The 72,089-nt window shown below is 39.5% G+C and overlaps 2 protein-coding genes, 1 long non-coding RNA gene and 1 other non-coding gene across 6 annotated transcripts in view; 1 reads left to right on the forward strand and 3 right to left on the reverse strand.

The window, feature by feature from the left end:
- Positions 1 to 12,464: 12,464 nt before the first annotated feature.
- On the reverse strand, positions 12,465 to 28,925 carry MYNN (myoneurin). Of its 3 annotated transcripts, none has more exons than XM_041731722.1 (8): positions 27,843 to 28,924; positions 26,656 to 26,953; positions 21,709 to 22,502; positions 20,813 to 20,972; positions 18,274 to 18,452; positions 17,305 to 17,388; positions 16,230 to 16,316; positions 12,465 to 14,549 (listed from the first exon to the last, which is right to left on the reverse strand). In XM_041731722.1, the coding sequence occupies exons 1-8, from the start codon at positions 27,850 to 27,852 to the stop codon at positions 14,287 to 14,289; spliced, it is 1,875 nt and encodes a 624-aa protein (XP_041587656.1). In that variant the 5' UTR covers positions 27,853 to 28,924; the 3' UTR covers positions 12,465 to 14,286. The 3 variants fall into 3 exon arrangements, with proteins under 3 accessions (XP_041587656.1, XP_041587658.1, XP_041587657.1); XM_041731724.1 differs by lacking the exon at positions 27,843 to 28,924 and adding an exon at positions 26,505 to 26,566 and having other exon boundaries at positions 26,656 to 26,794; XM_041731723.1 differs by lacking the exon at positions 17,305 to 17,388 and having other exon boundaries at positions 27,843 to 28,925.
- A 1,377-nt stretch (positions 28,926 to 30,302) lies between these two features.
- On the reverse strand, positions 30,303 to 30,375 carry TRNAV-AAC. The gene has a single exon. It is a non-coding gene; the product is annotated as a tRNA-Val (tRNA).
- Positions 30,376 to 32,173: 1,798 nt separating this feature from the next.
- On the forward strand, positions 32,174 to 34,147 carry ACTRT3 (actin related protein T3). Its single transcript, XM_041731544.1, has 2 exons — positions 32,174 to 32,373; positions 33,229 to 34,147. Exons 1-2 carry the CDS (start codon positions 32,174 to 32,176, stop codon positions 34,145 to 34,147), a joined length of 1,119 nt encoding a protein of 372 aa, XP_041587478.1.
- A 36,008-nt stretch (positions 34,148 to 70,155) lies between these two features.
- LOC121477373 overlaps positions 70,156 to 72,089 on the reverse strand; it is a 7,701-nt gene continuing 5,767 nt past the window's right edge. The window contains exons 3-5 of the long non-coding RNA XR_005984224.1: positions 71,108 to 71,208; positions 70,804 to 70,931; positions 70,156 to 70,218 (exon numbers count right to left, since the gene is read on the reverse strand). This is a non-coding gene — a long non-coding RNA (uncharacterized LOC121477373). The remainder of the gene's footprint in view (positions 70,219 to 70,803; positions 70,932 to 71,107; positions 71,209 to 72,089) is intronic.

Below are 72,089 nucleotides of genomic sequence, written 5' to 3' on the forward strand. Positions count from 1 at the left end.
GAAAAAGAGCTAAATGAAAGATAAGCAATATGCCCAAAAGAGTTTAAGGTCATGGTCAGAAAGACAGTCACCAGACTTGAGAGAAGAATGAATGAACTCAGAACTTCAACAAAAGAGATATAAAATAAAAACTAGTCAGAGCTGAGGAACAGAATAACTAAAATTAAAAATATGCTAGAGGAAATCAGTGGATTAGAGGATACAGAAAAACATGCCAGTGATATGGAAGACAGGGTAATGGAAAACATCCAAGCTGAACAGCAAAAATTAAAATTTAGGTTAAGGGGACCTCTGTGACATATCAAGTGTGTGAACATTTGCATTATATAGGGATCCCAGGAGACGAAAGAAGGGGGACAAAAAACTTACTTGAAGAAATAACAGCTGAAAACTTCCTTAACCTGAGGAATGAAATGGACCTTTAGATACAAGAAATAAGGAGAGCCTTAAGATGAACCCAAGGAGGTGCACACCAAGACACATAATTAAAATGGCAAAAATTAGAGAATCCCAAAGGCAAGAGAAAAGCAAACAGTTACATACATGGGAAACTCCCTAAGGCTATGCACTCATTTTCAGCAGGAACTCCATTGGCTAGCAGGGAATGGCATAATCAAAGTGCTGAAAGAAAAAACAAACAAACCTTGCAACCAAGAATACTCTATTCAGCAAGATTATCACTCAGAGTTGAAGGAGAGAGAGTGTCCCAGACAAAGGAGTTCATCACCACTAAACTAGCTTTACAAGGCAGTTCTTCTACTTCCTTTAGATGTAAGGTTAGATTGTTTAAAATGCCCTTGTCTCTTGAGGTAGGCCTGTATCACTATACATTTCCCCCTTAGAAATGCTTCTGCAGGATGCCTCAGTGGTTAAGCATCTGCCTTTGGCTCCGGTTGTGATCCCCAGGTCTGAGGATTGAGTCTGGCATCAGGCTCCCCACAGGAAGCCTGCCTCTCTCTCTGTGTCTCTCATGAATAAATAAATAAAATCTTAAATATTTTTTAAAGGAAATTCTTTAAGTGGAAAGAAAAGGCCACAATAGAAGAAAGTTATGAGAGGAGAAAATTTCCCAGTAAAAGCAAACACATAATTAAGGTAGATCTAAAACTCATAAGCCTAGTAAGGAGGTTAAAATAAAAGCAGTAGGATCAATTATATCTGTAAAAATTAGTCAAGGGATATACCAAAAAGAGGTAAAATATGGTATCATATACATAAAACAGGAAGAAGGGAATGAAAATTTAGTGCTTCTAGAAAACTAAAAAGACTATGATCTCAATATAAACTGATATACACATAGCGTGTTCCACATGAACCCCATGGTAACCACAAACCAAAAACCTGTAATAGATACAGAAAAAGAGAAAGGAACCAATCACAAGGGAAGAGAGAACTACAAAAAATAACCAGAAAGCAACAAAATGGTATGAAGTACACAACTATCAATAATTACTTTAAATGAACTAAATGCGGGGATCCCTGGGTGGCGCAGCGGTTTTGCGCCTGCCTTTGGCCCAGGGCGCGATCCTGGAGATCCGGGATCGAATCCCACGTCAGGCTCCCGGTGCATGGAGCCTGCTTCTCCCTCTGCCTGTGTCTCTGCCTCTCTCTCTCACTGTGTTCCTATCATAAATAAATAAAAATTAAAAAAAAAAAAATGAACTAAATGCTCCAAGGAAAAGATATAAGGTGACGGAATGGATAAAAAAAATAAGACCCATCTATATGCTTGCCTACAATAGACTCACTTCAGACCTAAAGATGCATACAGACTGAAAGTAAAGGGATGGAAAAAGATCTTCCATGCAAACAGAGGCAGAAGGAATGTTGGGGCTACTAATACTCATACCCCCATACTCATATCAGGTAAAACAGACTTTAAAACAAGACTGTAAAAAGAAAAAGGTCATTAAATAATGATAAAAGAATCAATTCACTAACAGGATATAAGTATCTGTGCATCCAACTTAGGAGTGCCATCTAAATATACAAAGCAAATATTAACAGACCTAAAGGGAGAAATTGACAATAACACAGTAATAGTAGAGGGATTTAACACCTGCTTAAATCAATGGATAAATGGCCAAGACAGAAAATCAATAAGGAAACAGTGGTTTTGAATGACACATTAGGCCAGATGGACTTAAAAGATATACACAGAATTTTCCACCCTAAAACAGCAGAATATCTATTCAAGTGTTCATGGAACATTCTCCAGGACAGATCACATGGTAGGCCATAAAACAAGTCTATGAAGACTGAAATCCTATCAAGCATCTTTTCCCACCATAACAGTATGAAACTAGACAGAAATCAATTACAAGAAAACTGGAAGAAACACAAAATACCTTAAAGCTAAACAGTATGTTACTAAGCAACCAATGATCAACAAACAAGAAATCAAAACTACTTGGAGACAAATAAAAATGGAAACACTACAGTTCAAAATCTTTAGGACACAGCAAAAGCATTTTTAGGATGTTATTTATTTATTCATGAGAGACACAGAGACAGGCAGAGACACACAGGTAGAGGGAGAAGCAGGCTCCCTGCAAGGAGTGTGATGTGGGACTCGATACCAGGACCCCAGGATCACGTCCTGAGCCAAAGGCAGACGCTCAACCACTAAGCCGCCCATGCATCCTGCAAAAGCATTTCTAAGAGGGAAATGTATAGTGATATAGGCCTACCTCAAGAAACATTTTAAACAATCTAGCCTTACATCTAAAGGAACTAGAAACCGAAGTACCAACAAAGCCGACAGTCAGTGGAAGAAAGGATATAGTAAAGATTAGAGTGGAAATAAATGAAATAGAGACTAAAAAACAACAGAGAAGATCAATGAGACAAAGAGTTGGTTCTTTGAAAAGATAAACAAAATTGATAAAACTTTAGCCAGACTAATAAAAAAACCCTCAAAATCAGAAATGAAAAATAAGTTAAAACTGACACCATAAAAATACAAAAAAAAAAAAAAAGCAATGACTACAAAAAACTATATGCCAAGAAAGTGGACAACCTAGAAGAAGCAGACTTTCTAAAAACATGCAATCTTCCAACTGAATCAAGAAGAAATAGAAAATCTAAACAGGCCAATTATTAGTAACAAAATCGGACCAGTGATTTAAAAAACTCCCAACAAAAATCCAGGATCAGATGACTTCACAGGGGAATTCTACCAAATATTTAAAGAAATGTTTATACCTATCCTCAGGCTATCCCAAAAAATAGAAGAGGGAGAAGTTCTCCAAAATTCATTCTATGAGGTCAGCATTATCCTGACACCAACACCAAAGAGACTACCAAAAAAAAAAAAAAAGTAAACTATAAGCCATTAATTCCTGATGAACATAAATGCAAAGATCCTCGATAAAATATTTTAGTGAACAGAATTAAAAAAAATACATTACAAGATCATTCACTATGATCAAGTCATATTTATTCCAGGGATGTAATGTTTCAATACCTGCAAATCAACTGACATGATATACATTAACAATATGAAGGATAAAAGTCATTTGATCATCTCAGTAGATGCAGGAAAAAGGATGAAAACTGAACATCCATTGATGATAAAAACTCAAAGTGGGCACAGAAGGAACATCCCTCAACAGAATAAAAGACATAAATGACAAACCCAAAGCTAACATCATAATGGTAAAAAGCTGAAAGTTTTCCCCTATGATCAGAAACGAGTATATCCACTTTCACCACTTAGACTCAATATGTACTAGAAGTCCTAGCCATAGCATTCAGACAAAAATAAAAGGCATCTGAATTGGTAAGGAAGAAGTAAAACTGTCAATTTGCAGACGATACTAATTATAGAAAACACTAAAGACTCCACCAAAAAATTATTAGAATAAATGAATTCAGTTAAGTTGCAGGATACACAATATATAGATATCTATTGCATTCCTGTACACTAATAACAAACAGCAGAAAATTAAGAAAACAGTCCTATAAACAACTGTTATCAAAAAGAATTAAAATACTGGGGTGCCTGTCTGGCTCAGTCAGAAGAGTGTGTGACTCTTGTGAGTTTGAGTCCCACTTTGGGTGTAGAGCTTTCTTAAAAAAAATTAAGGTTAAAAAAAAAAAAAAGACATTGATGAAAGAAATTGAGGACAACACAAACAATGGAAAGATTCACAGAAGACTTAATATTGTTAAAACGTCCATACTACCCAAAGCAATCTACAGAATTAATGCAATCCTTATCAAAATACTAATGGTATTTTTCACGTAACTAGAAAAGAAAAATCCTAAAATTTGAATGGAACCACTTAAGACCCTGAATAACTGAAGCAATCTTGACATATCACAATCTGAGATTTCAAACTATGCAACAAAGCTGTAGTAATTAAAACATATGGTACTGGCACAAAAACCAACACCTAGATGAATGGAATAGAACTGAGAGTTGAGGAAAAAACCCCATGTTGATATCGTTAATTAACCTATGACAAAGGAGGCAAGAATACACAATGGAAAAAAGACAGTCTCTTCAATAAATGGTCTTGGGAAAACAGGACCACTTTCTTAAGCGATACACAAAAGTAAACTCAAAATGGGTTAAAGACCTAAATGTAAAAGACCTGAAACCACAAAACTCTTAAAAGAAAAACAGGCTGTGCTGTAATCTCTTGGCCATCAGTCTTGGCAGTATTTTTCTGGAAATGTCTCCTCAGGCAAGAGGAAAAAAAGCAAAAATAAACAACTGGGACTATATCCAATTAAAAAGCTTTTGCACAGTGAGGAAAAGAGTCAAAACAAATAAGCAACCTATTGAATGGGAGAAGATATTTGCAACTGACATTTACAAAAAGAAGTTAATATCCAAAATATATATAAAGAACTCCTACAACTAGAAACCAAAAACCCCAAACAATCTAACCTGAATGGACATTTTTCCAAGGACATACAGATGGCCACAGACACATGAAAAGATGCTCAGCATCGCTAATCATCAAGGAAATGCAAATCAAAACCACAATTATATCACTTCACACCTGTCAGAATGGCTAGTATCAAAATTACTGGAGCTAAGTGTTAGGAGAAAACTATTGGTGTGGAGAAAAAGGAACCCTTATGGGCTGCTGATGAGAATGTAAATTGGTACCACCACTATGGAAGACCGTATGGAAATTCCTCCAAAAAAATAAAAATATAACTACCATATGATCTAGCAATTCCATTTGTATGCATTTACCCAAAGAAAACAAAACCATTATTTTGAAAAGATATGCATCCCTACGTTTATAGCAGCTTTATTTATAACACCCAGGATACAGAAGCAACCTAAGTGTCCATCAATAGATGAATGGAGAAAGATGTGGTAGAGATACACAATGGACTATTAATCATAAAAAAGAAAGAAATCTTGCCATTGGCAACATTGATGGACCTAAAGGTTATGGTATGTGAGATAAGTTGATGGAGAAAGACAACATATGCTTTCACTTATATGTGGAATCAGAAACAAATGAACAAAGAAAAACAGACAACAAACTACTGGTTGACAGAGGGGAGGGATATGAAAAGACAGACAAATCAGATGAAAGAGATTAAGAGGTACAAATTTCCAATCTTATTAAAGTAAGTTATAATGAAAAAGTACAGCATAGAGAACATATGTAATAATCTTGTAATAACACTGTACAGTGACAGATGGTATCTACACTTATCACAGTGAGCATTTCGTAATGTATGTAGATCATTGCCAGATCTCTATGTTGTACCCCTGAAACTAACATTTCAACTATACATCAATTAAAAAAATAAAAGAAAAAAGGGCTGGGGCGGGGGGAGAAAAGAGACTAAAATTTTAACAATGGAGGAAAAAAAACTACAAGGAATTAAACTAACTTGTTTTTCAAAAGAAAATATCATTAGGGATGCCTGGGTAGCTCAGCAGTTGAACATCTGCCTTTGGCTCAGGATGTGATCCTGGCGTCTGGGATTGAGTCCCACTTCCTTCGGGGAGCCTGCTTCTCCCTCTACTTGCGTCTCTGCTTCTCCCTTCTCCCTCTCTCTCTCATGAATAAATAAATAAAAATCTTAAAAAAAAAAAAAAAAAGAAAAAATATCATTAAATAGTAGAATAGCATAAAAAGAAAAAGCCATTATAGGTATCCTAACTGAAAGTTGTCATGAAATGGTAAAAAGGGTTCAGGTGGCAGACCGCCAAGGAATTTCACGGGATTTAGAAGTTGAAAAAATATTTTATATATCTCATTTAGGTAATTATAGTTGTCAATACAATTTCACAAATACAGGTAAATAAACACATATATTACACGTAAATGTATGCTTTCCAAGTCAGTGATGCCAGTGAACTTTTTAAGATTGTTCTCTTTTAGAAGATGCCAGTAAGATTTTAATGATTTGATGGCAAATAATTACTGTAGTCTATGGCCAATCTTGTTTTCAAATTAAGATTCCTATGAGGATGCAACCGATACTATGATGCTTTGATTATAGACTTATATTCACAAATTTATTCACACACACCAAGAAAAGGCTGCTTCATCTGAAGGATTTACTTGTCAAGCAAAGTGTGAAAAAAGACATGTGGACAGTTTAAAAGGTTAATTTAAGTTGAGGTTTTGCAGTCTACAAGAAAATACCATTTATCTCTAAATGTCATAGGGAGGAGGTGGATTAAGGTGGGGGTCAACTTTACTGTTGTCTAAGTACTGGCCTTCACTTAAAGTATTGCAAATTCCCTCAATCATAGCTGTATTTTTTAAATATTAGTATATCAAATAAAGCTCACATCTGCCCAGTCCTTTGGTAGATAAATAATTAAGATCAATATCTCCTACTCATTATTATTTAATGATTCTTGAAGTTTTACCGGTCTTTCCTTATATTTGGCACCTAACATCACGTTCCTGACTTCCTGGGAGGAATGGGAGGGTGGTCACAGAGGGTGGTGGTGGTTATGTATGGGGAAGAACATCTAAAAACTGTATGAGGCACTATTTTCACTTAATGTTACAGAGTTATTGAACCAGAAAAAGACCTAAATGCCTTACCAAATCCATTCTCATGTTTTCAGAGATGAATGGGAATCATCCAGGATGGTTGCTATCAGGTTGAGTCTGTGCTGAAAAACAAAATCTTAAAACATCTGGAATTGATTGAAAAATACATACTCAACAGTTCATGTTAATTAACAATGGGTGAAATAGAATTCAAGTTGTTATTTTTATCGAGGTAAATTCTGTTTATATGCTATATCAAAGGAACTACCACGATCTGGTAATGGAATTTTAGAAATACTATGACCTTCCATTGATGTGAAAAGCACTTAAAGATCTGCCAATGTTTACAATGGAACCAACAAAACTATACTGTATAGATTACAGAATTATACAAATGACATTATATATCCTGACAAACTGATTTATTTTACTAGTTAGTGATTTTACTTACTAGGTTTTGTCAGACATTACTTGACAATGTTCTGCATGTTCAAATCTTATTTTCATTTTAAGATCTCTGCTCTGCAGATATAAAGACTGGCTGTTTTTTACAGAGTTCTTTTACATTACATGCTGAATAATCTAGAACTAAATATTCTATCTAAAATGGCTGTTTATCTCAGGAAAATCAAATGTCTATTGTTAAGAATGCAAAAAGAAATGGATAAAATTCTTTTAATCAAATTTGAAAATCTGCAGAATTCAATGGATGCAATAAAACCAAGCCATAGGAAAAAAAATAGGAACAATTTAAACAACTATTATTACATTTGTAAAACATTAAGCTGGGTGAGGAAATGTTGCTCCTAGCAATTAGAGATCCAATAAATTCAGATTCAAGTAACAATATGACAAATCTCTTATACTTGAGTATCTGTCCAGAGTTAAGGATAGTTTGTTAAACTACAGATGCTAATCAGCATTTCTAAAGTGTGCACCATCAAAACCACTGAGGCAAATGTTAAAATTACAGATTCTTAGAGTCAGACCTACTGAATCAAAACTTCCGAGGATAGTCTGGGGAATCTGCATTTTTACAATCCAGGTCTTTAATCTCAAAGTTAAGAACCAATGCTCTGGTTTTCTCATTCTTCAAGTTAGTTTTTTGAGTATATACTTTTTAAAATGGAAGTATAGCAATCATACAGAAAGTACATTTTTTTTTAAGTAGGCTCCATGCCCAGCATGGAACCCAATGTGGGGTTGAACTCACAACCCTGAGGATCAGGGCCTGAGCTGCGATCAAGAGTTGAATGCTTAAACAACTGAGCCACCTCAAAAAAAAAAAAAAAACTTAAGTGAACAAGTCAATGAATTATCATGCAGTTAACCCATCCATGTTAGCCACGACCTAGATATAGATAGTAAATTCCACACGCTTCTGAGAAGCTCCCTCAACCTTCTTCCAACAGGCAACCACTTCTTCTAACACCATATAGTTTTGCCTGTTTTTGAATTTTATATAAACTGAATCTTGTAGAATTTACTGTGTCTGACTCCTTTTGTACAATAGTTCATCTTTTATTGCTTTGAGATGTCTGTAATATGTTGGGTAGTAGGGGAGTTTACAGGATTCTAGAAAGAGGTGGCCTCTCCTCAGGCTGGGTAGGAAACAGTCACATGAAAGTAAACCTTGGTAATGAGATTTGCCTGTCCAGCGTAATCTCTGCTCTTGTGTTGTATGGAGGGCACCTACAAGTTTCTTTATTCTCCCAAGGGGAGACTCAGAAACTCAGAAGGTAGCTGACTGGGAAGTCGATGAATGGGAAGCAAAAAGGCTTACTTTGAGTCTGCTGGCTGGGGGAGGTGGGCAGCCACAGGTTAAACTGCACCCTGATCAGAACTGCAGAAATGTCAGAGGTCTCCACATTTGTTAGAACCAAGGTGAGGCCAATTTAGTCAAGAACTACTGGGCTCTGACCAAGCTAGGACAAACCTGATGACATATTTTACAAGCTGTTGCCTACTACATCAGAGGCCAGTAGGATACCCAGAGAAGTGGAAGAACTGAAGACACAGTTTTCCCTGATTATGTTATTTAAACCCCCTCCGTACATCTGGATGCCAGATTAAAGAGAAGACAAAGGAGAGAAACAAGAGAATTTTCAAAAGTTTAAGCATTACCTTACAATGCCATAAATTGTATTTCCTTTTCAACTGGCTGAGACTAAAAGTTACTATTTTCCTGACTTCCCATGGGGTGGGAGCTCAAGTGGAAGGAAATGCAAGTTCTGTCAGAAAACTCCCACTTCTTTGCACATCTGAACTGTAAAGAGTAGATCTGTAACCATATAGTTTCCTTCCATCCTCCTCTTGTCATGCTTTAAGATCAGGCTCAAATGCAGCCTCTGATTATGGTATTGCAAATCATAGTATGCTCATCATTTTACAATGTTTCAGATTTGAAAGTAAGGAATAAAGTGCTTTATTTTATATACCGACAAAAAATGATTCTGCTCCACACTGCTTGTCAACTAAATAGTAATCAATGTCTTAACTACTACTCAAACCATATCCAGCTAGCTTCTATCTCCACTATTACTCCAATTGCCTTCTCAAAGGATCATCATACTTCAATTACCCAACCAAAAGTTTTCTTTGATTTGTACCCTATTTCTCTGTACCATATGACCAGTACAAAACCACTTCCATCTTCATAAAATTTGCACTACCCTGGTGTTCTTCCTGTTATCATTTTGTACCTTTTATTTATTTTTTTAAGGTAGGACCCATGCCCAGCATGATGCCAAAGCGGGACTTGAACTCACAATCCTGAAATCAAGGCCTGAACTGAGATCAAGAGTCAGATGCTTAACTGACTGAGCCACCCAGCCACTCCTATCTTTTTGCTCATTCTTTAAATGTATTTCCCCAAAGATTTTCTTTTGCTCAGTACCATCTCCCAGGCCCACCTTAATCATTTCTATGCCAGTAATCATTAGCTTACAAGATCTGAGCTCTAGCTTTAACCTCTCCTAGATTTTGGGCTCTATTTCCAAGTACTACTAGACATTTTCACATGGCTATTGTACCACCAATCAAATTCAGTGCATCTAAAATAAAGTCTTTTCTTCCATAAACCTCTTCTTCATCTTCCCTATCACACTTAATGGCATCACCATCATCTCAGTCATTAAGGATCAAAACTCAGATGTCTTATTAAAGTCAGAGCTAACTGCAAGGAAAAGAAACGCATTCAAGCCTAAGAAAAGGGGGATTTACTGTAAGGATACCACAGGAAAAAAAAAATCACTGGCACCCAGGACAATGATATGAAGCATAGTGCTGTGCCACCTCAAGAATGGGGACTCCAAGGCCACACCTCTCTCTCACAGAGAATCAGTAGCTTGGTTCTGTGACCTTACTTCATTCCCTTGCTTCATTCTGTAGATCAGCTTTCTCTACTTATTCATAATTTCTTTTAGACTTTGCTTGATTCACTCACTCTGGGCCAGTTCTAAACGATCTTTTCACTTATACATATTCCAAAACCTAAGTCTCTGAATTTCAGAGCTCAAATTCTTGAGAATCTAACCAGTTTGGTCAGGCCTAAGAATTCTTTTTCCCTAGTAAGATGTTCAGTTAAGCTGCAGATCTAAGTATGGAATCATGTGTTATAAATGTAGGCTCTCTGATCCTCTAATCTCCACCCTTCAGCAGTCAGTTGTGCTTGGGTATGAGAGACCACGGGTTACCAACCTGGTTATCCAATCCTACTCCTTTAGCACAGGTTAAGGATTGAGGACTATTTCATGTAAGATGTGTCAGGCATAGTGCTGGACATGTCTTTGACTCCTACCTCCTCCCTGTTTCATACTTTCTTCATTCAGCCTTCATTCATACTAGCTTTGTGCACATTCCTTCCCATCATCCATCTCCTGTTTGTCTATCCAGGGAACAACGGGCCCTGTTTCTGTCCATTCAGCTCTTGTTGACTGCTCCGTATTTCCTTCCTTGCCTTCCCCTGAAACACTTGACATTCTGTCTTGTTTTACTGTCATTATGTTCAGGCTTGTCTTTCCTATTTGACTTAAGGGTGGTGTTTACCTTATCTCTGCAGGTTTATGTATCTTGATTTCAATAATTTTCCAGCATTTGAAATACTGGCTAAACATTTTAATGCAAATACCTGTTCACATCCATGATGTTTACTTTGAAACTAAATACCCTATTTCTGGATGGTTATTAAGTCTACCTGATAATTACCTAATTCCTTAAGCAAATACACCAAATCTCTCTTGAATAAATGGTGGCAGGGGTTGCAGAGAACAAGAGAGTAACCATACCACTGTTTCAAGAAATTAATGCTCCATTAACTAAAACTCCATACTGTTCATAAATAATGAGTAAAAATATAGAATTTACAGAGATTGCATTAAAATACAATTTCTTTTTACTTGGTGCTATTTCTAGGGAAATTCTAAAGACTTAAAATCTGAGTATCAGATGGAAAGTTATGAAAAAAATGAAGGGCTTCATTTTTAAATGCTTTCCCAAAAAACAAGAAACATTTAAGATAGTTCTCAATGTCTGGTTATATTAAAATCACCTGTGGAGCTTTTCCAGCATATATGTCCCAGAGACTGGACGATTCAGTAGGCCTAAGGTGGGGTGGGGTTTGGATAGTGTTATTTTTTTAAATGTTTCTGATATCCATCAAATGTTACAACTATTGTCCTAGGATATTTTAAAAAACAAGAACATGTAGATTGTCGTTATACATGTACATTTCAACTACTCTCATTTATAGAATTTCTGCAGAATTGAAATATACAAAAGTGATAAACTGCTTTTGCAAGAGAACTGATTGAACGTTTTCTTTAAAAAATTTTTTCTAAAATATGTCTATCAAAATCATCCTATGAAATTAAACATAAAACAAATACCATTTAAAAACAGCAAAAAATCATTTATATATAATCTATGGTTTCTTTTTAAAAACTCTAAAATCTAACAATACAGTAGAAATAATCTAATACATACAAAATTATTTTAGAAAATAATTTCTCAGTAAGATCTTCAACATCCTAAACAGACTTTCAAAAATTTAGTCATATTTAAGAATAGACTTTTCCGAAAACTGCATTTAACAAATATATTTTAAAAAAGACTTAATTAAAATGATAAATATGAGTGTTAGGATGATACCAGATACAACTAAAATATATGCGTATTATGATAAGGAATAGTATAGAATTTTGAGAAGAATGACAAGTTTGCAACCTCAGCCTTCAAGATTTCTTACATGTCACTCTGGAAGAGCATCAAGCCATGTCAATTTAAAATAAAATTATTTTGGCTGTCAAGAACAGATACTGTAATGAAGAAAAAGCACAGTAAATCAACCTTAGCCATTCCAATCCAATAATATTAAAAATAATAAATTTGAAGGCTAATCTATGCAAAATGCTAATTACCATCATATTAGTTGCAATTTGGTAACTACTGCTCTCATAAAATTTTGACACCACTGTAGCAGTTTTTGAAGTTTTATTCAATAGATGCTTGGATTAATGAAAATATAAATTAAATATAACCTCTTCATTTCAGCAGACTTCTTAAAGAGGCTGAGTTTTTTAATTTTCCTTAATTTCTTCACATCCCAATAAACTCCTATTGAATTTAAGCCAGAAGAGATTAGTTGAACATTTTAGGACTTTGTAAATTGTATTTAAACCAGTGTAGTAATACACACGCATAATTAGATTTCTTAAATAAATACGAAGCTTGATGTCTATTATACAAAGGCAATAGAGTTCAAAGTCTATTCAGTTAAGTCAGTCCCACTGGTGGCAAATGCTATGGTGAAAATGCTGAGTGTGCTGGGAAATGGTGACAATCTCTACAAGAATTCAGGAGTTTTACTACGTCCTCTCCTAGCTGGTTCCTCTGACTAGGACGCCAGAGAAAATACAATTAAAGAAATCAATACCCAAAAAACCCACTTTAAGTTTATTATAAGTGTAGTTTAAAGCCAGAAAACATATAAGCCACAGCTAACGCATAGCAGAAATATGAAATAATGTCACCATGGTGTTTATCAGCAGTATAGGAATTGACTCTGTGGAACTGAGAATTTAATGCTGAAAGATTAGGCAGTAAAAAAAATCAATTATGTGGCAAAAGTGGGATGGGGAAGACTGGTAGTAAATATTCAAATGATACTCAATTTTTCTACATTCAGCAGGAAGGAAGCAGACTACTGTGAAACTATGACAATAACCAAATGTGGTTTAATTTTTAAAATTTTAAAACTCAAAACCTATAGAAAACTTAAATATAAAATATTTAATAAACTGGCTTTCTGATACCTCAAATGTTCATTTCCAACTGAAGCTAATTTCTTAACTCTTTACATAATTATAATGTGTCAATTCAGAGGCCAAATGATTTAGAGTATGCATTAAGTTTATATTTAAAAAATTTTTTTAGAACTTAGTATTTTAAAAAGAGTGTAACAGGTATAAGAGAGGCTTATCAAAAATTTTCAAAACTCTGTATATTTTCCTCATCTCCAGTAATCTAGAAACCTATTAAAACATAACTTGAATCAAATTTTGAAATTGTCTTTTAACAAGTTAAAAACATCGATGATCTATTTAAAACTCATATTGAAAATATAGTCTCAGATAACTCAAAAGTACGGACTCTTGCTATTCTCCAGAATACTGAATTCTAAATGAACAAAAATGTATAATATACAGTTTTCTAGCTTTTAAGAAAAACACTTTTTTCAGTAGAAAAGTTACCTCCAATGGAATATATTAAATAGCACAATTCTTATCAGTACCGAAATTCTCTTAAGAAGAAATATGAAAATTTACATTTCCCTCATAGTTTATGTATTGGCCTAAGGGGCTCAGTAACAGCAACACTCTTGGCTGATACTATCATCGATTTTGCTTAAATTTTGAGGGGGACAAAACTAAAAAATCCCACAGGTCAAAACCGACTCATATAAACGGAAAGATTCCACTTCAATAAATGAAAGGCAATTCAAAATGCAAAATAAAAATGAATTAAGGCAGCTCTAAAAGAAAATAAACCTTACTCATCCAAAATAGTGCTACTACAGTATAATTCACTTCTTAACACGTTATGTTTATAATCTAGATATAAAAGCCAAAAATCAAAACAAGCATTGCAGTTACGATGCAGCATTAGGTGTTTACTTCAGTGAATGAAAAATAATGTTCACAACTCAAATGAATGGTAATTTAATATAATATATGCACCTTACCAGAGAGTTTATGTTTACTACCAGAGATGTCTTAGCAATTCCATATTCCTCATAAAGTCAGTATAATTGCTGTAAAAAAATCAACTGTGGTTCTGAATACCCATTCACAGTTGACCTCAACAACGTATCTGATGTAGGAGACTGATTATCTGTGACAGGCAGAAGGATGTGGTGGTCCTCAGTTCCAAGTGGAAGAGATAGTGGTAAAGTCATATCAGAAGGTTTCACATCCAATGTTTCTGATAAAGGACTTTTTTGTATGGAATCTTGTTCACTCAAGGGATGATCCTCTATACCAGAATCTAGAATTTTATCTGCACCTGAAATAGAAAGGGAAAGTATGCTATCTTTGAAAACAAAACAAAAACCCTTAGATAGACTAAATCTGCTCACTATTCCCAAAACTTGCATTCCATGCTCCACACCTTTTACTCGTGCTGTTTCTCTTGTGCTGATTTACCTGCATTACCTATTCAAATTCAATACAGACCTCAAGCCTAGGTTCAAGCACCAACTTGAACTGAAAATGGACTTAATTGTTCTAGAGTAACATTTCTATTTTATTGTTCACTTGTCAATTTTTCATTATCATCTTGTGACATCTCTCTTATTGCTACTGAACATTCTACTTCAGATGCCCTGAATTCTCAACCAGACTATAAATTCCTTAAGGGTAAATGTCAAGTTATGCTTCTCTAATTCCTTCAAAGTACTTAATAATAGTGCTGCACACACAATAAATTTGTTCACTGATGTATTAAGTAATTCATGCTATTCTCTGAGTTCAAGTTCAGGGGCATGGCACTTTTGTATCTTTTCAGAAGTGAGAATTCTGCTCTATGTAAGGGAGTGATCATCACACTGACTATGATACACTTGTGCCTTCAAAGTTCCCATGAGCTTTACCATGCTCCTGTCACTCCAAGGTATTTACATGATTTCAATCTCCTTGTCTTTATTAGACAAAACTGCATTTTTACTTCTATAAAATTATAATTCTCTCTGTTCTTGCCAAACCACTCTTCAGTTCAACTAGCCAAGAATATAACCTGCACTTCTTGTCCCAATGACTCTCTTTACAATGTTCTCTTTGCCTGGGACAAACCTTCCTTTTCCTATCTAAATCCTTTGAACTCTTTCCTTCCAGTTCCCTAAAATTAAGCCTTTCCAATATTCACCTCAGAAGGATTTAATCTCTTCCTTCAGACTTTTGTATCTCCATTATACCTTACATTTTTCTTATAATCACAGTTATTTAGATTTCTGGTCTCCCACACCAGATTGTACACTCTTTGAGGACTAAGACTGTGCCTTGTTCAACTTTATCTTGCAGTTATGTGTATTTTGGAGGTAGAGGCATTTAACGTTTGCTGAACTAATACCGCAGTTTTCAGATGTTACTGACTTAATCCTTATGATGTTTCAGTTTACTATTAGACTTGTTAACATCTCTATACTCTGAAGAAGCATAGTGTTTTGTTTCTAATTGAGACACAGTACAACTTTTTCAAGGATTCATTTTAAGCAACAGATTTAAAATTTTGTAGTCTGGCTTTCCATTTTTATGTACCAATCTGGGACTACTCATTACCCTATTTCCTCTTCAATGTTTCTGGATTAGGGTTCATAATGCCTTCTTCTTCACAAAACTATAATAATTTAAAAAAAAAGAAAGAAAGAAAACCAAAACTATAGTAATTCCTAGGTAACTCAGACTCTAATATGAAGAATAATGATACGTATTTTTTAATATTGTTTCATTCTTGAACTTCATAAATCAGCTTTTTAAAAGAGGAAATATTTCAAGTACTGTTTATTAGAAGGTCAATATGGAAAGATATTCTTAGTGACTTATTTACAAGTTATAAAGCTTCCTAATAAATATATATTTAGCTTCCAAAAACATACATCTAATTTCAACTGTTATACTGTGCATCTCAACATTTTAGGAATAGCACCAATAGGAGAGCACCAAATTTTTATAAAACACAAACATTTACCAGAATGGACTTTTGTTTTGTGCTTCTTTAAATTTTTAATATCTGTGTAAGAATTTCCACACAATTCGCAGATAAATGGCCTTTCTCCTGAAAAGCAAGTTAAAAAGTTTAAACTGAATATTTTAGAAGCTGCTAAGACAAAAATATCAATGTCTATGAACACAATGCAGACATTTACTATACTGTTTAAATTTAGTTTCAAAGGACCTTTTTAATCACTTGGTTATAATATAGTGAAATGAAACTATTCACATTAGGCACTTCTTTATACAAAGCATCTCCATTTCTGGGAAAATTGAGCATTTTCATTAACAGAAATTTAACTTACTCTTTTATTTCTATTAGATATTTAGTAAGTGTCAGTTATATGCCAGACCCTAAGAGGAACAAGGTAAGGGGGAAAAAAAATGTGTAATTACAGTTTCTGCTTTCTGGCAGCTTACAAATTAGAAAAATAGGGACAATAAAATGCTACAAAATTATAATTCCTTTGAAATAAGAGCTGTTCAATGCTTTATAAACTAAGGAGCATGAGAACATAGACTATTAAATATCTAGCAGGTGCTCATACTATTCTAAATAGGAATTATAAGGAATAATTTTAAAAATGAAAATAGTACATTTTCAAAATGGCATTTTCCTTCGTTTTAATTTATTTGTTCCATATTTTTTTCATACTACACAATACTATTACAAAAAACATGGCAATACTAATATTCTGGAAATATGCTTACTGAACTGAACATTACTTGAGAATAATCTGATATTATCTTGGTATTATCTATATTATCTATTCCTTTTCATTTCTTGATACTCTTGTGTAACTGAATCCAAACCATTTAAAAACTATTATTATCTATTAGAAAATCTATACAATTCTAGACCAAATTGAATTAATACTACTCCAAGTAACTAAAAAACCAAAGCAAATAAAAACTTGATATTTATACATTAAAATATTGCGACAGGTAGAGTAAGACTAGATACCACATAGTCCATAATGGTTTAAAGTCAAGGCTTACATAAAAAGAAATTAGAGAGAACAAAAAATAATACGTTCTCCCTAAACACAGACCTGTATGGGATCGAAAGTGTTTGTTGAGCTCTCCTGAGGAAATAAAACTTTTCCCACAAATACCACATATGTATGGTTTTTCACCTAGATGGAAAATAAAAGATAGCGAAGTGGTGTACTATACCAATATAATATTTATCAATTACAATAATCTAAAGTAACCTGTTCTAAAATTTATTTAAATTAAAACCTCTTTCAATATTGTATTTTAGAGGTATCTTCAGTGTGATCTTAGATGAATATTAATTATTTTACACTGTTCATGTAACCTGATCCCTTTCATAGAATAAAACTTTATTTCTGCAAATATCCTCCAGTAGACTAGAGTTGGGCAAGAAGTTCAATTTTTATATGATTACAAACAAGATTAAAAATTCATCAATCCATTACTTTAATTCTTCCTATCTTAACCATATTATTAAGAGAAATAATATTATTTTGGAAAGACCTATTTTAAAAAGTACCCTATCAAACTGAAAGTCTTTGAGTATAATTTGCTTCAAAACTGATACTCTGCATTCGAAGTATCCGTTAAATTTACCAATCTTAGAATGTCTGCGCAGGACAAGTCCTAAGAAGTCATAAAAATCAATGTTCCACCTAAACCGCACCCCCCCACCCCCTGTGATTTCACTCTTGTTTTATTCAAGAGAAGTGAAACAAGAGGCTAAGGATTTTTTCTAAGGTCATAAAATATGTCTCACGTTTATATATTGTCAAAATTATCTGATTCTACTATACATAGAAGATAGATGATAAAAAATTCTACCCACTATTATTATCTAGAAAATGTCTGCTTTTAAACCTAATATTTATGTGAAAACCACAAACAAAAAGCTTCAACAAGCACAAACACAACAGATATACAACACAAAGTCTGTAATCTATTTTCTTGAAGGGTTCAATTTCCCTTTTTCTTTCTTTTATTTACAACTTTCCTTATTTTAAACATCTCTGTCAAAATCTTACCTGTATGTTTTCGAGAATGAGTGATAAGAGAACTAGAGACAGCAAAAGCCTTCCCACAAGTATCACACACATAAGGCTTTTCTCCAGTATGCCTACGAACATGATAGGTCAATGTGCTGGCTTGAGCAAATCTCTGTCCACACCTATCACAGACATATGGCTTCTCTCCACTATGCTTCCTATTCATAAATAAATATAAAGTACATGCTGGTAAGTAGAACAATTTGGGTCCAACCTATATAATAAGCATTTTTCATACAATTTTCACACAGTATTTTACTTCATCTTAACAGTCCAAAAACGTGTATTTAAAATCAACAGTTTCAATGTATACTATCAAAAATAAATGTTTTGGTTATTATCTGTTCGAAGATCAGTTAAAAACATTTTACCATCATCTTTATATGGTTGTCAAGTGTGCCCCTAATACCACAGGCAATTATTTTCACTTGTCCATTCACTCACTCTTCAAAACTCTTTCCTTAAACCTCCAGCACTTCCTCACCCATCCTCATCCTTAGTGGATGGCCTTGCTTCCTGTTTTACTGAGAAAAATTTAAGCAATCAGAAGAAAATTTCCACCATCCAAACTCTCTGCCTATGGCCATCTGCATCTATGTATTTGCTGTCCTTCTGGTTAACTCTAACATGAGGGTGACAGTTCATCTAAATCCAACTACTACCATTTGCATAATTAAGATACTATCCCCCTTGCTTAATGATATCGTTCCTGTAATTTCCTCCACCATTTAGTTTTCCCATCTCATTGTACTGCAGCATACAAATATATTAATGTCTTCAATCTTTAAAAAAAAAGACCCTAGACCTCTTGCTCCTCCGTTTCTCTGCTCCCCTTTATCAAAAATTTGAATCTCCAACTGTTCTACCTTCATTTCTTCTTTACCAATCTCTTCTCCACTAGCTTCTGCTAACATTGCTTGTCAAGAGCACTGCTGACCTCTCACTCTACTAAATCCAATAGTTAATTCTCAATCGTCACCTCCCTATCATCAGAATTTGACATAATTGATTGCTCCTTTCTGGAATAATTTCCTTCTCTTGGATTCCAGGGCAGTCTAGGTTTTCCTCCGATACTGGTTGCTCCTTCCTAGTCACCTCTGAGTGCCTCATGATTCAGTCCTTTGATCTCTTTTCTATCCACATTCATTCTCTGGGTGACCTCATTCAGTGTTATAGCCTTAAATACTATCTATATGCTGAAGACTCCCACATTTCTATCTTCAGCTCAAACCAGTCCCCTGAACTATAGACTTACTAACCAATGTACAACTCCATTCAGATGTCTAAGAGTCACCAAGTTTACTATGTTCAGATGTCTACTCTGAATGCCTGTACTCTCTCTTCAACTGCTCTACCCACAAATCTCCATTTCAGTTAATAGTAATTTCATCTTCTCAGGTGCAGGCTGTAAGCCTCAGAATCATCTTTGATCCCACTCTTCTTTGCTTCTTTCATACCCTACATCCAATCTGCCGCAAATTTTGTTGTTCTACCTTTAAAAATATGTCCAGAACCTGACAACTTCTTATCTGTACCACTGTTACCACTTTGGCCTAAATCATTACCACTCTCACTTGAGTTTTACCTATAGCTTCCTAACTGGTAGCTTTGCTTCATGTCACCACCTCTGATAACTCGATTGCTAATTTGAATGTTAGATAATGTTTCTACATCTACACCTCTTTCCGTATAGCTGGACATCTGGCTCTGTGGGGTGGCTTTTAGGCCACAGTACTGCATTAGGTTCTCTATATGCATATTTAATGAGAAGCATTCCTATGTAAAAATGTGTGTGTATGGTTGTATGCATACATTCCTATTGTGAACCTGTACATGGCAAAGAAGTAGTTTGGAAACTTGTAAAGCACAACCATTAAAGAAAATAGTGTTCAGTTATTAAACTTGATGTAGCTTAAATATTGTGTTTAGTTTATAAGAGGTTCTTTCTATTTTCTATGGCAAAGACTTTGACACTTGAAATATAGAAGCAATACTTGATTTATTTTTGTAAGTATTTAGGATATTATTTTATTTTTTTTGAAGTCTATTTATTTCTGTTTTTAGTATAGGATATTATTTTTAACAAATGATTGTCTAATAACAATATATTAGTTGTGAAAGGTTTTAAATAAATTTTCTGATTTCTGTGTCTGGAAAAAAAAAAAAAAAACTTACAATCTTACACTTTTTCCTCTAATACAGCAGCCAGAGTCATCCCCTTAAAATGCAAGCAAGATCACATCACCTACTTCCCAATTGCGAGAGTAAAAGCTTTAGGCCTATAAAACCTTATACCATCTATAAGTCTTATCGCCATTCTGATCTCATTTCTCTCCCTTATAATCCCTCTCTAGTCACCATGGCTTCCTTCTGGTTCCTCGACCATTCTAAGAAAATATAATGATGGAGCCACAATTAGAACTCTACTATCCTGAGTGCTAATAAAGTAGTCTCTATTCAAAAGACTGTGGTGGACAACAGACTCAAAGATCAAACAACTTATTTTTTTGTTTTTTACCTTGCATGAATCTTGAGATTGCTAGAAGTTGCAAATTGTAAATTGCATACATCACATTTATAGGGTTTTTCCTCACCATGATGCATACGACTATGGAAGACCAGCTGGCATTTCTGAGCAAATCCTTTATCACACAATTCACATTTGTATGGCTTCTCACCTAAAAGAACAAGCAAATACAATTTATATTTAAAAGGAGATCTTGTTTTAGTTGCTTGAACCACATAAGCTTTCAAAAGTTTATCAACAGTACTATTCTCAGTATTCAAAAATGTTAACTGCTAGAAATAAAGAGGCAAATAGGATTTTCTCCAGATTGTCTACTGAAAACAATGGTAGAATTAAATCAGAGTTTCTCAACTCATAATAGTGAAAGGTGATCAATGAGAGAAATACATACTGCATCTTATAAAGTAAAATCTAAGTGTACCAACAAAGGTAAACGTAGAGGCTGAGGAATGAAAGTATGTGTAATTCTAAAGAAACACATTCAGAAGTTGACAAATTCTGGGCAGCAGGAGGTGAGATGTGTTGACAAAGTCTGAGAGTTGTCCTGAGTTGTAACTACTTTTTTTCAGTTCTCTTAATCTTTGTCTCTGTTAAATACTTAGCAAGCTAGAATCAAGTTTATGTTTAACTATGAGGGGAAAATGGTAGAAAGACCTCATACATTAGGACCCCAGGATTATCAGCAGCAATAAAACAAATAGCCATTAAATACTTGGTCACAATTACAAAGAAATTTTCAATACTCTAACATGCTAAATACTTTGTGAATGCAAGTATATACCAAATGTTGGTCACAAAGTCAACACTGCATATTAATTTATTCTGTACAAAAATATTGTTTCAGCCACAGCATAAAAACAACTGTATCTCCCACAAACCAGTCTTACCTGTATGAGTTCTTACATGCGTTTTCAGCTGGTTACACTGGGTAAATGCCTTTCCACACAAGTGGCAGACATAAGGTTTAACTCCTTTATGTATTCTCATGTGCCTTCTCAAACTGCTGGCTTCCGAAAACACTTTCCCACATGTGTTACACATTGGCTTGGCCTTGGAATACCTCTGATCCAGCTCCTCCCCAGAGCTCTCCAGCTCATAAGAATTCTTGACACTGGCTATGTTGGACATAGAGTGTTCTTTCAGAGCACAGTTTGGCTGTGATTTTCCACGTTTCCGTTTCACTGTAACAGTTTGCACAATATCTTGTGCTGGAAAAGTGTTTTCCACAACTGATGTCAACTCGAGTTCTGAATTATCATTTCTTTGTGCAACTTGTTCTATTACAGGTGTGGATAATTTATTTGCATCTAAATATAACTCAACAGATGCATTCTCTAAAATGTCACTGGGATATTGCACTGTTTTATTCTGTCCTGTTTTTTGGGAGCTGAAGGCCTTCTTCTTCTTTTTATTTTGAGAGGACTTCTTTGCTAAAGTCCCTTGTTTAGGATTTGCCTGAACTAAATCTGTAGACACTTCTGATTTTTCCCGACTGTTATAATCCCGTAGAGTAAGGAGACAAGTCTGTTGATTCAATTCAATGTTTCCAGTAATACTAGATATCTCTGTAGAAGAGGGATTAGCAATAAAAGCAAAATCTTCCATCTTTATTTTACACTTAGTGACCACCTCTTCCACTTTGAGATAGTCAGCGGCCTGATGAATTTCTTTAACATTCCAACTGTAAGGAAACAAGGCTAAATGACAATATTCTGAGCAAAGAAAAACTTTGTGAAACAGAGCTGTACATATATTTCAATGTCTTTTCAAAACCTAATGAAGCAGAATGATGAAAAACACATAACTAAAAGAACAGATTTACAAAAATGCATTTACTCATTCAGAAGTACTCATTCAGAATATGTGTAGGCAAAAATCTCCGTTTTGCAGAACTTGAAAAGAATAGTTACATACTACATATGTACTACTACGGGAAAATAAAATGTTAAAATTACTGCATGTCTTAAAAAACACTTGAAACACAAAAGTAGCTGTTGGCAACTTGCTGACTTCTCTCATTCATCCTGAGACCTATTCAGATAGCAAGCACCTTTTCTGGACTGGCAACAGCAAGTTGCTCTGCTCCCCTGTGAGGGAGTTTAACTGTGCTTCTCAAACTTTCCCACACACGTGAGTCACTCAGATGTCTTGTTAAATGTAGATTCAGATCCTGTGGTGGGACCAAAGTGTCGGCATTTCTAACACACTTGCTGGTGATGCCGATGCTGCTGCTTTGTTGTTTATACTTGGAAAGAACAAGGATTTATAATACACTAATCTCTAAAAACTGTCCAATGTGTGTGTGAGAGAGATACTCAACCCTCAGTAGTTGGAGAGTCTGTCATTATTAGAATTACACAGAAAGACTTCAGTTCACACTGTTCAATGTTCCAGTCAAAATTTACTGGTCATCTACTGTGCGTGGTACACTAAGAGGGATATTAAGAAATATCAAATAGTCCCTGCCCCCCAGAAGTTTACAATGTAGTGAAAAATTGATTACTCTAGCACTGGCTCTGGCATTACTAGGTGAATTAATCAGGGTAAGTCAGAACCTCTGGGCACTTTGATTTTTCTTAGCTATAAAATCTGAGAGTTGAGTTGGTATTAATACAAAAATAGGACCCTTTTAGTTATCTGAGGACGGATATACATGCACACAAACATACCCTTCAAGTAACCTTCCTACTTGCCATTTCCCCCAAATAATAATAAACTCTTCAGGAAGAAACTTTTCTTTTTACCCTCTTCATTATATATATGAGCCAGAAAATGGTTTTAATCATGGCTGATAATATGTAGTGCTATTAATACATCTTTTTTTATTAAAAAAAAAAGTAAAATTTGAAATGAAATAAAAAATTAACTAGTGTCATGAACCACTCAGGTCTTTGAATGTATACTCTAGCATCTATAGATCTCTATCCATTTTCTCATCATCTAATGAAAGCTTCTTTACTTCAAGTGCCACCTGTATGTTTCCTCTTTTTTAATTTAACATCACACTGGCTTTTTAAAAACTGCCTTTCTTTCTATACACAATCATTTCTCAGCTCATTATAGATTAAATAGGTTTGTAGGCCAGTTTGAAAACCTAATCACAAGTATACAAATATAGGGAATATTTTATTCTCTGGGAAAATATACCTGAAGTTCCCAAACATATTATAAAAAAACTTTTGGAATATTATCTATTTGCAAATGGAGTCTTTCCTCTAGATGAAAAAACATTAAAGATTTTCTTATGTCCTCCAGCTATAATTTTGGAATATATAATGAATGACCTTTGAAACTAATTCTCTATTTGCAAAGATTTAGCACAAATGTTACAAATATAAACACAATCTTGTTCATCTCTTATACAAAATATTTTTTTTGCGATGTATACAGTAGCATCATCACTTCCCAAAAATGTTATTATTCCTTAGGCATTTTAATTTTGTTACATAGTCTATTCTTAAATTACAATAAATGAGAGATACCACTAGAATGAAGCCAAACTGATCACTTATTATACTTAGGCCTCAAATTATAATTACACTTAGTGCTCCATAAAATGAAGCATCAAACACATAACAAAGTCTGGTAGCCTTTAAGAACAATAGAAACTAGCACTGAGTAGCACATTAAGTATTCAGTACTGATACAGTATTTTGTACAAATTATTCATCTATTTCATAGACAGCCTATAACCACAGTTACAGTTAAAAGCACCAATCAGTATTTGTTTACATCGACAAACAATCTGATGTTTACAAGCACGAAGTTACAGGGCTTGCAAACTTATTTCATCTTTGAACAGTCCCTGAAAGTCATTTCATTACATATTGCTAGGTATATGGCTAAATACTTTACATGAATAGTTCATTTAATCCTCTGGACATGTCTATGCAATCTATAGTAATCCCAATTTATATACAAAGGAAGGCTCAGAGGTCCAAAAAAAGTAACTTGTACAAGATCACTATGTGTTAGAACTAACATGTGACCAAGGAAATCTGGCTTGTGAGTCCACTTAATTCTCTATTATTTTGTTTTTTTCACCAAGCTTAATCACTAAGTTGTACAAACTTTCTACTCTTGTTTTTGTTTTTTTCTAAAACTTCCTACTTTTGATGTAAGCCTTCTCAGATTTGTGACTGGGCTCAAACCACTAGCTCCCAGTAAAGATATGCACCAAAAAAGATTGAGCAAAAATCTGGCTCTTTCACATTGGTTCTTTGCATGAAGGTTCAAAGTAAGCTGCTCTTCAGTGTGTTCAGATCAATTCAAAATTGTTCTGGAAAAGCTGATAGAGAAAGGGAAACCACTAAATTGAAGACCAACCAAAATTTATTAGTTTTACGGTTTTTTTATATTATATATTCTAAATATTTAGATAAGAGGCACCTGTGGAGTCAACTGTTCAGTAAATTTAAATAATTTGTCATGTAGGTTAACCTAGGACACTTGTTTGTTCCTTTAATCAACTCATGCAGAACTGACTCAAAGATTTCATTACACCAAAATTTAAAACTAATTCCAAACAGAGTGTATGTTTCCTTTTCAAAAGGATTAAGGAGCATCCTGTTTCTGGCTTTTTAAAGTACAGTTCCACAATAAGCTGCCGTGTAAAACGGAGAGGGATTCTGCTTAACGTCTGTGTGTGTGTACAGAGATTATCTGGAAAAGGATGAAAGCATATTTATCAAAATGTTAACCGTGATTATCGGAGGGTGGCAGAATTTCAGAGGTTTGTTTCCTTTTGGTTTTTCTACTAAGTTTTCTCCAAAATTTGTGGAGTGAGAGGAGAGTAGAAAAGAGAAAATAGAGGAAACTAATATTCATAGGGAAGAGGGCCTTCAAAGAAATCCTGCATCTTCACAGCAGCACCATGATAGTTGTCACCATCTCGTATTTACAGATGGGGAAACTGAGGCCCTCAGGGGTTGCATCTTGCTCAGAAACACAGCGACTGACAGGCTACATCTAACCCCAACACTCGTCATCTTTTTCCATCAGAATATGATCCAGTCATGTTCACATTCCCATAAGAGGTAGATGAGAGCCAGGGATATTATCCCCTCTTCTCCCCTCCACAACGCCTAAATGCACTAACTAGGATCAGACTCATGATCTAGCTCGTCCCGGACGGGGGACACACAGCGCCTGCAGTATCAGATTCCTGTTAGTGACAGTGGCAGCAGTAGACATTTTAGAGACCGCATTTTAGCTCCTTGGATCTGAGTTAAGCATCAGTGCTGGCAGCTCTACAGAGATTACAGGAGTCACTGCCCTTTACACTGCAAGGAAATTATTTTTCTGAATAAAGATCAGCAAGCGGTCCTGCACGTTGCTATATAAGGTCAGACATGAGAGTTCTATTAAACGAACACAGAGGACAACCCTTCTTTCTTCACCTGTGCTTTTTGTGTTTAAGAAATGTCCATCCCAAATCAGTAACACTTTTTTTTTTAAGATCTTATTTGAGAGAGAGAGAGAGAGAGAGAGTGCACAAGCGAGAGCATGTGAGAGAGCGCGAGCATGAGCAGGGGGAGGAGAAAAGGGAGAGGGAGAGGGAAAAGCAGACTCCCGGAGGAGCAGGGAGGCTGATGCAGGGCTCCATCCCAGGACCCTACAATCCCCACCTGAGCCAAAGGCAGCCTCTTAACCCACTGAGCCACCCAGGCGCCCCAATACTGACTTCTTTATGAGAAACAACAACAGCATGCGCACATCCGTGGATGAAGACTCCGAGGGAAGGGACTGAATGGGGAAAAATACAGATACAGTTAAGTTCCACAGACTGCTGACTAGCTTTTTTTTGTAAGTGAAAATAAAAATGTGTACTTTACCTGTCGAGATTTAAAGTTCCTGTGTATATAAACTCCAACAGTTTCTGAAATCCATCAGCCTTCACCTGACTCTGATCAAGGAAGACATTGTTCTCAGAAGTGCTTCTGTAGATCGCACCGAAATACTCACTAAACGAGGCCAGCACATTCCTGTGGGCTTTAAACTGGAATTCCCCAATCACTACGGTGCAGTCGCAAAGAAAACCCGCTTCCCGTTGTTTGTTCAGTCTCTCTAAAAGGTGCTCACAGTGATGCGAATACTGCATTTTGATACCAGAATGGAATTTTACCCCTTGTTCTAAAAGGCAAAAAAGAATGAGGGAGGTCAGTAACCCTAAGTTTTCATCAAACGTCTCACCCAAGCAACGGGTAAGGGGACAGGGCCGTGGGACAGAATACGGACAAAAATACAGCCAGTCCTCGTTTATCAAAGACAACAGTTTAGGAAGAATGCCGGAGGCTAAGCTCCTGTTTATCTGTTACATCTCGGCCAACGAACACAGCGCTTCGGGCACATCGATAAATGGCGATGAACGAAAAAACTGCACCAGCTGCGGGGGGGGGGGGGGGGGGAAGAACCGCAAAATTGCACGCTTTTGCAGCAGATGAACCTTCAGACTTTCAAGCTGAGGGCGCATGCGCGAGCTGGCAAAAAAAAAAAAAAAAAAACCCCGAACTAAGAAATGACTCCTTTGAACAGATGGTGGGGAAAAAAACAAAACAAAACACGGCATGAATTCTTTAAAATTGCTCTCAAGTCACCGCAACCTGTTAGTCTCCGCGGGGCACACAGCTGCTCCAGAAGGCGAGGCGGGGGCCCGGGGGGCGGAGACGCGCAGAGCCCGGAGTTGTCAGGGCTCCGTCCGCCGCCCCGAGGAGGCCGCGCCCTCCCGCTCCCGCTTCTCCACCCGGGGCCGCACCGGGCAGGGACAACCGGAGCCGGGCTCTCCCGCCTTGGGCCGCACTGCCCCTCGCCCAGCTGCCGCCACCTCCAGCTCCCACGGCAGAGGCTGCGGCCAAGGCCGGCGCCGGGCTGCCTCGCCCAAGCTTCCCGCGGCAGTACCTCCGCCCCGCCCTGAATTCGAACCCCAAGAAATCTGCCCCCACAAAGACCCAGCGTCTGGAGAGAGCGGGACTGGCAAGCTGGGGGACCGGAGCGGGGGTGTGTGTGTGAAAAAAGAACTCACCTAGAGCCATCCAAAGGGGGACAGTTTCTTCACGCTCTCTCCGCCATCTTGGAAGGACGTCACCGCGCCCCGCCCCGCCTCTTCCTTCTTCCTTCTAACGGCGACCTCATATCCGGCCCGGGCGTCCCGTGGAAACGCCGGAGGCTCTGGGACGTCGGAGGGCCGAGTCCGGCGAGCACAGACCAGAGTGGCCCACAGAGGTTCCACTTCCCAGCATACCGGGGTCTCCCCCACCCCCCACACCGGCGAAACCGCGAACGCCACGGATAGGGGGACTTAGGGGCGCGTTCACAGCGCCCCGCTGGTCTTCCTCATGCAGATCGCGGCGGGCCGACAGCATCTCGCCGGCTGCCCGCTCGCAGTCTGGGCAGAGGTCGGGCAGCGCCGCGCCGGGGGCCTGTTTCCAGGAGCCAGGTTGCGCACTGCATGCTGGGGCTTGTAGTTTTTCCCGTCATCCTCCCCTTCACTCCGGCCCCCGCGGGTGCAAACAGCTGCTTTGTGCACCGAGGCTCCCGGCCGGCGGAGGTTTCTCGAGCTGGGAGGATCACCCCTTGTCAGCTTACGTACCCGAAAGGCTCTAGGGACCCCCCTGGGTGTTGTTTGCCTCGGCCGACTGTAGCTGAGTTTCCGGGATATCCTCACCTGGCGTTACAAGATGCAGCAAAGCGGAGCAAACCTGTAGGGAGCACTGGGCACGCGCATCATCGCAGGAAGGTGGGCTCTACACCGGAAAAGGTTTTGCGTCTGGACCCGAAACATCTTAATACGGTGATTTACATCGAATCCAGATTTTGTACAGCGGAGGGAAAGGATGCCAGTGACTCTGCGTGACCTACAAAAAAGGCGCAGAAACAGTCGGATACATCCTATTAAGGTGTTAGGGTGAGCTTCTCCCTGGTCCTGGAGGACACCCTAAATCTCAAAAAACAAACAAACAAACAAAAAAAACACGACTTCATTTTGTGTGTGTGTGTTAAAAGTTGTGTCAGGACCGTCGGATGTTTACTCATGACTTTATTCGAAAGGGCAGTCCCCGCTGGAATTTACTTCCTTGTTTCTTCTGAGATTTTTTTCCCCCCAGCTCCATTCTGTTGGCTCTTGGCCTTCTCTCTGGTCCTTGGGAATCATATTTATGAATAAAGCCACGACCGTTATGTTTATAAGGAAATAAAGGTTGAGGCTGGTTCTAGATTGCATCCTTCCGATTCCACTTTTATATTTTGTCAGAACCCCCTTTTCGGCAGTTTATTCAGAAATGAGTCCCTACTAGGTGCTAAGCACGACACTGTGTGTAAAATAAGGGTGAAACATGGTTTTTCTGGCGTTTAGGGGAATTTGAAATCTTTTTTTTTTTTCCTCCTTTAATTTCACCACCATTTATTTCTCTTGCCCAACCCTCAGTGTGCCAAAGATGCTAAGGGGATAAAAACATAGGCTTAACTAAGATACCTATTTAAAAAAAAAAAAAAAAAGTGGGTTCCTGCAGTATTGAGACGGTTAAGTAAAAGTGAGTGGCCAACATTTTTAAATTTAGGAATTTATTGTTTAATCCACAAGCTTTATATAGCTTTAGTTTAAAAAAAAAAAAACAGTGAAAACAAGACACTATTTCAAAGTCTGGGCCGTAAAAAAACAAACAATAACAACAACAAAAAATCTGGGCCCTTCCAGCCTTCCAAATACGAGAGCTCTGAAAGTTGTATGTACCAATTGGAAGAACAAGACAAAATTATGAATGGAGCCATGACATTTCATAAAACAAACTTTAATATAACTGAAGGATCCTTCCTGGGACGAGTTAATTGCCTTTACAAAAAAAGAAAAAAACAAAAAACAAACAAACAAAAAAACAGTTGTCTTTACAAAAAAAAAAAAAAAAGACCAGAATAGAATGAATTCCAGTGTTCCCAATCAACTTGTTACACATCAGTATAAACCCACAGTGTCCTGGCAAACAACCTATGCTTTCATTTTCCATCTCGTCCTAGGGCTGGAATCCTGATTCATTTCAGCAGAGACTCCACAGGCAACAGAAAAGTTGGTGGCATTAAAATATTCGTTTATACTTGAATGGGTGCTAAGACGGGAATTTGCAATCTGAAGGAGAAAACTAAGGGACCACTAAATCACCTGTAACAACACCAAGAGTGCTGGGGAGGCAACTAGGGCTAACGTTTTTACAGCATGTTTGAGCTCATCTTCTAGGCTGGAAGTCACCTTCTTTTTCAGGAGGAGGTCGCCAGTTGAATTTTTACCTTTGAAGCATTTCCACGTGGAAAGCTGTCCCTACAGACATTCGCTCAGTAACATGACCAAGGTGAAAGTTCAAGTTCCCACTGCCCCGCAAGTTGCTGTATTTAGATCATTTTAAAAACTAGAATCGTTAGTGGAAATGTCACGGCCCTGCGTGAAAGAATTTGAGTTTTGAAGGAGGAAGAAACAGAAACACAAAAACGTGTCTGTTTCCGCCCGGTTTCGAACCGGGGACCTTTCGCGTGTTAGGCGAACGTGATAACCACTACACTACGGAAACCTCGCTGGTTCCTGGGGCTCGGAAAAGCCTCCATATGGACGCAGGAGCGTGAGGTTCCTGGGCAGTTAAAGCAACATTAGGGTAGTTTTTAACCGAAAAACAAAACAAACAAGAAAGGGAAAATGACCTGACTTCTAACTGTGGAGCGCTGAAACTATTTGAAAGTTGGAATTTGCGTGCATTCTCCCCCCGCCCCCAAAGACTCCTAGGAGCCGCTGTAGAAACCAGGCATTGGCTCCCTGCACTTCCTTGGGGTACACCCTCTTGTGCAGGAAACAGATGCTTTACTTAGTGTCCTTTCCCGGAGACGCCCTGCTGAGCAGCTGGGGCACGTGCGGGGCATCGTTGGCACCCCCTCCCGCAGCGGCCTGCTGCACCAGCTGCCTCCGCCGTTCCTTAGTCAAGTGATCCTTTGAGCCTCTGTAAATAACTTGAATTTCCTCCCCTGCTTCCAGAGATCAACCAACCAGAGGTTTGAACCTACCTACTTGTTTTAAAATCCTCTACACAGTGTGTGGAATTAAAGGGGTAAAAAATAAAAATAAATCAGACACCACGGTGCACGTTTTGGCACCCCATGTACTTAAATTATTCTAAACCTGAACTTCGTATGACCTAGGAGATATTACTTTTCTTGCAAAGAAGCAGACACATCCTTATGCCTAAAAATCAAGTGTTCTTTTTCAGGAAATGAGAAGGACCTTTCCCTATCACACCAGGAGATAACCTGGTGAGATTGTTAAAAAAAAAAAAAAAATCAATCAATTGATCAGCCAATCCGACAAAGCAAGAGTCTACCATTTTGGTTTTGAGTGCATTTTGCATGGAAACCGCAGGGAAGGAACACAACAAAGTGTTAGTCCAGTTTACAGAAAGGATAATAAAGGTATATAAAACGCACTTTTTTTTTTTTTCCAAGATTTTATTTAAATTCAAGTTAGTTCACATACAGTGTCATGTTAGTTTCAGGGGTAGAATTTAGTGATTCATCAGTTGCATGTAACACCCAGGCAACTCATTACATCAAGTGGTCTCCTTAAAGTCCATCACCCAGTTGCCTCACCCCCACCCCCACCCCCACCCTCCTCCCCTCCAGCGACCTTCAGGTTGTTTCCTATGATTTAAGATTTCTCCAGGTTTCCCTCTCTCTGTCTCTATCTTATTTTTCCTTACCTTCCCCTAGTGGGTCTATGTGTAAAACCCACTTTAAATCCTAGCCTTCAAAAAAAAAACAAAAAACCAAAAACAAAAAATAAATAAATCCTAGCCTTCTTTCCTTGTCCTTTTAGGAGGTTGAAGAGGATTTCGGAAGCATGCAGCAAGCTGCTGCTACAGCTTTCCTCCTTCAAATCTGCCCAGCTTTTCCTAGCTTCAAGGGCACACTCCAGAGCCTCTGGGCAGGCCCCTGGACAGGTACCTATTAGCCAGGATGCAAAGGATTTGGAAAAGAAAACTGCTTGGCACGCCCCATCGAGGCATGAGGCAAAGCTCCTTGTAAAGGGTTAGATGTGTGTCTTCAGAGAAGAAAGTTGGGTTTCCCTGATCCTGGTATCCCCGGATTCCAGGGGGTGGCACGTGGCCCAGCCCTCGTGGGAGGCGATCAGGCGGGCAACGCTCGGGAGAACCAGCGGGCCGCACCTGCACCTGCCGGGCGGGCCTCGCGGGGTCAGGCCTGGGCCTCTGTGACGCGGCGTTCTAGGCCCCGCGGCCCGTTGACGCGGCGTTCTAGGCCCCGCGGCCTGCTCACTCTCCGGGGCAGGCGCAGCCAGGGCGGCCGTCGGGAGGCGGCGGCGGCGGCATGAGCCACTACCAGCTCCCGGTGGTGATCGACAACGGCTCTGGCGTGATCAAGGCCGGCCTGGCGGGGTCGCGGGAGCCCCAGTTCGTCTACCCCAACATTATCGGCCGACCCAAAGGCCAGGGCGGCGGGGCCAAGGGCGCGGTGGAGGTGTGTGTGGGTGACCAGGCGCAGGAAAGGAGAAACGCGCTGTCCATTAGGTATGGCCTTCTCCCAGCAGGCAGGACCCCCGGGGTGTGGGGGGGGGGGCCCAGGTGAAGGCGCCCAAGGGTGCGAGCCTAAGGCAGTGGGGGGACAGGAAAGCCTCAGCTGGCTGGTGCAGCCCATAAGTCTCCAAGGGTGCTAAACACCTAAAGGGTGAGCACTACTTGCTCTCTGCACCTAGAGAGATGTCCTCAAATGTATAAAGTTACCGTTCATAAGATACAAGTCGGTTAAGAATGTCAGTAATTCATAGTACTCTCTCATGTAGGTTATTTTCTCCAATTGATAGTAAAGCTGTACTATTATGTAAAGATCTCCCAATTTTTTTTAAAGATTTTATTTATTTATTCATGAGAAACATACACACACACACACAGAGAGAGAGAGGCAGAGACAGGCAGAGGGAGAAGCGGGCTCCATGCAGGGAGCCTGATGTGAGACTCAACTCCCGGGACTCCAGGATCACACTCTAGGCCAAAGGTAGCGCTAAACCACTGAGCCACCCAGGAATCCCCCATTTTTTTTTTTTTAATTTAAAGGATTGTCTTTTAAAGGAAGGACAAATGGAAAGCAACAAAAATTGCAGAGGAGAGTAGCTATGTTAACATTTGCTGGCAGTTACCTTTTCTGATCAGTGGTCACTACCCATAAAGGTCACTACCATAAAATGGTCACTACCCATTTATTACCATATTGGTAATAAATATGGGGATTAACCCAAGCTTGAAGGGGATAGATGCCGGAGAAATTGAAAGCTACCATTGTAAAATAAATAAATAAATAAATAAATTAATTAATTAATAAAATAATAAAATAAAAAGCTGCCATTTATCTTATTGCTTTTCCTACAGCTACCCAGTGGAGCGCGGTCTGATTACTTCCTGGGGGGACATGGAGATCATGTGGAAACATATCTATGATCATAACCTGAAGCTAAAGGCCTGCGATGGCCCGGTCTTGATTACTGAGCCAGCACTGAACCCATTGGCGAAACGGCAACAGATCACTGAAGTGTTTTTCGAGCATCTACAGGTTCCTGCCTTCTATATGTCCATCCAGGGGGTGCTGGCTCTCTTTGCCACTGGCTTCACAACTGGCTATGTGCTGAATTCAGGTGCTGGGGTTACCCAGGGTGTACCCATCTTCGAGGGGTACTGTCTGCCTCATGGTGTCCAGCAGCTAAATCTGGCAGGCCTTGACCTCACCAACTACCTCATGATGCTGTTGAAGGACCATGGCATCATGCTGCTTAGTGCTGCAGACAGAAAGATTGTTGCAGATATTAAGGAAACCTCTTGTTATGTGGTAATGAACTATGAAGAGGAAATGGCCAAGAATCCTGAATCTGTAGAGAAAGTTTACCAGCTACCTGATGGGAAGATGATCAAGCTCCATAACCAGCTCTTTCATTGTCCAGAGGCCCTCTTCTCTCCACATCTTCTGAACCTTGAGACTCCTGGCATCGATAAGTTGTGTTTCAGCAGCATAATGAAATGCGATACAGATCTGAGGAATTCGTTTTTCTCCAATATTATCCTTGCTGGGGGATCAACCTCTTTCCCTGGTTTAGACAAGCGGCTAGTTAAAGATATAGCAAATATGGTGCCTGCCAATACGCCCGTGCAGGTTACAGCTCCCCCAGAAAGGAAACTATCAGTGTGGATGGGAGGCTCGATTCTTGCATCCCTGTCTGCCTTCCAGGACATGTGGATCACTGAGGCAGAATTTAAAGAAGTTGGACCTAACATAGTACACCAAAGATGCTTCTGAATATAGATAAAATGGTTAGAAAAAAGTGTTTTGAGTATTTGTGACAGAAAGCTGGATATTATATATGTATCTGGGAGAACAAAGTATTTCAGTTACTGGAATGTCCACGTCACTTTCATTTCTATGATGGGGGGAAATAATGCTGAAGCAAATAACATGTATATTGAGTAGAGCCTAATTAAATGCTAGAAGAAACATTATTCTTGACCTTGGTGATTTTATAATTCCCTTGTTAGAAGAGCAATTTGTAGTACAACATGTGTCCCAAATGAGTGGTATAGATTTAAGTCTGTTGAGTTTTACGAAAAGAAGGTTGCTGTGAGAAAAGATTGCATAGCAAATGTATGCCATCATGGATGGGGTGGCATTAGGATAGGTGTGTGGTAGAGGAGGAGGAAGAGGGCAGATATCCAGAAAAGCATAATGGAGATGAGCAAGGGCCTAGGGATGAGAGTGAACAAAGCATATTCAAGGCACGCTTAATACACTGGTTTTATTGAAATGAGGATCTCAGAGGGAGCAGACCAAGAGCAACGATGAGGAAGGCGAATGAAGGCCAGGGACTGGACTGGAAGGCTTTGTGTTAAATGTCCTGTGGGCAAGGGGGAACAATTAAAGAACGAAACACAGAAGACACAGGAAATTAACTTAAGATGAATGTGATCACAGTTTGGACTGTGAATTGGACTGGGGAGGCCTTGGAGATTTGAGGATCAGTTAACAAGTTATTAGTTTAGATATAAAGTAGTCAAATCTTATACCCAAAATGGTAAGCGATAGGAATTAAAAGAGGAAATTACAAAAAATGGACAAATCTTGATGTCTAAGTAGATATGAAAGGGGGAAGAAGTGTGTAAAATGACCTGGGTTCCTAATGATGATGGTGGTATTAACACAACTCAAAGTATTTCATATCTGCTCTATGCAAAGCACTGTGGGATAATGTTCCTAAAGATACTTTCAAAATACAAGAAAATAACAGTTATTTTTTCGTTACAGAATTGGATAATTTATAGGTCCGGCTCAGATGCTACTTCCGCCACCCAGCCAAAATTCATTCTGTCCTCTAGTACAGTGCATTACTGGTACTTCTATTGACCACTTGATTTATCCAGCCTTATCTTTTGATGTGCTTGTCTTTCTCCCGCACTACATACGTTCTAAGAAATAGGGATTGTGGGATTTCCCTTTACATCTCAATCCCTGTCCCTGATGCTCTCTCTGGCGCACTCCCAGTAGGTATGTAGATATGGAGAACTGACCAGAAGCACATTCCGGGCAGAGGGAACATTAGATAATACGCTCCATGGTGTAAAAATCATGGGTACATTGTACAAGCAGCAGTAAGTAGACTGGAGTCAAGCATTTGTGAAGAGCTGCATTTCATTCCTCGGTACTACTCTCCCACTTTAGTAATTATAAGCAAAACTAGATGGATGGGGTGTAGAAAATGATTATCTGAGGGTAGTGTGAGCAATTGGTGCTGTGCTCACTACATCCGCAAGCATCATAGAGATCATGAACTCACTCTTCATTTCAGAATTATTTTCTAAAAGAAAACAGGACTACTTAGACGTGTATCTAGTTTAAACTTCAACCATCCCAAAGAGCTGGGCAAGTCAAGTATTATTCCCATTTTACAAATTAAGAAATTGAGATTTAAACAGATTAAGGGCTTTAAGTTTAAAGCGATCCCAAAGTTGCTTGCTAAGTCAGGCTGGTGAAGGATCCCTAACCTTGGTCTCAGGTAGGTAGTTAACCCAAGAACCAAGCTAGAGTATTCTGTACTGACTCTGTGGGGTCATAGACGATCCTTTTCAGGTCACCTAGGGATAGGAAATAAAATTCGAAAATAACGTTTCTATTTTCCATGCCCTCAACAGTCGTCGGAAACCAACCCCCTTAACATTGTGCTTTTCTCTCAGTTGAGGGGTCAATAGCCACAACCCCACAGAATTCACCCCATGGAACATGGATCCAACAATTAGGACCTGCCAGTTGTATGTGAACAGTATTATTATACTGGCCCTTACGGAAAGCCGCTACAATTCATGGTGGCTAGTTCTTTTCCTTTTTTTTTTCAACCTAATCCCACAGTATGAAGTAAAGTCAACGACTGAAGGCTTTCATTCCCCATAAAAGGTAGATTCAATCCTGAATGTTAAAATTCAGAATGAATTGAGAATTTTTTGTGTCCTTCCTAAATTTATAGTCCTGTGGTTCTTAGAAAAGCTTTTTTTTCTTTTTTTTTTTTTTTTAACTTGTGTTCTTAGGGCAGTTTCCAACGTTTTGTTGTTGTGGATTTGGAGATGATGAGATTTTTCCCCTCTCTAATGTACTGGAAGGAGTAGTAGAGTTAGAAAGTTTGTAACCATTAGGATATGGGCAGATTTGGGCAAGAATCCTCAATAAATGTTAAAAATGTTTTTAAAAAAATCATAATGAAGTAGTTATGCTTAATAAAACCTATCCTCCGTTCAAGGGGAAGTGGAAGAGCCATATCCTAACGAGCAGGGAGCAGGGGTGGAAACTCCCAAGGGAGGCCAACCAGCAGGGCCAATACTCTGGTTTAGTCGAAGCTGTTGGGGAACTGATTTTCTTTATTTATTTTATTTTTTTTTTTAAAGATTTTACTTATTCATGAGAGACACAGAGACCCAGACAGAGGGAGAAGCAGGCCCCACGCAGGGAGCCCGACGCGGGACTCGATCCCACGACCCCGGGTCACGTCCTGGGCCGAAAACAGGCGCAGAACCGCTGGGCCCCCCAGGTCCTTTAAGGTCGCTACCAACTGCGATGCGCCTTGAGAATCACCGTTCGGCTTCCCGGGCCCGAAGAATTCTTTTTTGGCGAACTCCCATTTTTTTAAAGGTGGTCAAGCGCTGCGTTGGTGGAAAACAGAGCCGCGCAGCTGTGCAAGTTAGTTTGCACTTTCAGAGTAACCTTAGCTCCTTCCCCTCAAAATAAATAAATAAATAAATAAATAAAAAATAAATAAATAAATAAATAAATAAAAAATAAAAAGAAAATAAAGAGAAAAAAAGAAAAGAAAAAGGAAAAGAAAGACAAAAAGAAGAAAAAGAAAAAAGAAAAGGAAAAGGAAAAGAAAGAAAAAAGGAAGAGGAAAAGAAAAGAAAGAAAAAAAGAAAAAAAGGAAAAGAAAGAAAAAAGGAAAATGAAAAAAAAAGAAAAAAGGAAAAAAGGAAAAGAAAAAGAAAAAAGGAAAAGAAAGAAAAAAGGAAAAGGAAAAGAAAGAAAAGAAAAAGAAGAAGAAAAAAAAAGAAAAAGAAAAAAGGAAAAGAAAGAAAAAAGGAAAAGGAAAAGAAAAAAGAAAAAAGAAAAAAAAGAAAAAGAAAAAAAGAAAAGAAAAAAGGAAAAGGAAAAGAAAGAAAAGAAAAAGAAAGAAGAAGAAAGAAAAAAAAAAGAAAAAGAAAAAAGAAGAAAGGAAAAAAAAAGAAAAAGAAAAAAGAAAAAAAAGACCTAACATTTTACTTAAGGAACGTGGAGGAGGAGGCGGCGCAGGGTCCTCACGGCCGGAAGTAGAACTATGGGGCTGGAGAGGGAGGGAGGTGGAGAAAGGGGCGGAAGCCGGCTCTCGCGAGAGCCGAGATGACGGCTTCGGCCAATGAGCGGCGGCGGCGGGCGCGCCCTTTATAAGCGGCGGCGGCGGGCGGCGGCGGCCGAGGTCGCGGAGGGTGGGCCCGGGAGAGGCGGCGGCCGGCCTCCGTCTAACCCTAACTGAGCAGGGCGTGGGCGCCGCGCTTTTGTTCCCCGCGCGCTGTTTTTCTCGCTGACTTTCAGCGGGCGGAAAAGCCTCGGCCCACCGCCGTCCACCGTCCGGGTCTGCAGCCAACAACAAAAAATGTCAGCCGCTGGCTCGCTCGCCCCTCCCGGGAGCCTGCGGCCGCTCGCCCGCTCAGCCCCCCGCGTCCCGCCCGGAGGCCGCGGCCGGCCCGGGGCTTCTCCGGAGGCGCCCACTGCCGTCGCGAAGAGTTGGGCTCTGTCAGCCGCGGGTCGCCTGGGGGCCGCAGGGCGGGGCTCGGGCCGCAGGGAGAGCAACGGAGCGGGTCCCCGCGCGCGGTGCGTCTCCCTGAGCTGTGGGACTCGCACCCGGGACCGGGCTCGCACACGCGCCGCGCGGGGGGCGCTGCAGGGGGGCGGCGGGGCGGCCCCTCCCCGGGCGGGGGGCGCCTGCGGGTCTGCACGGTGGGGGGGGGGAAGCCCTGCAGGCCCAGGCCCCCCTCCTCTCTCCCCCCCCCCTTTTTTTTATCTTGCAGATTTCGTTGAGGTTTTTCGGGGTTTTTATGCCTTTGCCAAGGTAGAATTTCCATTTCTCAGCCGGGTGCCAGGTCGTCAGCTCGTATTTGTTCACTAGAACGAGTGTGTGTTCTCAAAACTGAAAAGTTGTGTTCCTTTCAGGGTCGTTGCTTTTTTTTCTTTCTTTTTTTTTTTTTTTTTAATGTACTTGGCCTCTCTGCCTTCGGATGCAAAAAGGTCCGAGTGGTGACCACGCCGAAGGGAGGTTTACAAAGAAATGTATTCCCTCCCCTCCAAACTCCCCCCATTGGATCTGGTTTTCTTGCAGAAAAGACCGGGAAAGCTGATGGCCCACTAGGTTAAAGGAAACGACCTACAGACCCTTCTCGCATCCCCAAAACCTAGTCCGCAGGTTTATGTATGGAGTTCAACCCAAATCAGCGTCTTCACCTCCTTAAAAACGGATATGGGGGGAGGGGGGGGGCAGTTGCTGGGAGAGATTAGTAGGCAGCGGCTTGCGGGATAAAGGGAAATTATCAGGGTGAGACCTGACCTGACCTGGCAGTGGAAAGGGTCCCGAGGATCGTGGGCAGGTCTGTGAATGCACCAACTCAAGCCCATTACCTAAAACAGGCCCCTCAGTGTCGTTCACACAATTCTTAGCCCCATTACACTTGGCGGGGGGGGGTTCTGGAATTCGTGTCGCTGGTAATGTTCTCTAAGAAGGGAAGGAATTTTCCCCAGTCACCGTGGTTTTTGTAGAAAGAACGCAGGTTGGGCCACCAAATGGAGTTAGAGTTCTGATTTTTCTGTTTTTTTTTTTTTTTTTAGATTTTATTCATGAGAGACACAGGCAGAGGGAGAAGCAGGGCCCAAGCAGAGAGCCCAGCCCGATGCAGGTCTCCATCCCAGGAACCCAGGACCATGCCCTGGGCCAAGGCAAGCGCTAAACCGCTGAGCCACCCGGGCATCCCAATTTTTCTGGATTCTTGAAGTAACTCCGTTTCCCTAAGCTTCCCCTTACTCAGAAGTTGAACTTTTTGAGATCTCTTGGAAAAGATGGCCTGGGTTTCTTGAACAAAAAGTCTTTTGTTCCTGCTCCATCTAGTGGTACTTTTGCTTCTCCACATTCACAAAGTTTGTGGCGGTGAGGGGCCTGAGGCAAGGATGGCCACCTACTGGGAGTATTTGTCTCTCATTTTTTTTTTTTTTAAAAAAGAAAATACTAACTGAATAAATACAATTTTAAAAATAAACTCACGACTATTTTTTAGTTCTATTTGAAGTCCTGCCTCGCTAATATCTTGTAAACATTCCACAGGAAAGTTCTTCGTATTATAAAGCCCTTGACTTATTTTTTTCTGTTTTGGCAAAATGATTCTCTTCCTTAAGTTATATAATTTTGGAGTAAGAAGGGACCATCAAGGTCACCCAATAAGGTAATTTACATGGAAGCCTTTCGTAGATAATAAATAATTATGGCAAATGTGACTTACTGCTGCAAGATTTAAATCCTAGCAGATAAAGAAACTGATGCTTGAATGGGTTTAGATGACTTGCCTGGGTTAATTATTTGCAGAGTTGGGACTAGCAACAAGGCTTCCCAACTTAATTAACTTCAGTTTGTTTACTATGTGGCATCTTCTTGCTTCATTGTTTTGGCTGGGAAAGATGACTAAGCATTAATTCCATCATCATTTTCTGGTTTAAAATAAAATAGCTTAGTTTCCATCCCCCCCCCCCCCCATGCCTTTTAATGTGATTCGGTGCTGGAAAGCCCCATGTGTGCTTCACTGTTTCACAAGTACAGTTTATCTTTGTCATTTGTGGTAGTTATGTTCTATAAAGTCATCATAAACACTGAATTAGTGAACACTGAGCCGTTTATTTCAGGAAATGCAAAATTAGGTTTCTGTGAGCCTCTGGTCACACCATCTTCATCTACTCATTAATGCATAATCTTGGTTTTTTTTGTGTGTGTTTCTGTTTAAAGAACTGTTTTAATATATTCAATATATTGTTGACTTACTATTTTTAATACAATATTTTTAATGTATATTTTTAAATGTATATCACTGATTCATTAACACCGAACCTGTTGAACAACACTATAACTCATGCCGGTACGAAGCTTATCTAGCACATATATTTTCTCTGTAGGTCATATCACAGCCTTCTTGTACTTAGGAACACCAGATAGTACTTCAACACCGTGCTTGGGGGTTGGTATAAATAGCAAAATCATTAACTAAAAACACAAAAGGGGAAAAAAAAAAAAGTGCCACTGAATAGAACACAAGAAGGGCAGTTATTTACAGTCTTCTTTTGGAACAAGAATGTAAAACAGCACCCTGTTTGGCCTCAACTGGGAATCTTTATAATCAAATGACTCAAATTTTTCACTGCATGTGTCTGTGATGACCCCATAAAAACATTGCAGGTACTGATTTGGGGGTTACAGATTTTAGTGAGGAGATGAATTCCAAATATGAAATCCAGAAATAATGAGGGTCAACTCAAGGGGTATGTGACACCTAATGCTTAAGAGAGACTACAGGTGTCCACATGGCTGTTGAAGTATTTGGGGCTTGTTTCATGCCTTTTATATTTAAGCAAGTGATTTACAAAGGGGTGTAAACGAAGAAGGGGTATGTAAAGTTTGAAAATAACAGTATTTGCCCTGCTTATTTATTTTCAGTTAATTATGTTGAATTTCAAAGAATAAAAGAGAATGTGAGAATTTTATGCTTATGAAAGAAGCTGTACTTTGTTTTTTGTTTTTTTTTTTTAATTAATTTTTATTGGTGTTCAATTTACCAACATACAGAAAAACACCCAGTAGAAGCTGTACTTTGAAAATATTGAGAAACATAGGTTTTGCTTTGTCTTTAAGGTGAGAGGCTTCTAAGGTCCTGAGTTGGCTATGGTTGTTGACTCTGAAGATGACACAAGTTTTCAGTTTGTCCTGGTTCTGTGGTCAAAAATTTCATATTAGTCTGGCTCAAGACTTAAGAGACACACACATGGCACAGGCAGGCATATGTGCACACATGCACCCAGACTCATATAAAGTGTTGAGGAAGAGTAGTTTGAAACAGAATGAAATGAAGTCACTGTCATTCCTTCCCCATTTATTCCTTGCAGCTAATAATATGAGATGCAGTAAAAACAGCCCCAAATACCTAAGGCCTAGGCCAGGGTTTGCAAATTTAAATGTTTGCAGTGGGGCAGCCTGGGTGGCTCAGCGGTTTAGCTTTCAGCCCAAGGCGTGATCCTGGGGTCCTGGGTGCTGGGATCGAGTCCCACATCGGGCTCCCTGCATGGAGCCTGCTTCTCCCTCAGCCTGTGTCTCTGCCTCTCTCTCTCTGTGTCTCTCGTGAACAAATAAATAAAATCTTAAAAAAAAAATGTTTGCAGTGGACATGAAGGAAACAAAGGTAGGAATCACACCAAGAATAAGAAAACGGGGAGATGGGAGCCTCACTTTTAAAGAGGGCATCAGCTTTATGGGAATGGAGGCCTAAAGCTGCCAGTATGTTAGGGGAGGACAAAACATTTAGATTTGTGTGACCCCAGATTTTTAAATGTTGGTAGCGCACGTGAGATAAAATTTAAAGATCGTGTGGGTTTCTAAATAATTTAGCTGGTCTTTGTTTCTGAGCTGTGGGACGTAGCTTCTATGCCCTTGGAATTTCCCCAAGTGGTAGAGGGCCTTTCTTGTTCATAGTGGGCCTCTCACAGTTTGTGAGGTGGCGAATATCATGAGGTGACTCAGTTCGGGGTTGGTCATGCCAGGAAGAGCGCACGTGGGATTATCAGCCCTGCCTTCTGGGAAGGGGGCGTGGGTGGGCAGAGACTGATACATGCTTTAGCGCATCATACTGATAGAATGAAGCCCTAGTAGAAACACGGGACACACTGACACTTGGATGAACTTTCCTGGTTGGTAATAATCTGTTTTGTCACATAGCAACGTGTTGGGAGGATAAGTCCCTGAAGACGCAGCAGAGCAGAGAACAATGGAAGCTTCACATCTGGGACCCTGCCAGACCTCACTCTATGCATCATGTCTCCTTCTTGCTGGTCCTGATTTGAACCCTTTTGCTATATAATAAAACTGTAATTATAAATATCGCATTTTCTTGGGTTCTGGAAGTCATCTTAGCAAATTATCAGACTTGAGAGGCAGTAGGAACCCCTAAATTTATCGCCAGCACCTTAGAAGGGAGGGTGGCCTGGGACCCTCAAACCTGTGGCTCGTATCTGAAGTAAGGGGTAGCCTTGTGGAGGACTGTGTGCTCTTAACCGGGGAAGCTTGGCCTATCTTGGGTTATTGGTATCAGAAATCATTACAGTGGGCCAATCAAAAAGCCTTTTGGGGTAAACTCTGGCCCATAATAGGCTACTGATATATGACCTTTGGCCTAGGCAAACTCAACAATACCAGACGTCAATTATGCCTCCCCTAGAAGTCTGGGAGTTTGGGCCATCCTACCAGTTCAAGGCCTGCCCAGGGTAATTGCATTCAAGGAGAAGTTACGCTGTTGGCATCTCTTACAGGCCACTGAGTGCATATCACTGGCGACAGAAATTTCAAAATGAAACTTTAATAATATTCTGAAATGGTAGTGCTACTCCTTCTTCATATATAGGGCCTAGGAAATTTTCTCTGGGGTTCTAGCTCCGGGATGGGCCCATTGTCCCTTGGTGTCTCTTCCGTCAAATCCTGGTGGGACCGTGAGCAGGCTTCTAACATCACCTGGAGGAATTGGGGCCATTTTCTCCCTACTTTTCCTCCATCCTAGTTTAGATCTCTCCTGCTAGAAAGTAATCAGAGTGTACAGTGTCTTCATTTGGGTTGCCTCAAATTCTCATTTCTTCCTTGAGAGAAAAAGGAAACAGGAAGAATGGGAATGAAGGTGTCCCTGTGGTCAAGTCTTTTGACCTTGTGTTCTGACCTAGCTGGGGGATCTAGTATAAGTCACCCAGTTTCAGATTCCACCTCTGTTGAGTGGGTATATTAAGACTTACCTGAAAAGGTGTTATTTAAGAGAGGAGAGGTAGGCCGTATTCTCTTACTTTGCAAGGACTGATTTTACAGCACTCTACTGGGAGTGTTTTGGCTATTCCAGCAAGAATTGTTTAGATTTGTGTTAGGTGCATAGGTAAGAGATGTGTGGATAAGGATGGAAGTGCTAATGACTTGTGAGTTTTTTAACATGATGCTAATTTTGAACTTGATGCTCATCTGTGATGAGAAATGTTGTTCTAGATGATGTGTACTCTCCTGTATTTTGTCTTGAGGCCTGTAGGTTTTTACTGTGGTGATATTTATGTGTGTACCATGGCTGTGTCTAGAGATCTTCCTTGACTTATGATGGGGTTATGTCCTTATAAAGCCATTGTAAACTGAAGATATTCTAAGTCCAAAATGCATTTAATACACCTACTGAACATCATCTTTGCCTCACCTACACTTGGGCAAAATCTCTAACATGAAGCCTGTGTGTAATAATAAAGTGTTGAATAGCTCATGTAACTTATTGAATACAGTACTAAAAGTGAAAACACAGAATGGCCGTTATGCGTGGGTGCAGAATGGTTGTAAGTGTATTGGTTGTTTACCCTTGGGACTGCATGGCCGATTGGGACCTGCATCTTGCTGTCCCTGCCCAGCATCTCAAGGGAGCATCCCCCTGCATATAGCCAGTCTGGGAAAAAGATCAAAATTCAAACTTTCAACTATGATTTCTACTGAAAGCATCTATATCGCTTTGGCACCCTCCTAAAGTTAAAAAAAAAAAAAAAGGCAAATCAAACCATTGTAAGTCAGGGACCAGCTGTATTTGAGATGTTAAAATGCATAATTATAGCTATTAAAAGCAATTTGAGGAAAATCCATCAGAAAAAAAATACAATGAAGAAATAAAAATACTGAATTTTTCATATCAATTTTTGAATGAAGATATTGTAGCTAAAATGGAAAACATCATTTATATATACCATTTGCAGAAAATAGTTATATTTTATAGTTATATTCACCTCACAATCACTTTTGAGAGTGCAAGTAGCTTACTAAAGTGAAGCAGAGGACTTATTTTTCAACCTTGGAGGAAAAACTCAATTAAAGCTGCAATTGAACTGTAATGGCACCAAGGAGTTCAACTTGACCTCACATGCCAGATGATAATCATCTTTCAAGTGTACAAACAAGGAAGCATAGTTATCAAAGAATGAGAAATACATTTGTTCAAAGACCAGTTACTGCTTTAACAAGAGGTGAAAGCTTGCCAGAAATGTATAAACACCTAACACGGTGCTATTCATAGGCTTAACATGTTCAAAGACTTGGGGGGCAATTTAAAAATATCTTTGAAGTTGTGAGTATTCATCATCATATCTAATAATGCTTACTTTCTAGAGCCCCTTTCCAAGGAGGGCAAAGCAATTTATCTGACTTATTTTCATGACATCCTTGTGAGATAAGGCAACTACCATTATCTCCCGTTTGCAAATGGAGAAACTGAAACACTGGGAGGTAAAATCACTTAAAGTAGGTCAGTAGCCAGCCCAAGAATTTAAGCACACACATTAAAGCTTTTAATTCCCATTTTAGTTTAACTACAGAAAACTAAACAAAGAAGTAAAAAAAAAAAAAAAATACGAAGCTCATACTTTTCTTTCTCTTTTTAAGTTAACGGATAATTAATGGTCAATCAATTTTTCCTTGTCAGCCTTGGTAAGGAAAATGGTCTAAGATGAGACTTTTCACAATAACTAGAATCCTATTATGTTGGAATTAATGACATATTTGCAAAGCTGTGACGTTCGCTTAACAAATACTTAATGGTATTAAGTATTTAGGTACTCTGTAACATGTTGTGTTGTTCAGGATATTAAGATTTCAAAGGTGAAAACATATTCCCCATTTTTAAAGGTCTTCCTGAAGAGAAAGATTATATAAGCAGATTGTATATGGAAGTTCAGTAGTATTTAAATTTAACGAAATTCTTCATTTATCCCCCTAATCTGTTTCTTCCTCTATTTCCCCATTTCTGTAAGTATCACTACCATTCACCCAATTGCTCAAACAGTTAATCTGGGCACCACCTTTCACTCATTCTCCCTGCACCCCACTATAATTTCTGGTCTATCCTGAGAACATACCCTGGAGCCTTTTAGCCTAATTCATCTCTTTGCAGGTGGTTCCAAACACTCCTGACAAGCTTCTCTGCTTCCTACCTCTTCCCCTACTCACCACCAAATCGTTTTCCAGAATGCAAGGGGTGATCTTATTAAAGTGCAAACTGAACCATGTTTCTCCTCTATGCCACCCATCAATGGTTTCACTTTGCCTTCAGAATAAAATCCAGAATTCTTATCAAGGTTTTGCAGGAACTAGTCCCTGCTTACCTCCCCAACCTCATTTTAATCCCTCTTCTCCTCTTGCCCTGTGCTCTAGCCACACAGGCCTCCTGCTTTCAGTTCCCAGGACTTGTCAAGCTCTTTCTCACCTTGGGTCCTCTGCTTAAATTGCCTGCCCTGGCACTTGCAGCTCGTGTCCACCTTCTCGTTCTCTTCTCAGCTTAGATATTACTCCCTTGGAAGCCTCCCGACCTTTTCAAGCAGGTTCTCCCTCCTGTTATGACATCATTTCATTACCTTCATACCATGTTTCCCTCATTTGTCACAAATTATTTTCTTATAGTCTGTCTTCTTCACTAGGCTATGAGAATATGTGCACATCATTTACTCATTGATACATCCCTGCTGCCTAGTAGGTAATACTCAATAATTATTTCTTGAATAAGTGCATGAGTGCTGTTGGGACAGAAGACAGACCACTAAAATGTCATTGCTGTTTTTCTTTTTTTAATTTAATCTCAACACCCAAGTGGGACTCAAACTCACAATCCCCCCACCACCAGCCCCAGATCAAGTCACATGCTCCTCCCACTGAGCCAGCCAGGCGCCCCTGTAATTGCTGTTTTGCCAGCATAGAAGCAAGCAGCTAAGTAGATATCTGCCAAGTAATAATGCTTGCTTTTTTTTCAGTTATAAAATTCGTGTAACAGTATCACAAAAAAGTTGAGAAGTAGAAGATGATCACATTTCAGTAAAACTCAAGTATTATTAGGTATAGTTCTTTCCTATCTTTTTTACATGTATATTTTACATGATCATATGTACATTTTACATAATTATTTTCCAAATTCTACTTTTTTCACTTAGTGGTAAACCATAAACATTTTTTTTGTGATGTCACAGAGACATCAGATCCATTAGTTAATATTGTTTCCTAATGTCCCATTGAATGGATGTCCCAAATCTACATAACACTTTGCCTATGGGTGGATACTTAAGTTGTTTTCAATTTTTCCCCTGATGTTGTGAATAATTGTTATGTACAATGCTTGCCATGTTTTTAGATTATTCTTTGACTTAATTTCTAAGAGTGCATGACTAACATGAGGGGTACTATTTGGTTTCAAGGAGAATCACCTGGGCTTGTATAGTGTCTTTGGATAATCTATCTATTTTGCTTTGTCTTCCAAAATTTCCCCAAATAGAATTTTTCTTGATCACCATATACATTTACTTATAGAGAGCATTGGATCTGGCCATAGCTGCAGGCCTTGGGTAGCTGTGCAGATCGAGCCATTGACTCTTTCCGAGTCTTTCTACTAAAATGAAGGACACATTCTATATTCCCTGTCTTATATTTCCTACCTTGTTTTCATGGTCAATCAGTTTTAACAAAGCAGGAGGTAGAGACGACAGGGAGAACAAGATGGGGTGGAGGGAGAAGGAGGGATGGAGGGAGAGAGAGGGAGGGGGAACATAGAGCGAGGGGGGAAAAGTGAGAGAAGGGTTTGAAATGCTGAGTCTAGGGGCAGCCCGGGTGGCTCAGCAGTTTAGTGCTGCCTTCGGCCCAGGGTGTGATCCTGGGGACTCAGGATTGAGTCCCACGTTGGGCTAATAGGGGCTAAGGCCCCTGCGTGGGGCCTGCTTCTCCCTCTGCCTGTGTCTCTGCCTCTCTCTCTCTGTGTCTCTCATGAATAAATAAATAAATAAAATCTTAAAAAATAAAATAAAATGCTGAGTCTATTTCTCAGACAGCTTTGTTTGTGGTTCTAAGTCATAGGGACCAAGGAAATCAATATAGAGCCTGGATATGGACATGGTGGTGCCTCTTCTATGTGATAGTTCCCTCCTGTATTCAGCTGCAGCTATGCATTGTAGGTGGAATAGATTGACCCTCGCCTATATCTGGATGGTTCTAATCCCATCTTCCTTGCCATGGTGATCAGTTCTGGGATGGTCCAATTGGAACAAATCTAGCGCTTCACTTTAATAATTGAGTGAAATTAGGGTCTCTCTCCTTGGATGGGAATGAAGAAGTAAGTCAGTGTTGCTGCTATTAGCAATTAGAGGGGAAGCCAGTCTGAGGACACAGTCAACACATAAAGGCAGAACACAGAGCAATGGGGGTGGAGCCATTGATGGACTGTACTTAAAAGTTTGCTCTACTTCTGGAATTTCCAAATACATGAGCTGATAACTTGCCTTGATTGTTTAAGCCATTTGGAGTTGAGGTTTTTATTGCTTTCACTCAAAAATACCTTAACTGATGCAGAAGGATTGGCATGACTGCAATATGATTGCTATCTTGCCAAGTAATCTTACTGTGGCCCTGTCCCAGAAGAGGGGTTATGGAGGCTTATGTCCTATAATGAAATGTTCTCTCCAGCACAGGAGGCCTGCCTCAGACACTTCTAGCCCTGCGCTTCTCCCACTTTGTACTCTCAGGGCCTGGACACAAGGATAGATGGCATTGCCATTTCTAAAGACAGGACTTGCAACCTTCAGATACTGTATCTGCAAGTAAATGTTCTCTTATGGAAGTGTTTTATAACTACCAAATGCCATGGATGTGGTTTGTGATTATGGATGATATCAAATATTTAGATAATTTAACTTATACAGACTTTATTTTATTTTTTAAATTTTTATTTATTTATGATAGTCACAGAGAGAGAGAGAGAGAGAGAGAGAGAGAGGCAGAGACACAGGAAGAGGGAGAAGCAGGCTCCATGCACCGGGAGCCCGACGTGGGATTCGATCCCGGGTCTCCAGGATCGCGCCCTGGGCCAAAGGCAGGCGCCAAACCGCTGCGCCACCCAGGGATCCCTACAGACTTTATTTTAAATGGTATAATTCATAAGTATATAAATAACATAATAGATCCAATAGCAGAGGCACAGGGGCTGTAATTCTGAGGCAGAAGCAATCTGGACAACAGCCCTAGGCTATTCTGGGATGTAGGTCTGAAGGCTAGGAACTTGGAAGCACACGGCTTGCTTAGAATGCTTATTCTTAGAGGTGAAAAAAATGGTGTGTGTGCGGTACACAGCCGTGAAAACTTGCAGTTCTCCTGCCTTTCTCCATCTCCCACTCCCAGTCCATCCTTCCCCCAGTACTAGCTCTCATCTAATTCAGCTGGTTGTTGATGGCAGAGAGATTCACATGAATGATGTTGTAACTGAAGTGAGAATATCTGTCTCATTTTGTCTTAAAGTTAATGTTTTAAAAGAGTTAATGCATGTTATTAGATGACTGTCCAAGGTGGTGTTCCTGTTATGGAGTAAGTCTTCCTTTGGTATTTATTTATTTATTTATTTATTTATTTATTTAGATTTTATTTATTTATTCATGATAGAGAGAGGCAGAGACACACAGGAGGGAGAAGCAGGCTCCTTTCAGGGACCCCGACGTCGGACTCAATCCCAGGACTCCAGGATCACGCCCTAGGCCAAAGGCAGGTGCTAAACCGCTGAGCCACCCAGGGATCCCCTTCTTTGGGTATTTATTGAGACCAACTGACTCTAGCAAAAAAATAGCACCGCTGATGATAATGGTTCCAAGTAGTTGACTTCCATATTAACAGGCCCTCCCTTTGCTACCAGATGGAACAGTGTTCCTTAATCAGAAAGATTATTTTGACCTGTTTATTGGTGGAATTTTCTCTGCTAGTGCGAGATATGGAATTAAAACAGAGTTACATAGAGAGCAAAGGAGAGCAACAGAGGGAATGGTTGGAATTCACCAGGTCTCTCTCATTTTCTCCACTCCTGTCTTCATTTTACCTCTTCCCAGGACTAACTCTGAGCTTATTTGGTTGTTTGGACTGTATCTCAGAGATTCTGATGCTGATTTTTTTAATAGGGCACAAAGACCCAGCTATATTCTCAATTTCACACTATTTATACCGGTATTTCCCAAAGGTGTTCTGCAGGATGTTTGACTATTTTTTCTATTTGTTTATTCATGTACTCATTCATCCAATAAACATTTATTGAATACCTGTTATGTATGTGCTAGGAATGCCAGGCACTGGGTGATCAAACCTCAGGATCCCTGGAAGTAAAGCAGAGAAGACACATAATGACAAGTAAACTAGCAAATACGTAATTACAGAGAATGAAGGGAACACACAGGGTAACGGTCTAAGGTACAATGGGTGGAGGAGGAGGACCTATGAAGCAGGTGGAGGAGAGAAGTATATATATTTGGATTATACTTTGTAGATCTATGAGAGAAATTTTGTGAAATGGTTGTGAGAGAGTGGATGAGAGAATTGGGCCTGATTCCCAGGTTTCTGACTTGAGTAAATGGGATAAATATAGATGGGATTCAATAATATGAAGGGTTTTTAGAAAAATCAATGATTCAGTGTTTTCATGTTGAGTGAGAAGTCTAAGTGGAAGTATTTATAGAGTCACCATAAGTTCCCAGTTTGTATATAGGACAGGGCTGGCTTGTGCTGATTATTCCAGTATAATTATTTTTTTAAAAAGATTTTTCTTTATTTGTGACAGAGTGAGAGAGAGAGAGTGGGATGGAGGGGCAGAGAGAGAATCTCAAGCGGACTCTGCACTGAGCAGAGCCAGACTCGGAGCTCAATCTCCCTATCCTGAGATCATGACCAAAATCAAGAGTCAGACGCTTAACCAACTGAGATACCTGGGTGCCCCTATTCCAGTATAATTATTAATAATGTTCCTTTTTATTCTCAAAAAATCCTAGCTTGTGCAATAGACCACAGGGTGATCCTGTGTACTGGTCAGACTGGTTTTGTAAGCTGGGGAAGTGTGATATTGTTGTTTATAATAAGAAATACCTACTGGTCTTCCTCTCCTTTTCTGGCACAGAGCTCCTAAAAACTTTTGGAATTTCCTAAGTGGTAAGAGTGATAAAGATGTCTTGATATTCTAGAGCTAACCCCTTTTAGGCATACCTGAGTTTAGGTTGATAAGGTAGTTTTTGGAAAGCACCTAAGGATTGGTCCGGTTGCTAGGGGAGTCACCAGGTGGCTAGGGGGTGGGAGCTCTCAATCCCCTCTCCATGTGAAGTTAGAGCCTAGGTCATGGGCAAGGATGCTTCATTCTTCTAACACTAAAATAACTCTTTGTTGAATATTTGAAAACAATTACCTTATTACAGTAGTGCAAAACGTTGTACTATAGCTACTATTACCTGAATTTTATATCGAATAAAATTGAGGGTGAGCAAGATCTACGATACTTCCTTAAGTAATGCTGCTTCTGTACTTGCAACCTCACTATGCCCCATGATACTTGTTCTTCTTTGCCATCTTGAGTGGGTGGGGTGGGAGGAGATGAGAGATAGCCATGCTTTCATCACACTGAAATTTAGCGTTAGCTTGAGTGTCTGATGGGATTCCTCCTGTGGGCGCTCTTCCACAGTTTGATCTTAGTGCTTGAGTATTTTTTTTTAAACATGTTCGTCTATTTTTATTAGTAGTAGTATTTTTAAAGATTTCATTTTTAAGTAATTTCTACACCCAACATGGGGCTCAAACTCACATGCCTGAGATCAAGAGTTGCATGCTCTACTTACTGACTGAACCAGCCAGGCACTCCTGGTGCTTGTGTATTCTTAATGTATAAACCAACTGTTATGTTCCAACAATTGTGAGTGTGGTAATGGGGAGACTATGGCTTCACATATGAAATCTGACTGGCCCAGAAAATCAGACTTAATTGTCCCCGAAAATAGAAAGAATACTGAATTGAGAGAGAGGCTATCTGGGCTTAAATCTCAGTTTTGCCATGTAGTTTCTCACTGATGCTGGGCAATTCATTTAAATTTGAGCCTGTTTCCTCATCTCTAAAATGAACTTATTAATATCTGCTCCTTCTAACTCACAGAGATTTATAAAGATTAGATTAGGCAAGCCATGTGAAAGTACACTACTATGCAAATTTAAGTTATACAACTTCTTTCTTTAAAAGAAATATTTTGGGATCCCTGGGTGGCACAGTGGTTTGGCGCCTGCCTTTGGCCCCGGGCACGATCCTGGAGACCCGGGATCGAATCCCACGTCGGGCTCCTGGTGCATGGGGCCTGCTTCTCCCTCTGCCTATGTCTCTGCCTCTCTCGCTCTCTCTCTGTGTGACTATCATAAATAAATAAAAATTGAAAAAAAAAAGCTATAAAAAAAAATAAAAGAAATATTTTAAGTCATCCCTTCCTGTCCTGAAAATGAGAATAAAGGAAATTCATCTATATCCATGAAAGTGGCCTGATCCTAATGTTAGGAATCTGGGGCAAAGTACAAAATACAAAGAATGATATAAAGAATTTCAATTACTTAAAATTCAACTAGTCAAAACCTTTAATTATCCAGGATTAGTTTTTATTTATTTTTATTAAGATTTTATCTATTTATTTGAGAGAGAGCGAGTGAGAGAGAAAGAGCACAAGCAGGGGGAAGAGCAGATGGGAGGGAGAAGCAGGCTCCTCTCTGAGCAGGAACCTGGGTGTGGGGCTGCATCCCAGGACCCTGGGATCATGACCTGAGCTGAAGGCAGACCCTTAACCAATTGAGCCACCCAGGCACCCCAATCAGTATTAGTTTTAAAATTTTCTGATTCTAAATTTCTTGAGTTTATCCTGTGATTTACCCCATGTCCCCCCATCCACATTGTCTCACACCAGGTAAGTGTGAGGATGATGGTGGAGGGAAATGTGGGATGGATGGGGTCCTCCGTGACACTGATGTACTCATTTGACTTGCTCTGGAATCCCCTGCCCCTGGACTTTTTGTTACATGAGATCATAAATGTCTTTATTGTGTGAGGCTCCTTCAGTTGGGTTTACCTGTGATTTGCAACCCAAAGCATCTCAGTACATTTGCCTCTACTAATTTTACATGAGGTAATCTTCATTCTCATCGAAGATTGGCTTTTATGAGTCTTTGATCTCTTCCTGACTAGAACTAACACCAAAGCCACAGGGCTTCATAGAAGCAGCACACAGCAGAAAACTGATAAAAAGCAAAAGTTCATTCTAGAATCAGAAATGTATCTCCCCCACTTGCTTCATCTATTCTGTTGAACTCCTGGTGGTTAACTCTGGTCGCCTGGACTTGGGTATATCTCTGCCTTTTGTTGCCTCTGCTGGTGATTTGAATTTGGACAAATATTGTCTAAACCAGCGCAGTCTCTGCCTGTTTTAACCTCATCTTCTACATTCTCACTTTTATTTAGCCCAGCTCCTCTTTTCCTTAATTGATAACTGCATAATTTTACATCTCATCCCTAGGATCCTACCTATCCGTATTCAAGCAAAGCAGGAAATTATCATTCTGGTGCTTTTCTGAAACTGTTAAAGGATTACAGACATTGGGACTCCTGAGAGGCTCAGCGGTTGAGTGTCTGCCTTCAGCTCAGGTCTGGGGATCGAGTCCTGCATCAGGCTCCTCGGCATCGGGCTCCCCGCAGGGAGCCTGCTTCTCACTCTGCCTGTGTCTCTGCTTCTCTCTCTGTGTCTCTCAGGAATGAATAAATAAAAATCTTTAAAAAATTACAGAAATTTACACCTGAGAGAAAATGGCATAGAAGTGTAGCAGGATTATCTGATATACTGAGAATCACGGTGGAGGATGGCGGTGCCAGATTCAAGCCCAAGTGCATTTGTCTCAGACTCTATTTGGCTGCCAGTCATCATGATTTTCATTTCTTACTTTCAAAACAGAAATAAAATCGTATTTAGCTTGGAAGATAAGCCTTATTTAATTTCTTAAAAAATACTAAACATTCACTTACCATGTGGCCCAGCAATCACACTCCTTGGACATCCATCCCAGAGAAACGAAAGCTTCTGGGTTTACAACAACCTGTACATTAGTGTGCTGAGCAGCTTTATTTTCAGCCCCAAGCTGGAAATAGCTGAAATGCCCTTTAGTGGGTGAGTGATCAAACAAACCAGGGTACATCTGTACCATGGAATGTTACTCAATAAAAGGAACAGACTAATGGTACATCCAACAACTCTGAGGATGAACCTCAGGCATTATGCTGAGTGGAACAAGCCAGTCACCCAAGGACATGATCTGGATGATTCCACTTGCATGACACTCTCTGACAGAAGTTTAGAGGTGGACAACAGATTAGTGGCTGCCTGGAATAGGGATGGTAGAGAAAGAGGAGGCCGGTGCATTTGTATTTATAAAGGGGTAGCATGGAGGAGATTTTCGTGACATAGTTTCTTGTCTTAATTGTATTGTGGGCTACCTAAGTCACGTTGGATAAAATGACAAAACTCTACACATACATTGTACCAGCGTCCTTCTCCTGGTTGTGATATTGTGCTCTAGCTTCGTAAGACGGTCCCATTAGGGGAAGGTGGGTGAGAGGTATTTGGGACTTCTCTGTACTGTATTTGCAACTTCTTGTGAATTGATAATTATTTCAAGATAAGAAGTTTAAAAAATAGCCTTATTGTCTCTCATCTTCCTCCCTACCCCTCTTCCCCAATCTAGCTGGTCACTCAGCCAGAGATCAGGCACTATTAGTGTAGGGACCCAGGACAGACTGCCTCAAAATGTACCTTGATGGCTTACTGATTATTTTGAGTGGAACTCCTTGGGGAAGGGCTGATGCAAGGACACTCAGACCCTCTTCTGTCCCCCCCCCCAAAGGAGGGAATAAATCCCCCATATGAGAAATACTACCCTCCCTGCACTGAGAAGTAAAAAGATAACCCTCATCACCAGAGTTAGGGACTTTAAAGCTGAAAAGGCTGTAGAAACAAACCTGATTACTTTTTAAAAAATCTACTCCCTTCACCTAAATTCTGCTTAGAATATTCTTACTAATGAAATCTCCCATTTATTGTCAACTTCTCACAAATTTATTGTCTCTTCATCGAAAAACGTGTGAACACCGCCTGCCCTGGTCAGTTCTTTGGTTCTCAATTTCACTATTGCACCTCCACGTGTACGTAATAAAACTTTGTTGTTGTTGTTGTTGTTGTTGTTTTTTCCTCCTGTCTGTCTGGCTCACACCAATTCCTAAACCAGTTAGAAGAATCTGGGAAGAAAAAAGGAAATGTCTTCCTCCTCCACACAGCACTCTGTCCTTTCCCTTCCCCCTAGGCGTAACCAGTCTTGGAGTTGTGACTGCGGCGTAGAAGGTGGCCATTCGGCCCCCGAGCGTGTAGCTTTCTATCTCTGCCCTGTGTCACCCCCACCCCAAGCCTGACCTGCGGGAGTTCCCTGGTTGGCTTCCTATATCCATCGCCTGTATAATACAATGCTGGTGACTTCTTTAAAATATGAGTCAGATCCTTTTATTTCCCTGCCCAAGAATAGTTGGTGGCTCCCTGATGCCCACAGCTTCAAATCAACTCAGCTTGGTAACAAGAGTCTTCAGTTCTTGTTCTCCCCCTCTTCTTAGGAGCAATAAATCTGCGTGTCCTAGAGGCGCCTCCTCCCCATTTTTGGTAGATTAGTAGATAGCTGTCTTGGCAAATCAGAGTTAGCGCCCCAGAAGGATAAGCTGATACCAGTCTGTGGGCTTCAAAGGTTCTCCTTTCCTATCAAGACCACTTCTCTGACCAGGGAGCATCCATGGGGCATTGATGTTGCCTGCTCCATGGAGTATTACAGGGGTGGAGCTCCCTTCTAACTGGGATGTTGGCCCTGGGGCATGTGGACCATCCAGGAAAGGCCTGAGCTGTGGGATAAGAGTTGGGGGGACTATGAACACTCCACTACTTCTCTGCTGGTAAGCTGTTCTCCCATAACCTATATTTTACATCTTTCCTGCATATATGACATTAGGCGTATATGCTTGGAACTACTGTGCATCATGCTCCCTCACCAGACTCACGGACTGATGCCCGCTAAGCACGTGGCATCTGCCAATGACCTATAATCCTCAGGAAGTGCACGCTCTGCTGGCTCATGTGCTGTTTGGTTTCCTATCCCCTACACTTTCCTGATTCCTGCCAGGTTGCCTCCCCTCCCAAGCCCTGAACAGAAACAGATCTGCTATCTTTCATTTTTACATAGTGCCCCTTCATTCCTCTGTCAGGGAGCTTCTAACATTGTTTTATAAGCCTGGCCATGAGGTTGCTTCCTTCTCCCCTCACCTCGACTGTGAAGCTCTTTGAAGGATGAGATGGCTTCATTCTTAGCTCTGTATTTCTGATGCTGGTGGGAGCCTTGCATGTAGCTGGTGTTCAGTCCACCTTTGTTAAATGAGCCAATAACTTGTGACATGTGTGAGGGCCCTTTAAATAGTAAATGCTGTAGCAATGCTAATTATGATGAAAACACCTTAACGAAGCCAGCAAAATAAGCCACGTGAACCAGAATTGTTGATGTAGCAAAGTCAGTTACCAACACATTAACTCCTCTCTCCACACACACACACACACACACACACACACACACACAGCCACATATCTACACTCACGTCTGCACCATACATGGTGCATAGCATCCAATCGGTTTTCATACTTGGACTAACACACTGCAAGATTGGGGGGTCTTCTTTTCATAGATGTTCACACTGGGGGCTTGCTCTGCACCACCCACACGTCACGCCTCACATCTGCTTCCCTAGATGGTGAGATAGCTGACACAGGACGTGGTGTGGTGCTTGGCTGTTGACAGAGTTAAATAAATATTCCTTAAAGGGGAAAATACTTTTTTATGTGCAAAACCAACTGAATTTCGGCCACCAAATCATGTCATCTAGCTCAACACCAGCCATCAGAATAGAGACAGGTCATTCTTCACAATGATGGATCTGGAGTCACAGAGCTCTGTCTCCCTTTACTAGAAGTGAGTTTTAATATGCTGGATTCTCTGACTCAGATGCTTCGCTTTTGTAGTAGCTTTTTGCCCTAAAGGGGCTTTCTCCAAATTTGAACTTAAGTATATACTATTCGAAGCCTAAAGAAGGCTGTTAGCTACCTTATTTTTCTAAAGAACATTTATTTAGAGCTAAATCTAAAGTTAAAAAATTATTTTCTTTTTTTTTAAAGATTTTATTTATGAAAAAGAGAGAACACAAGCCAGGAGGGGGGAAAGGGAGAAGGAGCAACAGACTCCTCACTGAGCAGGGGGCCTGGTATGGGGCTTGATCCCAGGACCCCAGGATCATGAGCTGAGCTGAAGGCAGATGCTTAACTGACTGAGGCACCCAGGCATCTCCAAAACAGATTCTCTCTTATGCATTTCTAGTGGCTTTATGAAAAAAAAAAAAAACAAAGAAAATAAATTATATCTTAAATTTTGAAATGAAGTTAAGGTAATTAAAAAGGGACAATTTACTTATATCTCATCTTTATGGTAGTATCTAAAATCGTACATCAGGGATCCCTGGGTGGCGCAGCGGTTTGGCGCTTGTCTTTGGCCCAGGGCGCGATCCTGGAGACCCGGGATCGAATCCCACATCAGGCTCCCGGTGCATGGAGCCTGCTTCTCCCTCTGCCTATGTCTCTGCCTCTCTCTCTCTCTCTGTGACTATCATAAATAAATAAAAATTAAAAAAAAAATTTAAAAATAAAAAAAAAAATAAAAAAAAATAAAATCGTACATCAAATGGAAACTGATAAAACAGTGATTCACTCTCAACTTCTAAACTGAGAATAATTACACAGCAATTTTTCTGATTTTACGGAAGAAATTTTCCTCGTGTGCTGTATTATTTTCTATTCTCTTTAGTTTTCAAACAACCTCATGAATACTAAGCTGTTGCATAAGCAAGGAGAAACTATTTTAATAAAGCCATTTTTTTCCCATTTTAAATTTATGATCTGTCAAAACCAGAGTAAGGCTGAAAAGTTTTGGCTTAGCCATTTTATTTTTTCTCAACAGTAGATGGCAATATCTGTTCACCTGTAGCAAAAACCTCGATCACAGTAATGACCATAGACGTCGATTTTCCCCCCTCTATCCTGTAGAGTGGAATCAAGTCTATTTAAAATAGTAAAATTGAAGACAGAAGCCTTTTGCATGTCAGTCCAGTCTTTTAAAATTTTGGTTGAAGGGGCACAAAAGTATATGAGTAGATGAAAACTATGCCTTCTTTCACTCCGGGGTAGGGAGGCTGGTGTTCTACAAAAGGCTGCTGGATCCGGTGAACAAAGACAGCCTAGAGGTAGACAGTCTGAGGCAAGAACAAGAGGTTAAGCTAACAGTTTTTAGCTAGTTCTGTTAAAATTTATGCTCAGATCTTGTTACATACCCATAGAGATTTTTTTGCTTATTTAAAAAAATTCCAATGTGTGGTTTTGCCTAGAAATTTTTAGGCTTCACACATTTTGATTTTTGAGAAATAAAACAAGAAATAAAGAAATAAAACAATGCCAGTTTTGTACCCAATGCCCGTGTTGAAGGAAGTAAGTAGGCAGGGGGTTGGTCAAGACGAGGATTTGGGAGAAGTTTCCTTTATGTCTGACCCTCCTCCTGATCTCAACCAGAGCAGTTGCATTTCTTTATAAAGTGGATTTCTAATGCGTGTTTGAAGAAATGGCTCCACAGTTCCAAAAATTTCAAAAATCACAGTTAATGGTCTATAAAAATAGCTACTCTACAGGTTCTACATCTTTCCTTCTGGGACAGAACAAGAAACAAACCTTTTTTTTTTTTTTCTTTTTTTAAAGGGGTAATATGTTGTGTCCTCCTTAACATCTAACATCACCTGTGCCTGTGAGAACTCTGATGTGTGGTACTGTGTGCCGTGATGGGAGAAACAGATCGGCAGGCCACAACTCTCTAGTTTCTACTTTAGGAATTTCCATAATGAGTATTATCTTCATTGGAATCTATCTTTACTATAGGACGGTTAGTACTGATTTGATTGCTTTTGGATAAAACTTATTTTCACTATAACTTTTCTACAACTCTGTTTTATTTATTTATTTTAACACAAGGCAGCCTTTTGCCAAAATAGTTCCATTGATTGTGCAACTGAAATTAATATAACACCGTATGCTAATTATACTGGAATTACAAAAAAGAAAAACAGTTCCATTGAGAATTTGCTCTCTGGAGGACTGTGGATGGGAAAACAGCTATTTTGGGGGCACCTGGGTGGCTCAGCGGTTGAGCGTCTGCCTTCGGCTCAGGTTGGGATCCCGGGGTCCTGGGATCGAGTCCTGCATCGGGGTCCCTGCAGGGAGCCTGCTTCTCCCTCTGCCTGTGTCTCTGCCTTTCTCTCTCTGTGTCTCTCATGAATAAATAAATAAAATCTTAAAAAAAAAAGAAAACAGTGATTTTGGACAGAACTGGGGGGAAACATGGCAAGAGTCTGCCCCTGCATCGCCAAGCAGCAAGCCATATCCAAAGTACAAAGGAAAAAGAAAAAGAAAAAAATGGGGCATACCTGATGGTATCAAATAGGTCTAGTTTCCTTGACATCACACTGATCAAGACTTCACACGTTTTCATGGACCACAGTGATATTGGGTCAATTTTCATTTAAAAAATGACTGTTTCCCTGTTTTCATGGTGATGATCAGATTCTCAAAATCAAAATATCTGATTGTAGTCTATAAAAGGAGTCCTTTTGGATTTCTTAAAAAAGTGGTTCACTTTAAGTAGTTAGATTTGTAAAATAATGTTTTGAGGAGCCAAGGAGGAATGAGATACAATCTATTTCTAGGTCAGTCTGTGTTGGTAGACGGTAGATGTCGATAGAAAATTCCTTCGGATTCTGGAGATTTGCATCGATACTTGAATTCCTATTAAAGAACAGGTCTGATGGCAATCCGTCTGTCTCTCTCATTATTTAAGAAGTCTACGGCATGTGTGGTTAACTGAACACAGTTACTGCATAAATAAAGTAACCACATTCCATGAAGTTTTGATGGGTTTATGGTCAAATGAAGGAAATTATCTTGGCTATTTCATGGTGGATCTTTTCCATAGAGTACGGCTATGTTTCTCTCATTATTTCCTGTGGAGTGATGGGTTTCACAGTAGAAACTTAACTATTTTTAGGATCACTGGACATCTGGCCAGTTATGCTATTTATAATGAGTCTTCCTTAGGCAAAGAACCAAATTTCATTTCTTTTGCCATATTAATATGCCTGTAAATGAATGCATTATAGGATCTATTATACTTAACTGAGGACTATCTGCAGTGTCTTTGTACATCTATGTATACTTCATCATAGGAAGCAGCTTGAATTTCTTTATAACCCATGGAACTCTCATTTATCTTATTTCACAACAGCCTTTTGCTCTTCACCTGGTTTTATGGCCCCTACTATGTACAAAGAAAAGTGTGAACCTAAGAACAGGCCTTATGATTGTAAGCTCCCCACATCAGAATACATTAAAGGTTCAATTTAATATTATGCATCTGTGGGCAGCTTTGAACAAGCAGAGCGTGATGGTTCTGAGTGTGAACTGGTAAAGGCTGCTAATTTCTCTTCCTTTCCATTCACTCTTATCTCAAATTCTCCAAGGTGGAACTTTTATCTGCATGTTTCCAAGAAGGAGTTCAATTAATAACAGAGAAGAATTAAGGCTGATATGATCATTTCATGTCTTAATTTAACTCTTTTAAATAGACTGCTGGGAAGAAAATACCATTTTCATGTTTTTTTTTTTTAATTCTAAGCTTTTTTTCCTTTTTTTGGTTATGTTACAGATTTAATATTTCCTCTCAGTAATGTATCCCATGTAATATATGGTATCTGATCACTTACCCCCATAGCATATACCAAATTTAACTTTAGGTGAATAATATTTAAAATGTAATCTGTGTAGGGCTTGCTCAAACCATGGGTGCTTCTCCCTATTCAGAACAATGACTTCCTGCTAAGGTGTCCCCATTTGGTGCCCCTTATGTAATCATCTTCTCTAAGCTTTCTCTTCTAGCCCCACCTCGTGTTACCTTTTCCTGTCAACTGTGGGTTGATGCTCTGAGTCCTGCTTTTAGCTTTTCCCTACTGTTGGAGAGCTGGGGTGAAGGAGCAGCTAACACGCAGCCATCCTTTGAGACTTAATCAAATAGACTTAGCCCTTCCCGTTGTATGTGGTGGGAAAGGAGGTATCCCCTCCTCCCACCCTATCGCCCCTATGTCTGAAGGCTTTTGGAGGAGTCTATGTTCCAAACCAAGGCCCTTGGATTCTGCTTTTCTGTTTCTGGAAGTCTCTACTGTGTGTTTTTCTTACTGTCTGTATTGCCTGCCTGCTTTTGCATGTGTCTTCTTCCTGGACATCATTCAAGCAAGTCCTTTCACTACCCCAAGTCCTGACAATTCAGGGTTATATGTGAGATTTTATGAATTTCAGATATTTCTGTTCTCAGAAACCCTTGGCCATTCCCACCACTGGGCAGTTGCTGTCCTCTCTGGGAGGAGGACCCAGAGCTCCTTTTCCTCCTCCAAAGTCTGCCCTTTTTCTGACTAGCTTGTGCTCCTAAACCTCACAAAGCCCTGTTTTCTTCTTATGCAGAGTAGACTTTGTCTTATTCCTGCATCACTCAAACTTGCCCCAAGGACTCTTTCCACAGCTTGAAAGGGCACGTAAGGATTCAGTGTCTCACCAAACAGAGACTGTTCTCTGAGATGAATTCTGCTATTAGTTATTAAACTAATGTTTATTTAATTTATTTAGTAAATTATTAACCTTATTTATTTAATGTGCTATGCTAAATATTAATGGTTACTGGATTAGTATCCTTCTAGAGATATTTGCATGTTTGTAGGAGATTTGCCTGAGGAATCAGGAGACTTCCAGTTTCTGGACTACTTGTGGCCCTTTTGGTGAGGAGTGTCTGACTAGGAGAGTCAGGATTCATAATGAAAATAGAGTCTAAGTTGGTGCTAGTGCTAAACCATTTATGTGCATTATTTTATTTAATGAACAATTTTATGAGGAATCTATTGTGTGATGGAAAATAGTTCCCTATGAAGTAACTCACCCAAGGTCACATAGGCAAGGAATTCAGTCCAGTGCCCTTCACCACTAGGCACTCTGGAACTTTTATCCATAGATAATTACATTCCTTCAAGGGCAGAAGTCCACTGACTTCAATGTGTTTTTTTTTTTTTCCTAGTCAGTAAATAATGTATTGTTTAAACACACATTCTTTCTTTATATGTGAACAAGAATCAATTTGTTGTGGGATATGTTGGTTGTGTGACAAGTTTAAACCAATGATAAAGCGCTGAGATAGAGCAACATTGTCTAAAAATTAACTTCAGTTCCTTTGAAAATATGCATTGTGTATAATACACAATACAATATAAAATCTATTTTGCCCTTTATTTTCCTGCACCTGTCACAATATCAAAAAATTTGAAATTTTTTGTTCAACTATTGTAATGTGATATATTTCGTGTTAAAGTTAAGTATGAAAAAGCAATGAAAATTTCTAATTTTAATATGATTGCCTTTGTTTATCATGGTATTTTTCATGAACACATTTCCAGTCATTTCATGGTGTAAAGAAGATGATTTTCAAATAATTCATAAAAAAATGTCCAGCTAAAATTTAGTTAAAATTTTTCCAGTAGGTAGTACATTCATACTATTCAAAAACCCAAAAGCTATGAAAAGGTAAATCATGAAAATTCCCCTTCCCACCTCTGGCCTTTCCTTGTATTTCCTGAAGCCTGGTCCCCTTTTCCAAGTCACCATGGTTATATTCTTATGTTTTTGAAAATACATTTTTATTTCCCCCTCTGATACATAAATACTAGCATATTTAAACACTTTACTTTCTTAATAATGTATCATGGAACTTTTCCCATATTGGTACACAAATAATTTTTTCCTTTTCTTGTCAGCTGAATGATATTTTTATATGGGTATACCATACTTTATTTAAGCAGTCCCCAACCAAAGGATATTCAGCTTTTTACAATATTTTACTATTTTAAATAGTGTCTCAGCAATTAATTTTGTGTCATTTTGCATGTACATGAGTCCATCTGTGGGAAGTGGAATTGTTGGATCAAAGAATACATGCCCTTCTCATTTCAATAAGTAACATGCAATTGCTCATCATGGAAATGTAACTAATTTATAACATACAAGCAATATAATAATATTCAACCAATGTATAAGAGTTCCTATTTATCCATAGCCATGTTAATAGAGTGTTATCAAACTTTGGTTTTTGCCAACCTGGTGAGTGAAAAATTCTATCTTAGATGTGTATTATTTTACATTTCTCCTATTACAAATGAGGCCAAGCTTCTCTTCATGTATTTAAGACCAACTTGTATTTATTCTTCTGCAACCTGTTCGGTCCTATCTTTTGTCCTTACCCAGAGGAACTCTGGGTCCTTCTCCCAGTCCAGAAGAGAGCAACTGCCAGTGGCAGGAATAGCCAAGGGCTTATGAGAACAGAAATATCTCAAATTCAATTGTAAGTGAAGATTTTCTATAAAATTATTGTTTTTTTCTTAGCAGCTGCTCTTTGGAAGATTTGTCACGTATGTATAGCAAACATTTTCCCCAGTCTCACTGCTCAGAGGTAACCACTACTGACAGTTTGGGATGAGAATAAACTTATAGATTAGTTTGGTATTATTAAATTTTTTTCAGGAGGCACCTGGGTGGCTCAGTCAGCTAAGCATCTGACTCTTGATTTTGGCTCAGGTCATGATCTCAGGGTCCTTGGTTGGAGCCCCATTTTTGGCTCCCTGCTCAGCCCCTTTGTCTCTCTCTCTCTGCCCCTTGTGCACGTGTGCGTGCTCTCTCTCTTAAATAAATAAATAAATCTTAAAAAAGAAAAAAAAATTCAGAATTGCTATTTTCCTATCCATGAATAAGGTCTGTTTTAAAGTTTTGTAACCTCATTTATTGTTTTTGTTTGTTTTATTGCTGTGATTACAGTCGTCTTGAACATTGGTTTGATATTTATTTCTAGATATTCTGTGGACTTTTATTGTGATGATTTTCTTTTTGACCCAGAAATATCCTCTCATTTTTCTCCAGGTCAATGTCTTGGTGTCCTGGTATGTAGGTCTGTCGGTCCATAACTGTTCTGAACCTTCTGAGGGGAGTTGAAGAGCTGTTGGTAGTTGAAGAACAGAAAGAAAGGCCAGGTTCTTACTTATTACTGTCAAGTTGAAAAATCTTCATTCCCTTTATTATTTTTTTTTTCCTTCTTTTTCCTTCATTCCCTTTAGCATGCTGGGTTAGGAAGGAAAGATTCCAATTCTAGAAGTATCCTTCTTGTGTATGAGACATCTAAATGCCTAAACTGAAAATGCAGTGCAAGTATTCTGGTTTGCTTTGAATGGGTTAATATGTAGATAGTGGCTTTGAAAATTTTTCCTTGGATTAATATAGTTTGTAAAATAGAATTATTGTCATGAAATCGGGTTTTTTTTCAACGATCCCATTCCTAAAATGTCTACAACTTATCCAAGCAATGTGAGCCTTCGTTTTATTCTAAATACCAGGTATGTCGGACAATAAAAATCCTTATTGAGTTAGTTCTGTGCACTGGACATTCTCCGCTCTTGGAACTAGTGAAAAACCATGACATTAAAACTTTTAATTGGTCAGATGATCACAGTTAAGGCAATTTCTTATTCTGTGGGCGTTCCAGTGCATTACAAACACATAACAACAGCAGCAACACACCTTGGGGGAAATGTTCCCACACTTTTAGCTATGGCAAATATGTTCGTCAATACTGAGTCACTCTGCTTTACCAATTCATAATGTACAGCATTTATGTTTATATAAGCAGCTATGGATTTTTTTAAAAAGATTTTATTTATTTATTTTGAGTGAGAGACAGAGAGAGCATGAGCAGTGGGAGATGGTCAGAGGGAGAGGAACAAGCAGACTCCCGGCTGAGCTCAGGGCTCGATCCCAGGACACCAGGATCATCCCCTGAGCCAAAGCCAGACATTTAACCCACTGAGCCAACCCGCCGCCCCAGAGGCTATGGATTCTTAAGGATCATGCCATACCTGTTAGTTTATGTGCATTAGTTGTGTCCAAAAAACTTTCATTTGTCATTAAAAAAAAATCCACCTGTGATTGTACGAATTCTGACCGAGTCGCCCTTTAGTTGTTGCCTTTTGCTTCGAAATTCTTTTATGCTGGGGACTTGTGATCAACCCCAGCTTTTCATGTGGTCTGTTGGGCATGCCCCTTTGCACACAACGTTGAGAACTTGCTTTTCTGCAAGGGAACAATCAGGTGGCAAGGATGTGGCTTCTGTGCCTCGGAACGTGGGAGCTGGTTTAGTGATTTATCTGATGGGGAATTTTCTCTGGGGGAGTAATGTTGATGATGTCCCTCTAATTCAGCTACCTCTGCTTCATTGAACACGACTAAACCAGATTCGAGAGCAAATGGGAGACAGTGTGGCAAACCACAGGCAGAAAGACAGAACTCTGGAGTATTCCTGACCAAATAAAGGCCTGACAAAGAAGAATATGCGTTGACAGCATTTCTTAGGACATGCTTCAGGGATCACATTAAAACATTTCCACAGGGTCCAGGCTTCAATCAGCAGAAGGTGTTCTTGTAGCCCAAGTACCACAGGGTCGAGTTTTCCAATGACCCCAGAAGAGCAGCCGATAGAGGGGCTGCTGGAGTAATTAAACAGATTTCATTAAGTGTCAGCAAAAGCTCCTGGCCAGCTATTAGAAAAACTTTTATGCATTATTACAGTCAGGTTCTTCCAAAAACATCCAGGCTAATCTAATTGAATTGGATATTGCAGCAAGGAAACCTTTATTAAAAGGGAAGATGTATTCTTCTGCCTTATGTGGCACTGTTCTGAGAGATTCTTCTGCTCTATCCAATTTGTAAAATATCTAAGAGGCTGGGATAAATTCTTCCCAAGGACACTTCTCAGACACATGTATAGACTCTCTTCTAGAAGTTCTACTGACCTTTGGATTCATATTTACCTAACGTTAATTATCTACTCTCTTAGGCATTGAATTCTAACAAAGTCTACTGTGTAGCTATTGTTCTCTCAATTTTATAATTGAGGAGAAGGGGACTCAGAGAGGTTACACAATTTATGTCAGACCACACAGCTGGTAAATGGGAATAAACCCAGGTTGAATTATGCAAGCTAATTACATTCCCTTCTTACATTATTTTTATTGTATGTTCTTGAAAAGCAGTTGAGGGGCACCTGGGTGGCTCAGTCGTTCGAGTGACCAATTCTTGATCTCAGCTCTGGTCTCGATCTCTCGATCTCAGGGTCGTAGGTTCAAGTCTGCACTGGGCTCCATGCTGGGAGTGGAGCCTACTTAAAAAAAAAAAGCATCTGGTATTATGTCAGGTGTGTATTATCCTTATCTCATTACTTAAGCCATATTCTATTTGATGCGAAAATCCTCATGCTAATCACACTCACTAGGAATTTGTTAATTGAATAATAAAACTATTTTCTTTTTTTAAAATAGATGTTATAAATTTTTTTGAGAGAGAGAGAGAGAGAGAGAGCAAAAGTGGGGGGATGGGAGGGGCAGAGGGAGAGGGAGAGGGAGAACCCTAAGCAGGCTCCATGCTGAGCACGAAGCCTGATGTGGCGCTATATCTCATGATCCTGAGATCATGACCTGAGCCAAAATCAAGAGTCTGATGTTTCACTGACTGGGCCACCCAGGTGCTCCAATGAACTATTTTCTTCTCCCAGTTAGTCTACCATATATTTTTCTATTGACTTTACCAATGTAAAAGAAATGGAAACAATTTGAATATGAAACATTTCTCCACAGACAACAAGGTGGGATATGTGGACTGTGGCCATTAGCTGACAGTACTTTTCAGAGGTCATGGCTTTTATTTTCCTTTCCCAACGCTCTGGAGAGAGGCATGAAAAGTGGAACATGCATAATTGGCAATGATGTGGGAGGGCTAAAATTTGACAGACAAGAGCTTATGAACAATTTGATTTCTCTTAGAGATGCTTTGGGTTGTTTGATGATACCTCCTTGAAGTTGCTGTGTTCAGAGTTCACTGAACTCAGATCGTTGAAAGGATTCCATTCCTCTTGCCCTAAGCTATCCTAAGTTAATTATACTGACTAGACAGAATTATCTTAAAAACTACAGAGAAATACGTTCTTCAATTTCTCTGGTAATCCATGCATTCTAGCGTCAGGTAGCTATTTATTTATTTTTAGATAGGTTTTTTTTTTTTTTAATGAAATGTCTATCTCCTCAGAGGATATAGAATGATTCCTTGCAAAAGTGAGATAATTTGAGACCAAGGGAAAATTGGATTAAAGTCAGTATAAAGTGGTAAAAGGTGCCCTTCACCTGTATGGACTTTTTGATATTAAAAAAACAAAAATTTAAAACAAAATGCTTTCAACAATAGAAGAAAATAAATTTTAAAATAATAAAAATCACTATTAAGGGGGTACTTGGGTGGCTCAGCTGGTTAAGTGTCTACATTTGGCTCAGGTCTTGGTCTAAGGGTCATGGCATCCAGTCCTGTCTCTGGCTTTCTGCTCAGCAGGAAGCCTGCTTCTCCCTCCCCCTGAGCACCCCACTTTGTGCTCTCTCTCACAAATAAATAAATAAATACATAAAATCTTTTAAAAAAAACCACTACTAAAAAAAAAAACAAAAAAACAAAAAAACAAAAAAACAAAAAAAAACCACTACTAAGTAGACATGGTAGGAGAATAGCAACAATGGCATAAGAAACAAATAATAAAAAAATACTTCACATTATAACATCCATATCATGCTTAGACTTGATGAAAGAAAACATCATATTGAACTCTTATATGTCAAACCTGAGCTTTGTAGGCACAGAAAAGATCCACGGCTACCTAACAAAGATATTGAAAAGCAATCTATGCCATAATTTATTGCACAATTCAAAGACTAATCCCTAAGAAGCAGAGGTGTGGTATAGAACAAAGCCGCACAACTGAAGATTTGAAAACAGCACTGACACTGAAACTAATTGACCAAAGGAAAAACAGAACTTATAGTGTGAACATAACTATGTTACTGGCTTGTTAAAATCTTATTGAAGTATTTATTTATTTCCATGAGCCATTCATCTTTTATTGGGTGTTAATTCTTAATTAGGATATGAAAAGATTCAAGGGTGCCCAGCAAAGGTTACGGTCAGGAACGTGGAATGTGCCTCCGCGTTGGGCCCTCAGTGGTACTTGTGTAGCTGCTCATGTTTGAGTTCCTTGTGAAGAATGACAGTAGCTGAAAAGCACACAGGCCGCCAGCACCATAGAAATCCCAGCGACGCCCCTTTTCTTCACATTGACATACTTACTGTAAGGCCGGTAGTAACCTCCTCTTTGAACCACTCCAGCAATGCCTTTGGGGTGAAATCCCACATCAGTATCCAGTTTGGCGACTCTCCTAGTTTAACATCCATGAGCTTTTTCACCTTCACTGGTATGAATGATGCCATCTTAGAGTCCTGGGTGTCTGGCCTATTAAAATTTTAAAAAGTCAACATTCTTCAGAGGATTTTAATAGGACCTGGAGTTTCCTAATACAACATATACTCAAAATGTCCAGAATACAATCCAGAATTACTCAACATACAAAGGAGCAGGAAAATATGACCAATTCTCAAGTGAAAATACCATCAATAGAATGCCAACTCTGAGATAATCCAGGTGTTGAGGTTCATAGGCTTTAAAACTGCTATTCTAATCACCCTTCCTGAAGTGAAATGAAACACATTTGAAACGAATGAAAGACAGTAATTCTGAGGGAAGAAATTGAAATTACAAACAGCAAAGCCAAATGGAGATTTTAGAACTAAAAAAATACAATGTGTGAAGTAAAAGGGAGCCCACTGGATGGCGGAATTTAAAGACTGATCATTAGAAATCATCCAAAGTAAAGAACTGAAGAGAAAATATTTTTAAAAAATGAACAGATCATCAGTTACCTATGGGATAATATTTTAAGGTATAACATATGTGTCATTGCAGTCCCCAAAAGAGAAAGAGATTGGTTCAGAAAAAATATTTGAAGAAATAATTGCTGAAAACTTTCCAATATGGTGAAACATATAACGTTACAAAATAAACTAAACGAAACCACACCAGACACATTATAATCAAACTGCTGAAAACCAGAGGTAAAGAAAAAAAGAATCTTGAAAGCAGCCAGAGAAGAATAACACATTATTCAGAGCCGAGAAGACAGTGGTACAAGGTCTTTACATTGCTTAAAGAAAATAATTGAGAACTGAGAATTCTTTTTTTTTTTTTTTTTAAAGATTTTTATTTATTTCTTAATGAGAGACACAGAGAGAGGCAGACACACTGGCAGAGGGAGAAGCAGGCCCCATGCAGGGAGCCTGATGTGGGATTCGATCCCAGGACCCAAGGATCATGCCCTGAGCCAAAGGCAGCCACTCAACCACTGAGCCACCCAGGTGTCCCTCAGGTGAGAATTCTAGATCTTCTGAAAATACCCTTCAGGAATGACAGCGACGTAAAGATATCCTTACAGTAAGAAAACTAACAATATTCATTGCTGGCAGACCTGCTCGAAGAACTGATGAAGGGAGTTCTTCAAGCTAAAGGGAAATGATTCCAGAGGGAAAGTTGCAAGAGTAGGAATGAAGGAGGAAAAAATGCATGCTTGTATAAATGTAATGGAATGTTTTTTTCTCTTAAGTTAATTAATTAATTAATTAATTAATTTATCGGACCGAGAGGCAGAGGGGAGGGAGAAACAGGTTCCACACCCAGCATGGAGTCCAACTCAGAACTTGATCCCATGACCCTGAGATCACAGCCTGGGCCAGAATCAAGAGTCAGACGCTCAACTCACTGAGCCACCCCTCCTCATAAGTTATTTAAAAGCTATATAATGGGGCACCTGGGTGGCCCGGTGGTTGCGCATCTGCCTTTGGCTCAGGTCATAATCCCGGGGTCCTGGGATCGAGTCCCGCATCAGGCTCTCTGTGGGAAGCCTGCTTCTCTCTCTGCCTCTTTCTCTGTTTCTCATGAATAAAAAACCAAAAAAAAAAAAAAAATACAACTATATGACTGTTAATAGTAAAAATGTAAGATTGCTGGGGATTTCATCATGCATGTAGATGTAATGTAAGTGGCAACTACAACATGAAAGGGGGAAGGGTAAAGAGAGACTTAGGTAATTGTTAGGCTTCTTCTACATTTTAATTTTCTTTGATGTGTTAATAGTAGCTCTAAATAGAAGGCTAACGTTTACACAGGCGTATTGTACTCCCTATAGGCTATACACGCAAAGAGTGAATTTGACTGTATATAAATTTGAAACCCAGGGTGTTTTAAGGACTTTTGTACATAATTGAACTTGGAAGGAAAAAAATTAGAGAGGGCTGAGATTTTGCAGTTTCGTAGCATTTCTTGAGAAGAGGAAGGTGGGTCAACGCAAGCATAAGAAGCGCGCAGGTTCTTACACTGAAATCAATGATTCATCCTCATGTTTTCACCACAGTCTATGCAGTTTCAATGTTTTTCAAGTTCAGATCAATAAAAGTGTTTGACAGTTGGCATTGCATACCTGGCCAGATAATTAAGTGGTGTTACTTCCCATTATCAGCCTTGAGAAAGCCTTCAATTAAGCATTTTATTATAGTTGTTTTTTCCTTTTTTTTAATAAATTAATTTTTATTGGTGTTCAATTTACCAACATACAGAAAAACACCCAGTGCTCATCCCGTCAAGTGTCCCCCTCAGTGCCCGTCACCCATTCCCCCCCACCCCCCGCCCTCCTCCCCTTCCACCACCCCTAGTTCGTTTCCCAGAGTTAGGAGTCTTTATGTTCTGTCTCCCTTCCTGATTGTTTTTTCCTTTTGATCTTGGTTTCTGATGACTTTTATTCCTTGGTTTTTCCTTTGGATTGAAAAATTACTGATTGGGAGACATTTGAAAAAGATGAAGCAGGATTAATACCTTAAGCCATGTAAGAGGATAAACTCCTACTACAAACGTCTACTTTCTCTGTATGTTCTGAAATGGGCTCCAGATGTGCTATTAAGTACGAAAGACAAGATGGCGAAAAGTATAAATGACATGCCACTGTCCATCAAAGGAGACGTATGTGTATGTGGACATTTTTGCTTTGTTTACATAAAAACAACCAAACCTCAACAGCAATGGAGACTGTGGTGAGCAGAATTCTCAGATCGCTCCCAGTGTTCTGTCCTCCTATATGGCTTGTATCAACTCCTCCCCTCAAGTGTGGGTGAGGTTGGTCAATATGATGCTCTCCCCCTGGCCCGGAAGAAAGAAAACAGCCATGTTATGAAGCACATGGTGGGGGACCCAGACTTCTAGAACCTGAGAGAGACTTCTAGAGCTGCTGAGAGCAACCCCAGGACAACCAGCTGCATGAAAGGAGGGACCTAAGCCGTACAACCCTAAGGAACTGAACAGCTTCAAAGACTTACACTGAGCTCGAGATGAGACCTCCAGTCCTGGCTGCCATCTCGATTTCAGCTTTGTGAGGCCTGGGATGGAAAACTCTGTCTTCAGGCTCAGGCTTCCGGACCTCAGAAACAAGGGGTTAATCAACACGTTTTGTTTTAAGCCACTAAGTTTGTGGCATTTGTTACCAAGCAATAGCAGATGAATACAGACGCGTAGTCCAAAAACTGCAGAAAACTTGATGGAAAAGGGGAATGGGACAGATGGGAGAATGACAATTTTATATCTGTATTTATCTTTTTAGCTAGTTTTGAATGTCAGACCATGTAAATATATTATCTAAGATGAAGTTAAATGAAGAAGAAAACAACCCAACAGCTGACCACTGAGAAGTTTCTGAAGGCTGTTGACGCACGCAGTCCTGCTCCCCCCGCTGTGAGTCCTCTGGGTGCTACGAAAACTATCACACACAACACTACAGCTCACAATGTGCTCATCCCGGTAGGGCACCAAACAATTCCTCCCAAGGCACAGGACATACCGGCTGCCAGAGAAAGAGAGTGTCAGGGTGAGATCCTACCATCCTTTGGAGGAACATATGTCCAAGAGGACACACAAAGGAAGATAAATTGTACCATTCTGGATGCTTCTCCCTCCTCCATCGTTTGGAACAGACCTCCCTGCCCCCCTAAAGAACAAGGGTCCCTCTCACAGTCTTGGGGGCACCTGGGTGGCTCAGTGGTTGAGTGTCTGTCTTCAGCTCAGGTTATGATCCTGGGGTCCTGGGATCGAGTCCCACAGTGGGCTTCCCCACAGGGGGCCTGCTTCTCCCTCTGCCTGTGTCTCTGCCTCTCTCTCTGTATCTATCGTGAATGAATGAATGAATAAATAAATAAATAACATCTTTTTAAAAAATCACATTCTTGCACTGTTAGAAGTGCCTTTTGTGCGTTCTTACCAAACACTACACTTTTGAAATAGTTGGGTAATATTTATTCAGCCAAC

The sequence above is a fragment of the Vulpes lagopus genome, chromosome 17, assembly GCF_018345385.1.
Source record: "Vulpes lagopus strain Blue_001 chromosome 17, ASM1834538v1, whole genome shotgun sequence".
Lineage (NCBI taxonomy): Eukaryota > Metazoa > Chordata > Mammalia > Carnivora > Canidae > Vulpes > Vulpes lagopus.

Coding starts and splice junctions, on each gene's coding strand:
- ACTRT3 (XM_041731544.1), top strand. CDS start 32,174: ATGAGCCACTACCAGCTCCCGGTGGTGATCGACAACGGCTCTGGCGTG. Junction 32,374..33,228: donor AGAAACGCGCTGTCCATTAG/GTATGGCCTTCT, acceptor CTTTTCCTACAG/CTACCCAGTGGAGCGCGGTC.
- MYNN (XM_041731722.1), bottom strand. Junction 22,503..26,655: donor GGAACTTTAAATCTCGACAG/GTAAAGTACACA, acceptor GTTTCCTTACAG/TTGGAATGTTAAAGAAATTC. Junction 14,550..16,229: donor CAAAACAAAAGTCCATTCTG/GTAAATGTTTGT, acceptor TTTCTATTTCAG/GTGCAGATAAAATTCTAGAT.